Consider the following 72,089-nt stretch of genomic DNA (forward strand, 5'->3'; position numbering starts at 1 on the left):
AGAAGGACTATCACATAAGAGAAAAAAAAAATCAAAATTCTGACATGGGTGTTGAGAATGAAAAACTCTTGTATAATCTCAGAAGGAATGTAAAATAGTATACCCATTATGAAACACTGGGAGTTCCTTTAGAACTAGCAGTAAAACTCACAGAGGATTCAGCTATGCTGCTACTAAGGAGTGTATATCGAAAGGAAATGAATTATACCAAGGAGATGGCTGCACTCCCTTGCTAATGGTAGCCAAGATATAGAGTCAAGCAAGTTGCCCACAAATACATATGTGGACAGTGGAAAAGTGGTAGAGAGGATGAAGTTGGCAGAGCTAAAGTGGTCGGGCACTCTCCCTCCAAGAGTCCAGAAAAGAGGCAGTGAAAGAACAGCCAATAGAGAGATGCAGGGAAGAGTGAATACTCTAAAAATAATGCCACAGCTTGAGATGGAGGGAATAGGAGTTTGGTGACCAGATTAAAAATAAGGACCAGTGTTGGATTAGGGAGGGGGTAACGAAAAGAGACAGAGGAAGAGGAAAAACCATCAACTTACTTCCTCAACAATAGCTGGAAAGAAAAAAACAGACCAAGTTAAAATAGGACAGGCTCATCAAAGAGAGAGAAGAGAATCAGAGTTTAACCCACATTTTGGACTTGGTGCTATTAGAGGCAGGGCAGTCAATCTCTAGAGCTGGCTAATCTTCCTAGAAGAATTGAAATCAAGACACCCTCTGCACCTTCTGATAATAAAAAATAAAACAGAAGGAATGCCTCTGAAAGGGGTTGCCTCAGTAATGCATCTTAAAAGAACTTGTAGAGGGATTGTTGCTAGCTAAAGGGGACTGAAACCTCTTCCCCTTCACCTCATAAATCTGACCTGAGAGCTCATCCCCTAGGAATAGATAACATTAGTCCAGTGCTCAAAACTGCATCCACAGGTGTGGTGGCACATACCTGTAATCCCTGTGACCTTGAAGGCCCAGGCAGGAGGATCAAAAGTTCAAAGCCAGACACAGCAATTTAGTGAGGGCCTAAGCAACTTACAGAAATTCTGTCTCAAAATTAAAAATAAACAGGACTGGGAATGAGATTCAGTGATTAAGCATTCCCAAAATGTCAACTGATATTCTAGCCCCATCATGGTGGTGCAGAAAACTGCAGTGAGCTTCCCTAGACAGGTTGGGGGCTTGTGTGCCACAGAAGCACCACAGAGCACCTGTGCCCTTAAGTCCTTTATTGCAGACGACCACCATGAACTTAGATAGCAACTGTCCAACAGAAGGAATTGGTACCCACGAATGAGAACTGTAGTAATTAAGAGGACAGATACATTGCAGACAACTGGGACAATACCTCCATGATGTTTGAGAGAGGATGGAGGCTTCTGTTCCACACATCACTTAAAGAGAGTCTATGGCCACAGATTCCAAACTTGCAGCAAGCACACAAGTTCCATGCCACTTGACAGGAGGCCATATGAAGGGGAACAGATGCACAGCATCCAACAGAAATCAGTGCAACAGGTTGGAACCCTAAATCCTGGGCCCCACAACCGAGAGAAACAGCCAGCAGACACAGACCAGAATCCTCAAAGCATGCAGGCTCAGGCACCTGGCCCCCTCTAAACTGTGGTGTGTCTTGTCACCTACCTCTGTTCTGTTGTGTTGACACTGTTGGACACACAGACCTTTTCCTCAGATTGGCACATAAGAACAATATCCATAATAGGACATAAGCAGGATAATAACTCACAGACAATTAGGTACTCTCTCTTCTGACACAACAGAAAGGTAGTAGGTAACCAGACACACCACAGTTTAGAGAAGGCTCCCAAGAATTGCATGAGAGCTGAACTGTTGTGATCTCCACACAAAGGGAGAAATTGAGGTGAAGCTGAAGATTGGTGGGCATCTTCTAAATGTCCTAAGTCCTTAGGAAATATAAACTAGGAAGACACAAGAAATTTCTTTACCATGGCATAGATTATAAAGAACTCTTATGTCAATATTCACCTTACATATATTACTTTACATTTTGAATTGATCATGTTTCCTTCTTATTGAATATTTTACTGTAAACCCACATGAGTGTATTTCTTTTAATATTTCAAAGTATTAACTGGAATATTCTCTACCTTTTCTTCCTCGCTCAGGTTTTTCACTTGCTTTTCTTAGTCCTCTATCCAATCTTGAATAACCTGCTGCTGCCCCAAACTCACCCTACCCATCTTTCTCTTTTCTTTACTGTGGTTTGTGTTTTTCTATCTTTTCTCTTTCTGTTTTTCCTTTGCCCAATTTTTCTTTCCACCTTCTTTCTACTCCTCTATAATGTAATAGTAATTTTACTACCTTAAAAAATAATTGCTCAACAGAATACAGAACATCACTACAAGTTAATACACAGATTAAAGGAAAACAAGGAGAGCAATTTCAACAAACACACTTTCCCCCATCAAAGCTTATTAATAAGTGGCTTTTCTCTGAAGTGAGTGTAGTTAATAGTATTTAATACCTTTTTTCAAAGTGAAAATGATACTGGAAATAGCAGAGGATACTCATCAAATGGGAAAATCCATACCTCCATACTCTCCCAGCATGTATTACTTAAGCAAAAGAAGCTCATTAAATAGCCCATTGCATGAAAGCAGAAGGAAAAACACTCTAAGCGAATGGGTAGACTTACAAACAATGTGAAAAACAAAGGAAGTGACCACCCCACACAATCTACAACATTTCAACAACTGATTCAATTGCCACCACAGTGGAGGAAATGGCAGAGAAAGAAAGTAGAAAGTTCAGTTTAAATGTTCAATGGGCTAAAAAATATGTAAGGGGTGAATGTAGAAACTACAGAATCCTGGAAATGAGAGACTGAAAAAATCAAGTTAAAATTCAGTTGAAAACATCACCACAAATTCAGAGCCCTTGGAAGACAGATGCGAGGCCAGGAATACACCATAAATCACTTTGAAAATTAAGTCAAAAGTAAAGAAAGATGTTAAAAACCATGATCTGAGTATTCAAAAATCTTGGGTACCAAATCTAAGAATCACTGGGGTAGATGAAGTTCTGAAATACAAATTAAGGGAATGCACAACAGTCGTTATGAAATAACACCAGATAATTTTCCGAACCTTAGTGCTCATGTAGAAATTCACATAAGTATTTTTTAGAATTCCAAATGGGCAAGATCAAAACAGATCCACTCTAAGACACATTATAATTAAAAAGTCTAATACACAGAAAAAAGGTAGAATTTAAAAAGCACAATAGGAAAATTGCAGGTCAATTATAAGCTAGCCTGATTTCTTAACCTAATCCACATAAACAAGGAGGGCTTGGAATAATATACACTATCACCCAAAAAATTAAATGGGTACAAAAAAGATTACTATATCCAGCATAATGATCCTTTAGAATTAAAGGTGAAATAAAAACTTCCAGGTCAAGGGAAAACTAAAGGAATTGATAACCATAAAACGTCTACTATGAAACAAAATTCAATAAAACATTTTATGCAGCAGAAATGAAAAATAAATTCAGAAGCAGCCTAGAGATGGATGTCACAGGGAAAAATGTCAATTAGACTAGAATCAAGTGTGAACTAAGAACTAAGTACTAAAAATAAGCCAAAATATCAGAAAATAAAAGTCATCTCTATAATTATGCTGAATGTTCAAGGTCTAAATTCTTCAATAAAAACACAAAGAATGGAAATATGAATTTAAAAAACACACATGTAAGAACCAACATTTGTTTTTATAAGGGAGTCACTTTTATGCAAAAATATCCATAAGCTGAAGTTCAAAGTATGGGATAATAGACAATGGAAATGAAGATCAAAAGCAAGGAGTGGTTGGTATTCTCATGTCTAACAGGTTGACTTCAAGCTGAAAGTAATCAGAAGGGATAGAAGTCCCTTTCATGCTGGTTAAGGAAACCATCCAACAAAATATGATTGCAAATATTTATACCCCAAACATCTATGCAACTACATACATAAAACAAACCCTTCTCAATGTAAAGAATCAAAGAGACCATGACACTGGGTGATTTCCACATACTCCTCCTACCATTAGATAGGTCATCCAGACATAAAATAAGTAAAGACTTTTCAGAACTAAAAAGCATTATTAATCAGCAGAACCTAACAGACAGCAATCAAATGTTTTCTTCATTGACACTTTTACTTAATTTTCAGAGGCACATGGAATTTTCTCTAAAATACACCATATTTTAGGGCCCAAACAAAAGGTAAAACACAAAAAAATTACAGATAATTCTTTGCATTACATCAGTTAAGAATGGAATAAAATTAGAAAACAAGATAAAAAGCAGAAGCCACAAAACATATGAAAATTACATAATATACTTCTGAATGGAGAATGGATCATAAAAGAAATCAATAGAAGTGAGAGGAGGGATACAACATATCAAATATTTCGGATAATATGAAGGCAGTTCTGAAAGGAAAATTTGTAGCTTTGAGATTCAACATTAAAGAAAGAGTTGGCTAATATTTTCTATTTTCTCTATTTCCATAGCCTGTCTAGGGCCAATTGTTCTCACCTCTAAAAGGACCAAACATTTCTTTCAGAATGCCCAACAACTTTTCATAGCCAACCTTGAGCCATGATGTATAATATCCTCCCCCTTTCTCCCAAAGAACAGATTTGACCAAAGATTACTGACATCCTCCTCCAAGGTCCCTGAACACACTCTTTAAAGACAAGCGAATTCAACTCCTTTTAGGCTGCACTGGACCTGGTGGAAATGTTTTCCTTGCTTATAAGTCTCACTTGATCTCCCTGATGATGCCATCTACACTACAGGCCGTCTGATGTGGGACGTCTCCCCAAAAGTCCCTGAACAAAGGGGCACTTGTAGCACAAAACCATATGTTTACTTTTTATTTAATTCTTTAGTTCTACAGAACTCTTGCACTGCTAAACCATGCCTGAGAACCCAATGAAGGTAATGGCATAATGGACAGCCTCATCCACACATCACACAGTATATTAAAAATTAATTCATATACTTCTTGAGAATTTTACAACCATTTACATAATTATAACAAGAGTTAGAATTTAAGTATGCTGCATGTCTTCAAAATTTCCAGTACAGTATGCCATTTAATAAAACCTCCTCGTGTTCATCTCAGTTCATTCTGCAACATGATCCAACAAAACAAAAGACTGTGTGGAAAATGCATGCATTAAGGAACAGATGTGGCCCAAGATTCTAGAGATTATTGTTCAGGTTTTTGGAGAACAACAAAGGGGCCATGTGCAGGCCAGTCAAGTGTGCATGCCTATGGGCCCAGTTGCTAGGAGGCTGAGGCAGGGTGACCAGAAGTTCGAGATCAGCCTCACCCCATTTCAAATTAAAAGTTAAAAGAGCTATGACAAAGCTCAGTGGTGGAGCACCCCTGGGTGAAATCCAAAAGATGGGAGGGAGGAAAGGAGGAATAAGGTAGTATTACCCAAATCTGCAATGAAGCTGCTGTGGAGAGGCCTAAACTAACAATATATACAATGTGTAATGAAATTTAAAAAGGCACAAAGGCTGAATTTTCAGGTCTTGAAATAATAATTGACTTTTAAGAAGGAATAGTGGACAGTAACGTTGTAAGGAAAATCAGAGGAATCCATGGTGACATCACATAGTGGGGCTAAGAACAACACTAGGGAGGGTGTGTACAGAAAGGGTAACCTGAGTCTGTACATACATGTGCAAATGCGTATGCATGTGCATGTGTCCAAAGGCATGTGTGGTAGCAGTGGCAAAACTCCTCCCCCAAGGTATTTCCTTTGTTATTTCACTTGATGCTTCAAAAAACACTCACATGATCACCATGACAGGTTTTATGTCCTCTGTGATTCTGCTTTGGAGCTTAGCTGGTGCCTGGTGCACAGAAGGGAACATTAAATTATTTCTTGGGAAAAAAAATCCTCTAATAATACACACTGTGATTAATTTAATTATATTATGAGATTTAAATAGAAATGAATAGCTTGTTCCCTTAAATATTTATATAGTTCTTCCATCTCTGTTTTCAACTGAAATTGTTGAAAACAATTTTTTCCAAGTAAACTTCAGTTTAATTCAACTGGACTAACAAAAATTTGGAATATGACATCTGAATATATGTTCTTATGATGATCAATATAATACTAGAATCTTAGAGCTTGAATGATTTTAATTTACATAAACACATTAGAAAGTAATTCTTGCTTCTGAATTGGATAGACTTTAGACACCATACACAAACAAGTCACTCTGATTCACATCAGGGTTTCAAGGAACATTGAGGAGTCATGTGTGGTGGCACATACCTGTAATCCAAGTGACTCAAGAGAGTGTAGCATGAGGATTCCAAATTCAAAGCCAGCCTCAGTAACTTTTCTAGTCATACAGCAACTTAGTACACTGTCTCAAATTAAAAAATAAAAAAATATTGGGGATGTGACTCAGTGCTTAAGCACTCCTGATACATAATAACAATAATTTTGTCTTTCCCTCTGTTCTCTGACCATGGTAATTAAATTTGGAACCTCTGAAAATTTTTATTTTGTCACAACATAAAGTCATGAGATATTTGAGGATACACAGAAAACATCAGAATCACCCATGGGCATGAAAAAATAATTATGAGACCAGAGGTTTTAAATACAGAAGCAATCAAATCTAACAATATGTAAAGAGATTAACCCATAAAAACATGTTCTTTCACATTTTCATGCTGATGTAATGGCCCATGTCCACCCCCAGGGTGCATTTCCAACACCTCTGACCAGGCAAGGAGAAATGACGGTGCATACCCCTTTCACACCCCTACAGTACTTTTCCCAAGAAGACGTCACTGGCTGAAGGCAGAGCATGACTGTAATTCCAAACAGCTCAGGAGGCTGAGGCAGGAGGATCACAAGTTCAAAGCCAACCTCTGCAAACTCAGTGAGGCCCTAAGATATTCAGTGAGACCATGTCTCAAAAATTTTTCAAAAGTTTAAAAATTGCTGAATTGTGGCTCAGTGGTTAAGCATCTCTGGGTTCAATCCCTGGAACAAAATAAAAGAAAATAAATAAAATATCATTCCAAGGGCTGAATGGATCTGAAAACAAGTGAAAGGCCTCAAACATTTCTACATAGAAGGATTTTCTCTAGAGTGAGCTCTTCTGTGGTGTTCAAAGAGAATGGTGAAGTTAAAAATGTTACATCTCTTAAAGGACAGAAGGGATTCCCTGATGTGAATTATTTTATAATGTTCAAGGAATTCTGAGAGTTGAATACTGTCCACATCTGCTTATTCCACAAGTTTCCCTACAGAGGAGTCCTTTCACACAACTGAACCGAACCAAAAATATCTAACATCTTCACATTTCTTGCATAGGATTTATTTTTTGGACATAAATATTTCAACATCAATCTTCTCAGTCCTTAGAAGGAACGTGGAAAAAACTGGAAGGCTTCCCACCATTTCTCACATTCACCGGGCTTCTCTCCACAAGGACTTTCATAGATGAGGAGAAAAATGAAACATCACACATTTAGGGGGGTTGTTTCCCAGTGTGAGTGAAGTGGCTTGAAGGCAATTGGAAAACAGAATGATTTTGCCATACTTTTCACATTTAAAATGATAGTCAGATGTGATGTATACTCTGGAAATCCAGTGATTTGGGAGACTGAGGCTGAAGAAGGAAAAGTTTTGATGCCAGCCTCAGCAACCTGAGCAAGTCCCTAGCAATTCAGCAAGTACCTGTCTCAAAGTAAAAAACTACATAAGTAAACAACAAGGACTGGGGATGTGGCTCAGTGGTAGATTGCCCACAGATTAAATTCCCAGACAATAACAGAAACTATTCTGATATTGAGACCATTCATTTCTTTGAAGGTGAGAAGGAATATCAACTTACTACAAAATTCAAAGGAATTTTCTCCAGTAACCTTCTTACTGTCTAGGAGTAAAACAGTAAAAAAAAAAAAAGAAAGTTTTGCCATTGTTTTCATTAGGAGAATTTCTGTCCTACATGAATTTGTTTGTGTAAGTGGAGCTGACTGGATCTAGCAAAGCCTTCACCACATTATTTACATTCATAGGACTTCTGTGCAGCACAAGTTTATTCAGGAGAGTGAAGGTGAGAGGAATGAGTGAAGGCTTTCCCACAGTATTCACATTTATAGGGTTTCTCTCCAGTATGAGTTTGTTCATGTATTTAAAGGTTAGAGAAACTAGTGAAAGCTTTTCCACACTGTTCACATTATGGGGTTTATCTTCAGATGAGTTTGTTTAGGTATTTGAAATTAAAAGGAAACTAGCGAAGATTTTCTCACACTGTTCACATTTATAGGATTTCTTTCCAGTATAAGTTCGTTTATGTATTTGAAGGTAAGAGGAACTAGTGAAGATTTGCCCACATTGTTCACATTTATGGCACTTCCCTCCACTATGAGTTTGTTTATGTGTTTGAAATATGAGGAACTAATGAAGGCTTTCCCAGATTGTTCACATTTATAGGGCTTATCTCCAGTATGAGTTCACTTATGCATTTTAAGGTCAGAGGAACCACTCAAGACTTTTCCACATTCTGCAGATTTACAGGATTTCACTTCAGTATGAGTTTGTTTAAGTATTTGAAGGTAACAGGAATGGTGAAGTCTTTCCAACACTGTTAATATTTATACGACTTCTCTCCAGTATGAGTTCGTTCATGTGAGTGAAGGTGAGAGGAACAAAGGAAGGCTTTCCCACATTGGTCACATTTATAGGATTTCTCTCCAGTATGAGTTTGTTTATGCATCTGAAAGGAAAAGGAACAAATGAAGGTTTTGCCACACTGTTCACATTCATAGGGCTTCTGTTCTTTATGAGCTCTTTGATGTGTTATAAATGAACCTTGATGTGTGAAGGCTTTCCCACAAACTTCACATTGATAGGCTTTCTCTCTAGCATGTGTTCTTTGATGTATTCTCAAGAAACTGGGATAAACAAAGTATTTCCCACATACTATACACTTAGAAGGTACATTTCCAGTGTGTATGATCATGTGCATTTGAACATGTGAGAGTGAACTAAAGGTTTGAGCACACAGTTTACATTCATAGGGTTTCTCTCTAGTATGAGTTCTTTGATGATTTCTAAATAAACTGGGAGAAGGAAAGGTTTTACCCAAAACTTTACATTCAAAACGTTTATCCCTACTGTGTGAAATCAAGGTCTGTGAACACCTGTGAGAGAAGAAAAACGCTTCACCACACTGTGTATTTTGTAGGGTTGTGCCACTATGAGTTTCCTTCATGCCTTTGAATGGAATTGAAACACCTGGAGACTTTCCCACATACTGCACTTTGTTAGGTCCCTTTCTAGTGTGTATTAACATTTGTGTTTGAACACTTTTGCGAGAAACCAGATTCCCTGAAGGATTTAAATTCACATGGATCCTCTTTATATTCCTCATGCATGTGGGGTTTGTGTCCAGAATAAGGTATGATCTACCTATAAAGGAATGAAGTGGACACAAGAAGACTTCTCCATGCATAATGCATTCACATGGATTTACTCTATTAAAGACTTTCTTTGTCATGTTATGAACGGGAAGGAATCTAACTGAAAGTTGTCCCACACTATCTCCTTACCTTGGGTTTTACCATATGACTTCTATAAAGAATAACCAGCACATTATCAAGGCTCGATTCATTTATGACTTTCTATTTATTAACAGGTCTTAGGCTTAATTACTACCAACATCAGGTAAAGGTTACATTTTCTGACTTATTCAAATTGTCCTGACAATAAACAGATTGAATCAAGAAACAATCCTTCATTCTTCCTAGTTCATCAGCTCAGCATGAGATACACCCTCTGCCTGAACTCTACAAAAACTAAGCTATGGGACAAGAAGATAAAATGAACAGCCTATGATCTCTATGCTCTTACCTAGATGCAAATGTGGAATTAGGCATGATCTCTTGGAGGAGACCAAGACTGACACAAATTGAATTGAATGAACGGTTTGTATGCAGAGTAAAGCATTTTCCAAGTGATTATTAAATGATTAAAAATAGGAAGTAGACAGGCTTATGGTCCGATACTCAGTATATATTTATTTGAAAATGTCATTCTTCACATCGATGAATTCTACTGTACATATTTGTGAAATGAGAACATTAATTCCTGAATTTGCAGAATTTGGGCTGTAAATACATTATAATAAATGATGTAGTATGATGAATAGTTAAAAATTTGGGCATTAAAGATTCCTACAGAAACAAGATTATCTGAGTATGTGTGTCTCCCTCATCTACACAAATGCTACATTTCCATTACCATACTAGTTCTAACTGCTATTCTGAATAAAAGTTGACTTGCCAGTAAATGAGTGGAACAGACTATTATCTATGTGAAATAAGGCAATCCCCAAAATCCAAAAGACAAAGGCACTCACTGATAGGTGGATGCTAACATACAACAAGGGGGCAGAGGATGAATAGAAGTTCATGGGTTAGAGAAAGGTGAATCAAGAGAAGGGAGGGGGAAGAAAATAGGAAAGGCAGTGAAATGAATCTGACTACAGTTCTCTGTTCATATATTGAATACTCCACAGTGAAACTCTACGTCATGTACAACCACAAGTTCTGGGATCCTAATTAGAAGATGTATTCCATGTTTGTATAAATAAGTCAAGTTAAACTCTAAATGTATAATGAAAACAGCAAACAAAAATCTCAGAGCAAAAACTACTTTGCACATTATTTAATGTTATTTTTATCATGTGTTGTTTATATGAGGAAAAGAAAAGGTGCATGAATTTTATGTTTGATTTAGAATTTGTAGGTCATCAGAAAGTGAAAACTTCTTTAGGGAAGGAAGGACTATCCAAAAAGCACATTATAAGTAGGTTGAATCTTATGAGACACACAACACCTTTACCTTCAAAGAAAATTCTTTTGGATTTTGACCCACTTTTATGACCAGCAGAGAATCTTCTGTTGAGAAGGTGAGCAGAAAGCTCCTGGGAGAAGACCCTGGTTACTCAGCTGCAGCAGAGCTGGAGATGAAAGAACAGAAACTTAAGATGTGGAGCAGGCAGGTCCCGGAGGATGCAGGTTCAAGCACACAGGGACCTTCTGAGCACACAGCCCAGGTCTGTCATAAACATGAGCGCTTAGTTGAGGATGGGGAAGCAGGACCCTGGCTCCTCAGGTGCTGAGACTCATGCATAATTCTGAGGAATGCTTCTGCCAGGAGTCAGCCGGAAGGAAGACTCTGGCTACTTCACTGGGTTTGCTGTGCCTCTTACTGTACTTTGTGTTTCAAGAATATGTGTCCATGATGGGTTGAAATGATTACCAGAGAGAAGTGCATCAGGAACATTGAATTCAGGTCTTAAAATAAATTCAATGAAAGATAACTCCCCCCCTTTTTTTTTTGTGGTGCTGGGGATCGAACTCAGGGACTTGTGCTTGCAACGCAAGCACTGTACCAACTGAGCTATCTCCCCAGCCCTAAGATAAAACTCCTGAAGGAACAAATTCTTTACAAAAACTAATAAAGACATTCCCTTTTGTTTTTCTTGTTTCATTTCATGTTAGTTCTTAGATTTTTTTTTTCTTACTTACATTTCAAAGAAATTAAAGGAGAGTGCTTTCATGGAGAAATGGAACCAAACTTCAAAGGATTTTATTTTGTTAGGGTTGTTACCCCCAAAATAACTGGCCTACTTCTTTTGATCCTGATCATATTTGCATTTGTTCTTGCCTTTATAGGAAACTCAGGGATGACTGCCCTAATCTTCTTGGATCCCTGTCTCCATATGCCCATGTACTTTCTCCTCAGGTCTCCCTCATGGACCTGATGTATATCTCCAGCATTGTCCCCGAGATGGCCATCAACTTCCTGTCTGGCCAGAGGAGTGTGTCCTTCCTGGGCTGTGGTGTTGAAATGATCTTCTTTATAACCATTTCATGTTCCGATGGCTTACACCTGGCTTCCATGCCTATGACCACTTTGTAACCATCTGCCACCCCCTCCACTACCCTATCCACATGAGTAAAATCATGTGTTTGAAGATAATCACAGGAACATGGACTCTAGGCTCCATTCACTCTCTGGGATATACCACCTCTAACCTTCATCTTCCTCATTGTACGTCCAGGGCCATTAATCACTTCTTATGTGAGATCCCATCCATGATGCCTCTGGTCTGTGTGGACACCTCGGTCAATGATACATGGTGTTTGTGAGTCCCATCTTCTTTCTCCCCCTTCCTTTCTTTGGCACCACTGCCTCCTATGGATGGTTCCTTCTTGCTGTCTTCCATGAGCGCCAAAGAGGGAAGAAAAGCCTTCAATACATGATCCACACATTGAAATTTGGTGAAATTTTACTATGTACCTTTTGCCTACAATTATCTCCAGCCCTAGAATGTCCATTTACCAACAGAAGATAAGAGTCTGGCTGTCTTCTACACCATACTAACCCCCATGCTCAATCCCACCATCTACAGCCTGAGAAACATGGAGGTCCTGGGAGCCAATAGAAGAGTGTGGGGCATGGTCTCCTCCATGAAGAAATGAGTATGGCTGTCCCTGCTTCTTTGCATTGCTTCTTTAATGCAGACTCTAACTCTCTGGAGCAAGGCTGACCTATAGATATATAATATGACCCACATACAGAACTTATTTCTACTAAGATATTCATCAGTAAAATTAGTGAGATGATATATTGACTACTAGGTATAAGAATTATTATGTGAGACCAGGACAGGGCAGCCAGGGACTTCCCCAAGCAGCCCGGCTCCCTCCGGCAGGAAGCGTCTTTCTAGGATAGATTCTCAGAGCAGACCGCCCAGTGAGAGCCTTTCTACACAGAGCCAGCAACAAGTCCCCAAGCCAGCGGAGACCTCCAACCCGCAAGCAGCTTCCGGGACCAGGGCAGGGCAGCCAGAGACCTCTCCAGGTGGTCTTGCCCCCTTCCAGCTGCAGGGTTTTTCCAAGGGGTGATCCAAGATGGCGGACTAGAGGGTGACTGCATCTCCAGTCGCTCAAGAACCCAGGATTCAAGAAGGGGAGGCATTGAGAGACTTGGGCTAAAATACAACCACGGGGTGAGTCTCCCCCACCCGGTGAAGCTCAGCTGGGTGGCAGGTGTGGATTCGGGCACCTTATTAGAGTAGGGCAGGGCATATAGGGTTTTCCCCAGGCAGCCCTGAGCACTCTGGCAGTGGGCTCCTCCCACAGGGCCAGATTCTCCAGCTTCATGGAGCAGGCCCCCCAGTGAGAGCATTTCTACACAGAACCAACATGTGGCCAGCTCTGGCCCACCCACAGGTTGCTTCAGAGACCAGGACAGGGCAGCCAGGTACTTCCAGAGCATCCCGGTTCCCTCCGGTGGGAAGCACCTTTCTAGGCTAGCATCTCGGAGCAGACCACCCAGTGAGAGCCTTTCTAAACAGAGCCAGCCACAAGTCCCCAAGCCAGCAGAGACCTCCAACCCACAAGCAGCCTCTGGGACCAGGGTAGGGCAGCCAGAGACTTCTCCAGGTCTCTCTCCCTGGAACCAATAGCGGGCTAGGGGCAGCATTCTTTGGAAGCATTGCATTATCAAGTAACTCCAAGATTTCAGGCTACTGAAGGCTGGGAGGTGATACACTGGAATTCTACAGGGACACTATAAGCCAATAGAGGAAATCTGCAATATCACAGAGTTCCACAACATCTGAACAATATGAGAAAACAAGGGAAGAATATGTCCCAAAAAAACCTAGATACTATATCAATAAGATCTAATGACAGCACAGCAGAAGAAATGTCAGAAACAGAGCTCAGAATGTACATAATTAAAACAATCAGGGAAGTAAACGAGGAGATGAAAGACCAAATGAAGGCATTGAAGGAGGAGATGAAAGAGCAAATGCAGGCATTAAATGATTGCACCAATCAACAGTTAAAAGAGCAAACACGGGAAGCAAGAGATCATTTCAATAAAGAGATAGAGATACTGAAAAAAAAAAAACACCAAACAGAAATCCTTGAAATGAAGGAAACAATAAACCAAGTTAAAAACTCCATAGAAAACATAACCAATAGGATAGACCACCTGGAAGACAGGACCTCGGATATTGAAGACAAAATATTTAATCTTGCAAACAAAGTTGACCAAACAGAAAAGATGGTAAGAAATCATGAACAGAATCTACAAGAATTATGGGATATCATTAAAGGCCAAATTTAAGAATTATTGGGATTAAGGAAGGCTTAGAGAAACAAACCAAAGGAATGAACAATCTATTCAATGAAATAATAGCAGAAAATTTCCCAAATCGGAAGAATGAAATGGAAAACCAAGTACAAGAAGCTTATAGGACTCCAAATATACAAAATTACAACAGACCCACACCAAGGCACATTATTATGAAAATAACTGACATACAAAATAAAGACAGAATTTTAAAGGCTGCGACAGAAAAGAATCAGATTACATTCAGGGTGAAAACAATAAGAATATCAGCAGATTTTTCAGTCCAGACCATAAAAGCGAGAAGGGCCTGGAACAATATTTACCAAGCCTTGAAAGAAAATGGATGCCATCCAAGAATCATATACCCAGCAAAACTTACTTTCAGATTTGACGATAAAATAAGATCCTTCCATGTTAAACAAAAGGTAAAGGAATTTACAAAAAGAAAGGTGGCATTACAGAATATTTTCAGCAAAATATTCCATGAGGAAGAGATGAAAAACAATGATGCAAATCAGCAATGGGAGGAACTAGCCTAAAGGAATAGCCAAATAAAGGAGAAACCAAATCATGTCAAAAAACAAAAATGAGTCAAATGACTGGGAATATGAATCATATCACAATAATAACCCTGAATGTTAATGGCCTGAGCTCATCAATCAAGAGACATAGACTGGCAGATTAGATTAAAAAGAAAGATCCAACAATATGCTGCCTGCAAGAGACTCATCTCATGGAAAGAGATACCCATAGAATAAAGGTGAAAGGATGGGAAAAAACATACCATGCACACGGACACAGCAAAAAAGCTGGGCTATCCATCCTCATTTCAGGTAATGTAGACTTCAAGCCAAAACTAGTCAGAAGGGATAAAGAAGGACATTACATACTGCTTAAGGGAAGCATAAATCAGCAAGACATAACAATCATAAATATCTATGCCCCGAACATTGGCTCATCCACGTACATCAAACAAATCCTTCTCAATTCCAGAAATCAAATAGACCACAACACAATAATACTAGGTGATTTTAACATACCTCTCTCACCACTGGATAGATCGTCCAAACAAAAATTGAATAAAGAAACCATAGATCTCAATAACACAATCAACAATTTAGACTTAACCAACTTATATAGAATATACCATCCAACAAAGAATGAATGCACTTTCTTCTCAGCAGCACATGGATCCTTCTCTAAAATAGACCATGCTTTATGCCACAAGGCTACTGTTAGCAAATACAAGAAGATAGAGATACTACCTTGTACTCTATCAGATTATAATGGATTGAAATTAGAAATAAATGACAGAATAAAAAACAGAAACTTCTCCAATACTTGGAGATTAAATAATACACTATTATATGATGAATGGATAACAGAAGACATCAGGAGGAAAATTTAAAAATTCTTAGAAGTAAATGAGAACAAAGACACTATGAAAGCAGTACTTAGAGGAACATTTATTTCATGGGGCACATTCAACAAAAGAAGTAGAAATCAACAAATAAATGACTTAACACTACAGTTCAAAGCCCTAGAAAAGGAAGACCAGACCAACACCAAAAGTAATAGAAGACAGGAAATAGTATAAATCAGAGCCAAAACCAACAAAATTGAAACAAAAGAAACAATCGAAAAAATTAACAAAATAAATAGTTGGTTCTTTGAAAAAATATACAAAATTGATAAACCCTTAGCCACACTAACAAAGAGAAAGAGGGAGAAAACTCAAATTACTAAAATTCGGAATGAAAAAGGAAATATCACAACAGACACGAGTGAAATACATAACATAATTAGAAGCTATTTTGAAAATCTGTACTCCAACAAAACAGAAAACCTCAAAGACATCAACAAGTTTCTAGAGACATATGAATTACCTAAACTGAACGAGGAGGACATACACAACTTAAATAAATCAATTTCAAGCAATGAAATAGAAGAGATCATCAAAAGCCTACCAACGAAGAAAAGTCTAGGACCAGATGGGTTCTTAGCTGAGTTCTACAAAACCTTTAAAGAAGACCACATTCCAATACTCCTCAAAGTATTCCATGAAATAGAAGAGGAGGGAACCCTCACAAACCCATTCTATGAAGCCAATATCACCCTGATACCTAAACCAGACAGAGACACATCGAGGAAAGAAAATTTTCAGACCAATATCCTTAATAAACATCGATGCAAAAATTCTCAAAATTTTAGCAAATCACATACAAAAAAATATTAAAAAGATAGTGCACCAAGATCAAGTAAGTTTTATCCCAGGGATGCAAGGTTGGTTCAACATCCAGAAATCAATAAATGTCATTCAGCATATCAACAGACTAAAAGTTAAGAATCACATGATTATTTCAATAGATGCAGAAAAAGCATTTGATAAAATACAGCATCCCTTCATGCTCCAAACACTAGAAAAAATTGGGGTAATGTGAACATTCCTTAACATTATGAAGGCCATATACGCTAAGCCCATGACCAATATCATTCTAAATGGTGAAAAACTGAAAGCATTCCCCCTAAAAACTGGAACAAGGCAGGGATGCCCTCTTTCACCACTTCTATTCAACATCATTCTTGAGACTCTGGCCAGAGCAATTAGACAAACCAAAGAAATTAAGGGATACGAATTGGAAAAGAAGAGCTCAAACTATCCCTGTTCACTGATGACATGATTATATATTTAGAGGAACCTGGAAATTCCACCAGAAAACTCTTAGAACTCATAAGTGAATACAGTAAAGTAGCAGGTTACAAGATCAATGCTCATAAATCCAATGCATTTTTATACATGTGAAGAATCAGAAAGAGAAATTAGGAAAACTACCCCATTCACAATAGCATCAAAAAAAATAAAATACTTGAGAATCAATCTCACAAAAGAGGTGAAAGATCTCTACAATGAGAACTACAGAACACTAATGAAAGAAATTAAAGAAAACCTTAGAAGATGGAAAGATCTCCCATGTTCATGGATAGGCAGAATTAATATTGTCAAAATGGCCATACTACCAAAGGTGCTATACAGATTCAATGAAATTCCAATTAAAATCCCACAGAAATAGAGCAAGCAATTATGAAATTCATCTGGAAGAATAAGAAACCCAGAATAGCTAAAGCAATCCTCAGTAGAAAGAGTGAAGCAGGGGGTATCGCAATACCAGATCTTCAACTCTATTTCAAAGCAATAGTAATACAAATGGCATGGTGTTGGTACCAAAATAGAGAGGTAGATCAATGGTACAGAATAGAGGACATGGACACAAACCCAAATAAATACGTTTTTCTCATACTAGACAAAGGTGTCAAAAATATGCAATGGAGAAAAGATAGCCTCTTCAACAAATGGTGCTGGGAAAACTGGAAATCCATATGCAGCAGAATGAAACTAAACCCCTATCTCTCACCCTGCACAAAACTCAACTCAAAATGGATCAAGGACCTCGGAATCAGACCAGAGACCCTGCATATTCTAGAAGAAAAAGTAGGTCCAAACCTTCAACTTGTTGGCTTAGGATCAGACTTCCTTAACAGGACTCCCATAGCCCAAGAAATAAAAGCAAGAATCAACCACTGGGAATGATTCAAACTAAAAAGCTTTCTCTCAGCAAAGGAAACTATCAGTAATGTGAAGAGAGAGCCTACAGAGTGGGAGAATATCTTTGCCACTCATACTTCAGATAGAGCGCTAATTTCCAGAATATATAAAGAGCTCAAAAAACTCTACACCAAGAACAAATAATCCAATCAACAAATGGGCTAAGGAAATAAGCAGACACTTCACAGTAGAAGATCTACAAGCAATCAACAGACATATGAAAAAATGTTCCACATCTCTAGTAATAAGAGAAATGCAAATCAAAACTACCCTAAGATTCCATCTCACCCCAATTAGAATGGTGATTATCAAGAACACAAGCAACAATAGGTGTTGGTGAGTTTGTGGGGAAAAAGGTACACCAACACATTGCTGGTGGGGTTGCAAATTAGTGCAGCCACTCTGGAAAGCAGTATGGAGATTCCTCAGAAACCTTCAAATGGAACCACCATTTGACCCAGCTATCCCACTCCTTGGCCTATACCCAAAGGACTTAAAATCAGCATATTACAGAGATACTGCCACATCAATGTTCATAGCTGCTCAATTCACCATAGCCAGATTTGGAACCAACCTAGATGCCCTTCAGTTGATGAATGGATAAAGAAACTGTGGCATATATATATACAATGGAATATTACTCTGCCATGAAGAATGATAAAATTATGGCCTTTGCCAGCTAATGGATGAAATTGGAGAATATCATGCTAAGTGACATAAGCCAATCTCAAGAAACTAAAGGATGAATGATCTCACTGATAAGCGGATGAGGAAATATAATGGGGGGTAGGAGGGTTTAGCATTACGGTTCAGGTTAGATTTAGGGTTAGAGATACGGAGGGTGGTAGGAATGGAGGAAGGAAGGACTGTATAGAGGGAAAAGAGGGGTGGGAGGTGTGGGGGGGAAGGGAAAAATAACAGAATAAATCAAACAACATTGCCCTATGTAAATTTATGATTTTTAATAAAAAATATGGAAAAAAAGAATTATGTGTTAGATTGAAAATATTATAACTAGTGTTAATATAACAATAAATTAACTTCATATTATACTATACTGTATGCAGTATCTTTTTCATATAGTAATATGAATATAGTATTTTTACTCATGGTATTTATCATTTCTACATATCTGACATGAATTATTACTGTGCTTGTGTACCTTGTTTTCATTCTAATTTTGCACAACCTTGTGTGAATTTTCTAACCCATAGTAAGTTGCTTGTTATGTATTTCAATTGTCCCAAGGTCACATGGGGTCAGTGTCTCCTGAAGATGAAAACTCTTGCTGATTTGCAATCCTCTCCTTAAGGACCTGACTTGCCTTATTGTTCTAACTATGTTCCCTCGTCTTGGGACAAAGATTTGTAATCTGAATTCTTTAAAAAGTCAGTTATTTTCTTTTAATTTTAGTTTTAATACTTGCAGGAATAGTGAACTTCAAGTGGCTCATAGAATTCACCATTACTACAGCTCAAGTTATTCTCCTTACATATAATTTGAAAAGATTTTCTTTCTTTCTTGAGGGTAGATGCTACACTTCTTTGTGATTTTTCTTCTGTAAATTCCTTGAATCATTGCTGGCCTTTGTCCTTGACTCCACTAAGATGTTCATCTGGGATTTTTTCACCAATGGCCCATCTGAATTGCTGTTTGGGGTCTTCTGTCCTACAATCTGGGCACTGAACTTAGTGTGCCTCTCTAAGTGGGCATGGCTGTGCCCTCTCCAGCCTCACAGGCAGCCTGTGTCTGCAGGTATCACTGTGTCACATCCTTTCTAATCTGTCAACCTGATCAGTTCCATGAACCATCAGCTCCATGCCCAGCTCCCTCCTGGAGGCAACTTTCCATCCCATGTCCTGTCCCATTTTTCCAAACCTGGGCTTATAGACTGTCTTGAGGTCCCTTGACATTCCTAGAGTGAATGTCAAGCACATCTAGCTGAGGTTTGACCAGGTGACATCTATTAATTCTACCTCACACATGAGCTGAGGACTGTTCTTGGTGTTCACATATCCAGCCTGATTTTGCTCTGTGCCTGACGATTTAGAGGGTCACAAGATATTTTCAACATTTTCCTCTTTCTGTTTCAACAGGAATTCCTTTGTTTCATTCCTTTTCATCTAAGAACTGGGGCTGATACACTCAGAAGGGGTTGAGCACTGAAGTGAGGATGGTGTAGAAGACAGTCAGATCCTTGTCCTCTGTTGGAGAGTGGAGGGATCTTGACTGTAGATAAGTATAAACAAAGGCTTCATAGAACTTCAGCACAGTGAGGTGGGTTCTGAACGTGAACCAGGGCTTCTTTCTCTCTTCCCAAGTGCATGTGGCAGACAGCAACAGGACTTGACCACAGAAACAAACGATTCCAATGGATGGAAACATGAGGGAAAGGGTGGTGCTCACAAACCCTATGTATTCATGGACCCAGGTGTCCATGCTGGCTAGTCAAAATGGTGGTGATGTTGCAGAAGAAATTGTTGATGTCCCTGCTCAGCAGTAAGTGATATGGAGTGCACATGTGATGTGAGCATAGGAGTTGATAGAGCCCTTTATCAAGGCCAATGTTCACAAGCACAGGTATTCCTTGACTTTTTTTTCTTCATGCAGATGGGATAGTGGAAAGGAAAACAAATACCACACATCCATCACAAGTCACTGATATCAGGATTAGTGTGTCTCCACCTGTCAAAGGTAGGAAGAAGAAACTCTGAATTCCACATCCAATTAAACAGGAAAGCAGAAGCCCTCTTGGGGTAAATTGTGAAGATGTAGCTTAGATCGATGAGGGACAGCTAACTAAGCAGGAAGCACATGGGTGTGTTTAGATGGATATCCAGGAGGCTGAGAACTATCATAGACAGTTTTCCAATTAGAGCTGTTAGGAAGATGAGAACAATAAAGATGAAGATTAAACCCCAACTACTTTTTTATATGTTCATATTTTGGTACTGGGGATTGAACCCAGGGGCATTTAACAACTGAATCTCATCTACAGCCCTTTCAATTTTTAATTTAAATGGGGTCTTGCTGAGTTTCTCAGGGTCTTTCTAAGGTGCTGAGGATGGTTTTGAATTTTCTGTCCTCCTGCCTCAACCTCCCAAGCTACTGGCATTACAGGAGTGTGCCACCACACCTGGCAAGATGACTCTTCATGATGGAAACAATTTCAACAAGATGAAATCAGTTGGCATTTGATTATAATTTGCCACAGAATGTTAATATGGTTCACCCTGCAATGACACACAAGGATCCATAAGTTGAGTAATGGTTTTGGTTTTTATGCCAATTTGGAAAACTCTTTTGTACATTCAGGCTGTGTGTTAGTCATGAAATTTATAAATATTAAAAGAAGAACCACTCTTACCTATTTGTCAAAAAATCTCCTGATCTTCCCTACAGATTGGCATTTACTGAGACAATTTGTGACCAAAATGTTTTGCAAAAACCTGAAGGTGTACTGAACAATATTTCTAGTACAACATCAGTAAGATGTAAATATCCTATATCAATAATACAAATTAATAAACTCAGTTGTTTTAATAGAGGCATAGAAATTCCATGTAAATGCATGTAGGACAGGTCCATATTAAAAAATGATTTAATATCCTCATAGCATGATTTATTTCTTCCATATTTATGTTTAAAGACTTACTTTCAAAATTTCATTATTCTATTAATCATTGTGAAAAAAATGTTTTTTTTTCATTCTTGAGTGGTCCTTGCACAATACTCCCAGGTCCAGCATTTGTTAAGTCAGGCATCATCACTTTTCTATTCTGAAATGCAAACTAAATTCTTATTATCAAGGAATCTCATACAATGTCACAGTGATTCACACTCTTTATTTTCTGTGTCCACCTCCACCCATTCTCCTTCAGGTCTTCACATAAGTTCACAATGCTCTAGAACAGCAGGCCTTAACCCTATATCTACACCCCTTGTTCACTGTAGCCCTCAACTCAGCTCAAGCTCTTCCAAAACAGCATGTGTGTGATGTCTCTAGCTTCTGTGATGCTTATGTAAAAAACTCATGGGCCCTTCAAAAAAAATAAATTTGGATACAAGGACTGTCATTTACCTAAGTGTAATGAGGGCCTGTCATCCTGAGAATATTCAGGAGAAAGGACTATAGAGGATTCTGATCTTGCTGAAGGTCAAGTTGATCACTGGACAATTTTTACAAGTATTCCCAAAAGTTCTGTAATTTTTATGCTCCTGTATTATATTAGAGCCAAACATGACCAGACTTGAGAAAGCTCTCATTGGGAAACAGTAAGATCCACACAGTACACTTTGGATGTGTGCACACACACACAAACACACACACACACACACACACACACACACACACCTCTTGACACACACTGAGCCATGCACCTATGTACACCCTGGGCTGGAAGGGATTGGGAGAATAATAAATTTAAAGAAAAGTTCAAAGCTTTGTGGATTAAACCCACAAAACATGTCTCTTTAATTTTACAAAGCAAACAATAAAAGACTGTTGGAAGGTAAACCACAATGATTGAAAAAATATGAAGTGAAAGTTTTAAAGGACAAACTGGGAAAAATCCAATAAAAGACAGAAATAATAGAATGAGATGATTGACATTAAGAAGAGGTAGGAGAGAGAATGATAAAGGAGAACTAATGGATGCTTATGGGCATTCATAAAAATATGTAAAATACAGTAATAATAGATTTCACAATGTGAAAGGAAAAACTTTCAGAAATCAAATATCTGTACTATTGTACAAGAACAGCAGGAAAATATCATGAAATAAATTAGAAGTATTTTATAGAAAGTATTTTCCTGAGAAATTATTTTTGTGAACCAGATCCTAAAGCATCTGAGGAAAAACTAGTCTTGACAATGAGAGGCCTGGAGTCCATGCTCCCCTGAGCCACCAGGAGGGATAGAGCCCATGAGAGACTAAGAAGAGTGTGAGACCATGTAGGGGTCGATGTGGCCAGGAGACAGGTCAGCAGCACAAGGTGCTGAGAGCTGAGTCAGGGGATAGTGTGTAGGCTGTGGGAATCAAGGTAGAAGAGAAGCATGTCAATTAAAGAGTAAAGGATGGAATCTTTCAAATAGTGTGCTTGGCAGTGATTGACTGATCATGACATGAAGAGTACAAATAACACATAAAAAAATCTGTTTGATTTTATAAAAACTGAAAACATTTTTGCATCATGGGACACTAGAGAAAAAAGTGAAGATGCAGAACACAGGAAGGAAGAGATTCACACAGTCACATCTGATTAGAAATAAAATCTACAGTATTACAAAGACCTACCACTCAATGAAGAGAGCAACTAGAAAGTGAGCAAAGGATTTGAAGACCGAGTTTCTCCAAAGAGGATACCCAAATGGGTAATAAACACATGAAAACATGGTCAGTGTCTGTACTCACCCAGGAAATGAACATTAAAACCATATGAGCAGCCATTTCACATCCAGCAGGAAAAGTTTCATCCAAAAATACCAGACAAAATATGTTTTCACAAGTATGTGTGAAACTTAAAGCTTTGCAAGGGTTTGAGGCAATTTTAAATGGAGGTACCACCATGCAACACTAAACTGTGATTACTAAAATATTTAGGCCTTAATAAAGAATTTCCACATATGGGGGTGCACACAAAGACAACAAAGCAAACACTAAAACAGCTATCTGTGTGCCATGTCCATCTGCAGGTGAATGATCAACAAAATGTGCTACATGTATACCATGGAAACTAGCTGGGGTTACAAAAACTACATATTGTCATATACTTCAATAAGGATGAACACCAGAGACATTATACTTACTGAAGGAAGCCAGTCATAAAATAGCCAGAGTGGTCAGATTAGGAGAGATAGAATTGGAGTGGTTGTTGCCTGGAACTGAGGGAAGGGGAGTTAGCTTTTAAATGAGTTTTAGTTTGAAAAAATATAAAGTCTCTGAAGATACATGGCAGTGATAGTTGTATATCAGTGTGGGTTCTTGTAATAGAACAGAATTATACAATTAAGGTGTTAAAATGCTCCACTTGATCTTAAATATCTTTACCCCACTATAAAGTGAAAACTTTTGAATGAACTTTAATTATTCCAAATTTGGATCCTCAGAGGTATTTTAAGATAATTAACGTACGACTCTGAGTCTTTTGGGAGCATTTTGTATTTAATTATGGTATGAATTTTGATCATTTGCCCAAAAAATTGAGGAAAGTATATTATTTCTCTGAATGTCATTTCAAGTCAACATAACAGATCAGTATATTAGACTGATGAAATTACATATTAGTTATATAAGAAGTACAAATAATTTAGTTATTAGCAAGTAAAAACATACTCTTTGAATTAACTAACATTAAAACAAATTCTGTCATTTGTATTTTACATAGGACTGTCAATGATTTACCTACCATGAAATGGCCAAAATCATTCTGATTTAAAATTTTGGAAAAAGAAGAGAAAAGATAATGAATGACACATACATCTGATAACTTTTATTATGTGTCACAACAGCCAACACAGCCTCTCTTTCATTACTACATTCCAGTCTGCCAACATTAAAACACCTGTCATCTAATATTGTTAATAAAATAGAGAGCCTGCCCCTCACATGGAGGCAGTCTTAACCAACATGCTTTTGTTTCAATAATCTGAGGACAACTTTTTCTCATGAGAAAATGAATCCAATCAAGATAATGTGCCATTTGATTTTTACCCCCTGAAACAACTGTAAGTAACTTGGTGGAAGCACATGTTACAACATTTTTGCTTCCTTTGATTTTCTTAAGTTCCCCTCATAATCGTGCAGTCTGGACCCCAGCAGTGATGACCTGCACACAGGAGGAGGGCAGGTGGGAGAGACTCCAGTGAAGGCTTCTCACCAAAGGAAGAGTAGAGCCTCGAATCTGCACTGTGTCCTAGAACAAAGGGAGAACTATCAACTTCTGTTAACATTCTCACGTGCTGGCCCCTGGAAGGTGACGGGTTTCCTCCTGTATGTGTCAGACATAATCCCACTAGGTGAATGTTCATCACTCATTTCCTAACAAAGACACAATTCAGAGTCAGGATGTTTAACAGAACTTCGTAGACTACAACTATTAAAATGTGCACACATGGTCAGATGCTGTCACTGAGCCTGCCCCCTACACCGAGGTCGGAAGCCGTCACTAAGCCCATCCCCCACACTGAGGTCATAGCTGAGCCTGCCTTCCACCCTACTTATGAGGGACTCTGTGCCTGCCTCTGTGCTGACTCAGCGCACCCTTGCTGGGGTTCCCCAGCTTCTTTGGAGGCTGGTGTAGGCATTTTGAATTATTCCTGAGGGTGTGGTCATCATCATTGGAAGGGTGACTCCCTTCCTGAGACACCTACAGGAGACTGGAGGCCCTTTGACAGATACCTCTATCTACTCACTTATTTCCTACACCCTTTTCCCATCCTCTTATTTGCAACTGGAAATATTGTAAATAGTAATTGAACTGATCCTGTTTATTTTAAAAATATTAAAGTCTTTATAGGGGCTATCTGGTTCAGGGCTGCATTTTCTTTGTATTGGGTGCTATTGGCATTGATCTCTCCTTCAAAGGAGAGGTAGTGGAAAACTGCAGGACCATAATAAGCTTGCAGGGGGCAAACTTCAGTATCTCTGATCTTCACTGCTAGAGGGGAATATACAGAAACAGTACTAAAGAACGGGGGAAGAAAGTGTTCCTAACTAACCAAGATGTTATTGTGATAGACACCAATGACAGCATGGCAGTAGAAATGACAGAAAAAGAGTTTAGAATCTGAATGATTAGAATGATCTGTGAAGCAAAAGATGAGATAAGAGAACAAATGCAGGCAAGGCAAGACCATTTCAGTAGACAGTTAAAAGAGAAAATGCAAGAAGCAAAAGAACACTTCAATAAAGAGAAAGAGAATCTGAAAAAAAAAAAAAAAACGAACAGAAATACCTGAAATGAAAGAAGCGATAAACCAAATTAAAAATTCAATAGAAAGCATCACCAACAGAATACACCTCGTGGAAGACAGAAACTCAGACAATGAAGACAAAATATTCAATCTTGAAAATCTTGAAAATAAAGTTGAACAAACTGAGAAGATGTTAAGAAGTCATGAATGGAAACTCTGAGAATTATGGGATATCATGAAAAGACCAAATTTAAGAATTATTGGGATTGAGGAAGGCACAGAGATACAAACCAAATATCTCTGTTCAATGAAATATTATCAGAAAATTTACCAAACCTGAAAATGAAATGGAAAATCAAATGCAAGAGGCTTACAGAACACCAGGTGCACAAAACTACAACAGATCCACACCAAGACACATTATAATGAAAATACCTCACATGTGAAATAAAGATAGGATTTTAAAGGCTGCTAGAGAAAAGCATCAGATTACATATAAGGGGAAACCAATATGGATATCAGCAGATTTCTCAGCTCAGACTCTAAAAGCAAGAAGGGCCTGGAACAATATATTTCAAGCTCTGAAGAACATAGATACCAAACAAGAATACTATACCCAGCAAAACTAACCTTCAGATTTGACAATGAAATAAAATCTTTCCATGATAAACAAAAGTTAAAAGAATTTACAAATAGAAAGCCTGCCCTACAGAACATTCCCAGCAAAATATTTCATGAGAAGGAAGTGAAAAAGAAGAATACAAGTCAGCAAAGGGAGGAACTACCCTAAAGGAAAAGCCAATCAAAGTAAGTAAAAAAAAAAAAAAAAAAAAAAAAAAAAATATATATATATATATATATATATATATATATATATATATATAAGCCAAAATGACTGGGAATACAAATCATCTCAATAATAACCCTCAATATTATTTGCCTAAACTCATCAATCAAAAGACATAGACTGGCAGATTGAATTAAAAAGAAAAACCCAACCATATGCTGCCTTCAAGAGACTCATCTCATAGAAAAAGACATCTACAGACTAAAGGTGAAAGGATGAGGAAAAACATACAAAGCACATGGACTCAGTAAAAAAGCAGGGGTCTCCATCCTCATATCAGATAAGGTAGACTTCAAACCTAAGTTAGTCAGAAGGGATAAAGAAGGACGTTTCATACTGCTTAAGGGAAGCATAAAACAGCAAAATGTAAAAATCTTCAATATTTATGCCCCAAACAATGGAGCATCTATGTATATCAAACAAACCCTTCTTGATTAAGAATCAAATAGACCAAAACACATTAATAATCGGGGACTTTAACACACCACTCTCACCACTAGATAGATCCTCCAAACAAAAACTGAACAAAGAAACTATAAAACTAAATAATACCATCAATGATGTAGAGTTAATGGATATTTACAGAGTATTTCATCCACCATCAAGCGAATATACTTTCTTCTCAGCAGTTCATGGGTCCTTCTCCAAAATAGACCATATGCTATGCCCACAAAAAAGCCATTAGTAGATACAAAAAAAATAGAGATCTTACCCTGTATCCTATCAGACAATAATGGAATGTGATTAGAAATGAATGATAAAATAACAAACAAAAACTCCATATACCTGGAGACTAAATTATATGCATGATGCAATGATAATAGAACACATTAGGGAAGAAATAAAAAAAATTCTTAAGGGTAAACAAGAACAATGACACAACATATCAAAATCTCTGGGACACTATGAAAGCAGTACTAAGAGGAAAGTCCATTGCATTGAGCTCATACATTAAAAAAAATAAAAAGTCAACAACTAAATGACCTAACACTACACCTCAAAGCCCTAGAAAAAGAAGAACAGATCAACACCAAAAATAGTAGAAGACAGAAAATAATTAAAGTCAGAACTGAAATCAATGAAATTGAAACAAGAGAAACAATTCAAAAAATTGACAAAAGAAAAAGTGGGTTCTTTGAAAAGCTAAACAAAATTGAGAAACCCCCAGACACACAAAAAGGAGAGAAAAAAAAACTCAAATTACTAGAATTCATGATGAAAAAGGAAAGATCATGACAGACACCATTGAAATACATAACATAATTAGAAGCTACTTTGAAAATCTATACTCCAACAAAATAGAAAATATTGAAAACATCAACAAATTTTTAGAGACATATGATCGTCCCAAAGTGAATCAGGAAGATGTACACAATCTAAACAGATCAGTTTCAAGCACTGAAATAGAAGAAGCAATCAAAAGCCTACCAGTGAAGAAAAGCCCAGGACCAGATGGATTCTCAGCAGAATTCTACAAGATCTTTAAAGAAGTACTAATACCAATGCTCCTCATAGTATTTCAGGAAATAGAAAAGGAAGGAACCCTTCCAAATTCATTCTATGAGGCTAGTATCACTCTGATACCAAAACCAGACAAAGACACATCGAGGAAAGAAAACTTTAGACCATATCCCTGATGAACATAGATGCAAAAATCCTTAACAAAATACTGGCAAATTGCATACAAAAATATATTAAAAAGATAGTGCACCATGATCAAGTGGGTTTTATCCCAGGGATGCAAGGTTGGTTCAACATCCAGAAATCAATAAATGTAATTCAACATATCAGTAGACTTAAAGTTAAGAATCACATGATAATTTCAATTGATGCCGAGAAAGCATTTGATAAAATACAGTGCCCATTCATGCTTAAACGCTAGAAAAAATAGGAATAGTAGGTACATACCTGAACATTGTGAAGGATATCTATGCTAAGCCATGACCAGTATTATTCTTCATGAAGAAAAACTGAAAGCATTTCCTCTAAAATCTGGAACAAGACAGGGATGTCCTCTTTCACCACTTCTATTCAACATTGTCCTTGAAATACTTGCCAGAGCAATTAGACAGACCAAAGAAATTAAAAGGATACAAATAGGAAAAGAAGAACTAAAGTGTCACTATTTGCTGATGACATGATCTTATATTTAGAAGATCCAAAAAACTCCACTAGAAAACTTCTAGAACTAATAAATGAATTCAGCAAAGTAGCAGGATATAAAATCAATGCATATAAATATAATGCATTTCTATTCATAAGTGATGAATCCTCTGAAAGACAAATTAGGAAAACCACTCCATTCACAGTAGCCTCAAAAAAAAAAAAAAAAAAAAACTTGGGAATTAATCTAACAAAAGAGGTGAAAGACCTCTACAATGAAAACTACAGAACATTAAAGAAAGAAATTGAAGAAAACCTGTGAAGATGGGAAGATCTCCCATGTTCTTGGATAGGCAGAATTAACATTATCAAAATGGCCATTCTACCAAAGGCACTATGTAGATTCAATGCAATTCCAATTAAAATCCCAATGACATTCCTCATACAAATGAGAAAGTAATCATGAACTTCATCTGGAAGAACAAGAGACCTTGAATAACCAAAACAATCTTGATCAGAAAAAGTGAAACAGGAGGTATCACAATATCAGACATTAAACTATATTATAGAGCAATAGTAACAAAAACAGCATGGTACTGACACCAAAATAGACAGGCAGACCAATGGTATAGAATGGAAGACACAGAGACAAAACCACAAAAATACAGTCACCTCATACTAGACAAAGGAGTCAAAAACATACAATGTAGAAAAGTAGCCTGTTCAACAAATGGTGCTGGCAAAACTGGAAATATATATGCAGTAAAATGAAATTAAATTTCTACCTCTCACCCTGCACAAAACTCAACTCAAAATGGATGAAAGATATAGGAATTAGACCAGAGACCCTGCACTTAATAGAAGACAAAGTAGGCCTGAATCTTCATCATATTGGCTTAGGATCTGACTACCTCAATAAGACTCCTGAAGCACAAGAAATCAAAGCAAGAATCAATAAATGGGATGGAATCAAACTAAAAAGTTTTTTCTCAGCAAAGGATACAATAAAAAAATGTGAAGAGAGAGCCTACAGACTGGGAGTAAATCTTTTCCACATGCACTTCAGATAGACCACTTATCTCAAAATTTATAAAGAACTTACAAATCTTTACACCAAAAATACAAAGAACCCAATCAATAAAGGGGCCAAGGAACTGGACAGTCACTTTACAGAAGAAGACACATAGGCAATTAATAAATATATGAAAAAGTGTTCAACATCTCTAGTAATTAGAGAAATGCAAATTAAAACAACTCTAAGATTTCATCTTACTCCAATTAGAATGACTTTTATCTAGAACGCAAACAATAATAGATATTGGCGTGGATGTGGGGAAAAAGGCACACTTTTACATTGCTGCAGAGTTGCAAATTGGTGCAGCCACTCTGGAAAGCAGTATGGAGAATCCTAAGAAAACTTGGAATGGATCCACCTTTTGACCCAGTTATCCCACTCCTCGGTTTATACCCAAAGGACCTAAAATCAGCAAACTATAGTAACACAGCCACATCAATGTTTATAGCAGCTCAGTTCACAATAGCTAGACTGTGGAACCAACCTAGATGCTCTTCAACAGATGAATGGATAAAAAAAACTCTGGTATATATACACAATGGAATACTATTCAGCCGTAAAGAAGAATATTATGGCATTTGCAAATAAATAGATGGAATTGGAGAATATCAAGATAAGCCAAGTCCAAAAAACCAAAGACCAAATGTTTTCCCTGATAAATGGAGAATGATATGATGAGGGTGGGGGGTGGGGAATGAAAGAATAATGGGGGAACTTTAGAATATGTAGAAGGAAATGAGAGGGAAGGGGTATGAAAAATGGTGGAATGAGACAGACATCATCACCATATGTACATGTATGATTACACGAATGGTATGAATATACATTGTGTACAACCATAGAAACAAAATCATGTACCCCATTTGTGTACAATGAATTAAAATGCAGTCTGTAAAAGATTAAAAGCTAAATAAAAACTGTGCACACACATTTACATGATTATGTTTTTCATTCTGTAAAGAAATATGAACACATAAGTTTGAAAAAATGCATGGACTAACATACTGAAATGTATTTAGATAATGAATCTGAAATAAGGGTGCATTTGTATTTAATCAATCAAAATAAAAATTTTCAGAAGAAATATATAATGCTTCTTCAAGCACAAAAGAATTATTCTAATGTGTAAAACTTCATTATTTCTGCATCTTTTCACTTCTGAAGTCATCAAGGAAAACCGAATCTACTCTGCTGTCATCCTACTCTATTTAGAAGGACTATCACATAAGAGGAAAAAAAAATCAAAATTCTGACATGGGTGTTGAGAATGAAAAACTCTTGTATAATCTCAGAAGGAATGTAAAATAGTATACCCATTATGAAACACTGGGAGTTCCTTTAGAACTAGCAGTAAAACTCACAGAGGATTCAGCTATGCTGCTACTAATGAGTGTATATCGAAAGGAAATGAATTATACCAAGGAGATGGCTGCACTCCCTTGCTAATGGTAGCCAAGATATAGAGTCAAGCAAGTTGCCCACAAATATATATGTGGACAGTGGAAAAGTGGTAGAGAGGATGAAGTTGGCAGAGCTAAAGTGGTCGGGCACTCTCCCTCCAAGAGTCCAGAAAAGAGGCAGTGAAAGAACAGCCAATAGAGAGATGCAGGGAAGAGTGAATACTCTAAAAATAATGCCACAGCTTTAGATGGAGGGAATAGGAGTTTGGTGACCAGATTAAAAATAAGGACCAGTGTTGGATCAGGGAGGGGGTAACGAAAAGAGACAGAGGAAGAGGAAAAACCATCAACTTACTTCCTCAACAATAACTGGAAAGAAAAAACAGTCCAAGTTAAAATAGGACAGGCTCATCAAAGAGAGAGAAGAGAATCAGAGTTTAACCCACATTTTGGACTTGGTGCTATTGGAGGCAGGGCAGTCAATCTCTAGAGCTGGCTAATCTTCCTAGAAGAATTGAAGTCAAGACACCCTCTGCACCTTCTGATAATAAAAAATAAAACAGAAGGAATGCCTCTGAAAGGGGTTGCCTCAGTAATGCATCTTAAAAGAACTTGCAGAGGGATTGTTGCTAGCTAAAGGGGACTGAAACCTCTTCCCCTTCACCTCATAAATCTGACCTGAGAGCTCATCCCCTAGGGATAGATAACATCAGTCCAGTGCTCAAAACTGCATCCACAGGTGTGGTGGCACATACCTGTAATCCCTGTGACCTTCAAGGCCCAGGCAGGAGGATCAAAAGTTCAAAGCCAGACACAGCAATTTAGTGAGGGCCTAAGCAACTTACAGAAATTCTGTCTCAAAATTAAAAATAAACAGGACTGGGAATGAGATTCAGTGATTAAGCATTCCCAAAATGTCAACTGATATTCTAGCCCCATCATGGTGGTGCAGAAAACTGCAGTGAGCTTCCCTAGACAGGTTGGGGGCTTGTGTGCCACAGAAGCACCACAGAGCACCTGTGCCCTTAAGTCCTTTATTGCAGACGACCACCATGAACTTAGATAGCAACTGTCCAACAGAAGGAATTGGTACCCACGAATGAGAACTGTAGTAATTAAGAGGACAGATACATTGCAGACAACTGGGACAATACCTCCATGATGTTTGAGAGAGGATGGAGGCTTCTGTTCCACACATCACTTAAAGAGAGTCTATGGCCACAGATTCCAAACTTGCAGCAAGCACACAAGTTCCATGCCACTTGACAGGAGGCCATAAGAAGGGGAACAGATGCACAGCATCCAACAGAAATCAGTGCAACAGGTTGGAACCCTAAATCCTGGGCCCCACAACCGAGAGAAACAGCCAGCAGACACAGACCAGAATCCTCAAAGCATGCAGGCTCAGGCACCTGGTCCCCTCTAAACTGTGGTGTGTCTTGTCACCTACCTCTGTTCTGTTGTGTTGACACTGTTGGACACACAGACCTTTTCCTCAGATTGGCACATAAGAACAAAATCCATAATAGGACATAAGCAGGATAATAACTCACAGACAATTAGGTACTCTCTCTTCTGACACAACAGAAAGGTAGTAGGTAACCAGACACACCACAGTTTAGAGAAGGCTCCCAAGAATTGCATGAGAGCTGAACTGTTGTGATCTCCACACAAAGGGAGAAATTGAGGTGAAGCTGAAGATTGGTGGGCATCTTCTAAATGTCCTAAGTCCTTAGGAAATATAAACTAGGAAGACACAAGAAATTTCTTTACCATGGCATAGATTATAAAGAACTCTTATGTCAATATTCACCTTACATATATTACTTTACATTTTGAATTGATCATGTTTCCTTCTTATTGAATATTTTACTGTAAACCCACATGAGTGTATTTCTTGTAATATTTCAAAGTATTAACTGGAATATTCTCTACCTTTTCTTCCTCGCTCAGGTTTTCACTTGCTTTTCTTAGTCCTCTATCCAATCTTGAATAACCTGCTGCTGCCCCAAACTCACCCTACCCATCTTTCTCTTTTCTTTACTGTGGTTTGTGTTTTTCTATCTTTTCTCTTTCTGTTTTTCCTTTGCCCAATTTTTCTTTCCGCCTTCTTTCTACTCCTCTATAATGTAATAGTAATTTTACTACCTTAAAAAATAATTGCTCAACAGAATACAGAACATCACTACAAGTTAGTACACAGATTAAAGGAAAACAAGGAGAGCAATTTCAACAAACACACTTTCCCCCATCAAAGCTTATTAATAAGTGGCTTTTCTCTGAAGTGAGTGTAGTTAATAGTATTTAATACCTTTTGTCAAAGTGAAAATGATACTGGAAATAGCAGAGGATACTCATCAAATGGGAAAATCCATACCCCATACTCTCCCAGCATGTATTGCTTAAGCAAAAGAAGCTCATTAAATAGCCCATTGCATGAAAGCAGAAGGAAAAACACTCTAAGCGAATGGGTAGACTTACAAACAATGTGAAAAACAAAGGAAGTGACCACCCCACACAATCTACAACATTTCAACAACTGATTCAATTGCCCACAGTGGAGGAAATGGCAGAGAAAGAATGTAGAAAGTTCAGTTTAAGTGTTCAATGGGCTAAAAAAGATGTAAGGGGTAAATGTAGAAACTACAGAATCCTGGAAATGAGAGACTGAAAAAATCAAGTTAAAATTCAGTTGAAAACATCACCACAAATTCAGAGCCCTTGGAAGACAGATGCGAGGCCAGGAATACACCATAAATCACTTTGAAAATTAAGTCAAAAGTAAAGAAAGATGTTAAAAACCATGATCTGAGTATTCAAAAATCTTGGGTACCAAATCTAAGAATCACTGGGGTAGATGAAGTTCTGAAATACAAATTAAGGGAATGCACAACAGTCGTTATGAAATAACATCAGATAATTTTCCAAACCTTAGTGCTCATGTAGAAATTCACATAAGTATTTTTTAGAATTCCAAATGGGCAAGATCAAAACAGATCCACTCTAAGACACATTATAATTAAAAAGTCTAATACACAGAAAAAAGGTAGAATTTAAAAAGCACAATAGGAAAATTGCAGGTCAATTATAAGCTAGCCTGATTTCTTAACCTAATCCACATAAACAAGGAGGGCTTGGAATAATATACACTATCACCCAAAAAATTAAATGGGTACAAAAAAGATTACTATATCCAGCATAATGATCCTTTAGAATTAAAGGTGAAATAAAAACTTCCAGGTCAAGGGAAAACTAAAGGAATTGATAACCATAAAACATCTACTATGAAACAAAATTCAATAAAACATTTTATGCAGCAGAAATGAAAAATAAATTCAGAAGCACCTAGAGATGGATGTCACAGGAAAAAATGTCAATTAGACTAGAATCAAGTGTGAACTAAGAACTAAGTACTAAAAATAAGCCAAAATATCAGAAAATAAAAATCATCTCTATAATTATGCTGAATGTTCAAGGTCTAAATTCTTCAATAAAAACACAAAGAATGGAAATATGAATTTAAAAAACACACATGTAAGAACCAACATTTGTTTTTATAAGGGAGTCACTTTTATGCAAAAATATCCATAAGCTGAAGTTCAAAGCATGGGATAATAGACAATGGAAATGAAGATCAAAAGCAAGGAGTGGTTGGTATTCTCATGTCTAACAGGTTGACTTCAAGCTGAAAGTAATCAGAAGGGATAGAAGGCCCTTTCATGCTGGTTAAGGAAACCATCCAACAAAATATGATTGCAAATATTTATACCCCAAACATCTATGCAACTACACACATAAAACAAACCCTTCTCAATGTAAAGAATCAAAGAGACCATGACACTGGGTGATTTCCACATACTCCTCTTACCATTAGATAGGTCATCCAGACATAAAATAAGTAAAGACTTTTCAGAACTAAAAAGCATTATTAATCAGCAGAACCTAACAGACAGCAATCAAATGTTTTCTTCATTGACACTTTTACTTAATTTTCAGAGGCACATGGAATTTTCTCTAAAATACACCATATTTTAGGGCCCAAACAAAAGGTAAAACACAAAAAAATTACAGATAATTCTTTGCATTCCATCAGTTAAGAATGGAATAAAATTAGAAAACAAGATAAAAAGCAGAAGCCACAAAACATATGAAAATTACATAATATACTTCTGAATGGAGAATGGATCATAAAAGAAATCAATGGGAAATAAAAAAAATGTATGTTATAGAAGTGAGAGGAGGGATACAACATATCAAATATTTCGGATAATATGAAGGCAGTTCTGAAAGGAAAATTTGTAGCTTTGAGATTCAACATTAAAGAAAGAGTTGGCTAATATTTTCTATTTTCTCTATTTCCATAGCCTGTCTAGGGCCAATTGTTCTCACCTCTAAAAGGACCAAACATTTCTTTCAGAATGCCCAACAACTTTTCATAGCCAACCTTGAGCCATGATGTATAATATCCTCCCCCTTTCTCCCAAAGAGTAGATTTGACCAAAGATTGCTGACATCCTCCTCCAAGGTCCCTGAACACACTCTTTAAAGACAAGCGAATTCAACTCCTTTTAGGCTGCACTGGACCTGGTGGAAATGTTTTCCTTGCTTATAAGTCTCACTTGATCTCCCTGATGATGCCATCTACACTACAGGCTGTCTGATGTGGGACTTCTCCCCAAAAGTCCCTGAACAAAGGGGCACTTGTAGCACAAAACCATATGTTTACTTTTTATTTAATTCTTTAGTTCTACAGAGCTCTTGCACTGCTAAACCATGCCTGAGAACCCAATGAAGGTAATGGCATAATGGACAGCCTCATCCACCCATCACACAGTATATTAAAAATTAATTCATATACTTCTTGAGAATTTTACAACCATTTACATAATTATAACAAGAGTTAGAATTTAAGTATGCTGCATGTCTTCAAAATTTCCAGTACAGTATGCCATTTAATAAAACCTCCTCGTGTTCATCTCAGTTCATTCTGCAACATGATCCAACAAAAGACTGTGTGGAAAATGCATGCATTAAGGAACAGATGTGGCCCAAGATTCTAGAGATTATTGTTCAGGTTTTTGGAGAACAACAAAGGGGCCATGTGCAGGCCAGTCAAGTGTGCATGCCTATGGGCCCAGTTGCTAGGAGGCTGAGGCAGGGTGACCAGAAGTTCGAGATCAGCCTCACCCCATCTCAAATTAAAAGTTAAAAGAGCTATGACAAAGCTCAGTGGTGGAGCACCCCTGGGTGAAATCCAAAAGATGGGAGGGAGGAAAGGAGGAATAAGGTAGTATTACCCAAATCTGCAATGAAGCTGCTGTGGAGAGGCCTAAACTAACAATATATACAATGTGTAATGAAATTTAAAAAGGCACAAAGGCTGAATTTTCAGGTCTTGAAATAATAATTGACTTTTAAGAAGGAATAGTGGACAGTAACGTAAGGAAAATCAGAGGAATCCATGGTGACATCACATAGTGGGGCTAAGAACAACACTAGGGAGGGTGTGTACAGAAAGGGTAACCTGAGTCTGTACATACATGTGCAAATGCGTATGCATGTGCATGTGTCCAAAGGCATGTGTGGTAGCAGTGGCAAAACTCCTCCCCCAAGGTATTTCCTTTGTTATTTCACTTGATGCTTCAAAAAACACTCACATGATCACCATGACAGGTTTTATGTCCTCTGTGATTCTGCTTTGGAGCTTAGCTGGTGCCTGGTGCACAGAAGGGAACATTAAATTATTTCTTGGGAAAAAAAATCCTCTAATAATACACACTGTGATTAATTTAATTATATTATGAGATTTAAATAGAAATGAATAGCTTGTTCCCTTAAATATTTATATAGTTCTTCCATCTCTGTTTTCAACTGAAATTGTTGAAAACAAATTTTTTCCAAGTAAACTTCAGTTTAATTCAACTGGACTAACAAAAATTTGGAATATGACATCTGAATATATGTTCTTATGATGATCAATATAATACTAGAATCTTAGAGCTTGAAGGATTTTAATTTACATAAACACATTAGAAAGTAATTCTTGCTTCTGAATTGGATAGACTTTAGACACCATACACAAACAAGTCACTCTGATTCACATCAGGGTTTCAAGGAACATTGAGGAGTCATGTGTGGTGGCACATACCTCTAATCCAAGTGACTCAAGAGAGTGTAGCATGAGGATTCCAAATTCAAAGCCAGCCTCGGTAACTTTTCTAGTCATACAGCAACTTAGTACACTGTCTCAAATTAAAAATTAAAAAAATATTGGGGATGTGACTCAGTGCTTAAGCACTCCTGATACATAATAACAATAATTTTGTCTTTCCCTCTGTTCTCTGACCATGGTAATTAAATTTGGAACCTCTGAAAATTTTTATTTTGTCACAACATAAAGTCATGAGATATTTGAGGATACACAGAAAACATCAGAATCACCCATGGGCATGAAAAAAATAATTATGAGACCAGAGGTTTTAAATACAGAGCAATCAAATCTAACAATATGTAAAGAGATTTAACCCATAAAAACATGTTCTTTCACATTTTCATGCTGATGTAATGCCCATGTCCACCCCAGGGTGCATTTCCAACACCTCTGACCAGGCAAGGAGAAATGAAGGTGCATACCCTTTCACACCCCTACAGTACTTTTCCCAAGAAGACGTCACTGGCTGAAGGCAGAGCATGACTGTAATTCCAACAGCTCAGGAGGCTGAGGCAGGAGGATCACAAGTTCAAAGCCAACCTCTGCAACTCAGTGAGGCCCTAAGATATTCAGTGAGACCATGTCTCAAAATTTTTCAAAAGTTAAAAATTGCTGAATTGTGGCTCAGTGGTTAAGCATCTCTGGGTTCAATCCCTGGAACAAAATGAAAGAAAATAAATAAAATATCATTCAAGGCTGAATGGATCTGAAACAAGTGAAGGCCTCACAACATTTCTACATAGAAGGATTTTCTCTAGAGTGAGCTCTTCTGTGGTGTTCAAAGAGAAGTGGAAAGTTAAAAATGTTACATCTCTTAAAGGACAGAAGGGATTTCCCTGATGTGAATTATTTTATAATGTTCAAGGAAATTCTGAGAGTTGAATACTGTCCACATTGCTTATCCACAAGTTTCCCTACAGAGGAGTCCTTTCACACAACTGAACAGAACCAAAATATCTAACATCTTCACATTTCTTGCATAGGATTTATTTTTTGGACATAAATATTTCAACATCAATCTTCTCAGTCCTTAGAAGGAACTGGAAAAAACTGGAAGGCTTCCCACATTTCTCACATTCACAGGGCTTCTCTCCACAAGGACTTTCATAGATGAGGAGAAAAATGAAACATCACACATTTAGGGGGGTTGTTTTCCAGTGTGAGTGAAGTGGCTTTGAAGGCAATTGGAAAACAGAATGATTTGCCATACTTTTCACATTTAAAATGATAGTCAGATGTGGTGTTATACATCTGGAAATCCAGTGATTTGGGAGACTGAGGCTGAAGAAGGAAAAGTTTGATGCCAGCCTCAGCAACTGAGCAAGTCCCTAAGCAATTCAGCAAGTACCTGTCTCAAAGTAAAAAATAAATAAGTAAAAAAAGGACTGGGGATGTGGCTCAGTGGTAGATTGCCCACAGATTAAATTCCCAGAACAATAACAGAAACTATTCTGATGTTTGAGACCATTCATTTCTTTGAAGGTGAGAAGGAATATCAACTTACTACATTTTACATTCAAAGGAATTTTCTCCAGTAACCTTCTTACTGTCTAGGAGTAAAACAGTAAAAAAAAAAAAAAAAGAAAGAAAGTTTTGCCATTGTTTTCATTAGGAGAATTTCTGTCCTACATGAATTTGTTTGTGTAAGTGGAGCTGACTGGATCTAGCAAAGCCTTCACCACATTATTTACATTCACAGGACTTCTGTGCAGCATGAGTTTATTCAGAAGAGTGAAGGTGAGAGAAATGAGTGAAGGCTTTCCCACAGTATTCACATTTATAGGGTTTCTTTCCAGTATGAGTTTGTTCATGTATTTAAAGGTTAGAGAAACTAGTGAAAGCTTTTCCACACTGTTCACATTTATGGGGTTTATCTTCAAGATGAGTTTGTTTAGGTATTTGAAATTAAAAGGAACTAGAGAAGATTTTCTCACACTGTTCACATTTATAGGATTTCTTTCCAGTATAAGTTCGTTTATGTATTTGAAGGTAAGAGGAACTAGTGAAGATTTGCCCACATTGTTCACATTTATGGCACTTCTCTCCACTATGAGTTTGTTTATGTGTTTGAAATATGAGGAACTAATGAAGGCTTTCCCAGATTGTTCACATTTATAGGGCTTATCTCCAGTATGAGTTCACTTATGCATTTTAAGGTCAGAGGAACCACTCAAGACTTTTCCACATTCTGCAGATTTACAGGATTTCACTTCAGTATGAGTTTGTTTAAGTATTTGAAGGTAACAGGAATGGTGAAGTCTTTCCAACACTGTTAATATTTATACGACTTCTCTCCAGTATGAGTTCGTTCATGTGAGTGAAGGTGAGAGGAACAAAGGAAGGCTTTCCCACATTGGTCACATTTATAGGATTTCTCTCCAGTATGAGTTTGTTTATGCATCTGAAAGGAAAAGGAACAAATGAAGGTTTTGCCACACTGTTCACATTCATAGGGCTTCTGTTCTTTATGAGCTCTTTGATGTGTTATAAATGAACCTTGATGTGTGAAGGCTTTCCCACAAACTTCACATTGATAGGCTTTCTCTCTAGCATGTGTTCTTTGATGTATTCTCAAGAAACTGGGGTAAACAAAGTATTTCCCACATACTATACACTTAGAAGGTACATTTCCAGTGTGTATGATCATGTGCATTTGAACATGTGAGAGTGAACTAAAGGTTTGAGCACACAGTTTACATTCATAGGGTTTCTCTCTAGTATGAGTTCTTTGATGATTTCTAAATAAACTGGGAGAAGGAAAGGTTTTACCACAAACTTTACATTCAAAAGGTTTATCCCTACTGTGTGAAATCAAGTGTCTGTGAACACCTGTGAGAGAAGAAAACTCTTCACCACACTGTGTATTTTTGTAGGGTTTGTGCCACTATGAGTTTCTTCATGCCTTTGAATGGAATTGAAACACCTGGAGACTTTCCCACATACTGCACTTTTTTTAGGTCCCTTTCTAGTGTGTATTAACATTTGTGTTTGAACACTTTTGCGAGAAACCAGAGATTCCCTGAAGGATTTAAATTCACATGGATCCTCTTTATATTCCTCATGCATGTAGGGTTTGTGTGCAGAATAAGGTATGATCTGCCTATAAAGGAATGAAGTGGACACAAGAAGACTTCTCCATACATAATGCATTCACATGGATTTACTCTATTAAAGACTTTCTTTGTCATGTTATGAACGGGAAGGAATCTAACTGAAAGTTGTCCCACACTATCTCCTTTACCTTGGAGTTTTACCATATGACTTCTATAAAGAATAACCAGCACATTATCAAGGCTCGATTCATTTATGACTTTCTATTTATTAACAGGTCTTAGGCTTACATTACTACCAACATCAGGTAAAGGTTACATTTTCTGACTTATTCAAATTGTCTGACAATAAACAGATTGAATCAAGAAACAATCCTTTCCAACACAGCTTCCCTATGCCTATTATCTAAATAGTAACTTTTATACCTGAAGTAAAATACCATTTTTGGTATGTCAACTCCTTTGAAAATACTCAATATCTGTTATAGTCAAGTGTATGTTTCTTGCAGAAAATTCTATATGGGAAAATATATTTCACAATGTGCATCTATCTTTGGTTGGTTTGTTTTAAGTAACATGACACTCTGATTTCCTCAAGGACATTGCTTCCTCCTGTGAGTTCAATTACCTTAGATTGCTTCCAGAATTTTTTATCTCATCTTCAATGCTCTTGTCTTCCCATTTGTTTACTAAAATGCCAACCCAAAACAATCATTATAAATTATTAGGAACTATGAAAAGTTTGTCAAATTCTAGGTGCCTTTTATGCTACAGTAATTTACCAAAGGATTCTCTTTTCACATTCTACAAAGAGGACCAAAATAAACACTTTTTCTCTATTTGATTAAGTACAGAAATGTCATTATTACCTATAGAAGCCAGGTTTCTGAAGACCTCCTGCATCACATCTCTGTAAATTTTTTTCTGAGAATGATCCAGCAAAGCCCACTCCTCTTGGGTGAAGTTCACAGTCACATCCTCAAAGGTCACTGACACCTAAAATATCCCACAAATGTGTAGTGGAGAGATGGACAGCATGAGGAATCTATACTCAACATGCATGATGCTCACATGAGGCAAGTCATTTACATCCAAGAATGACAACAGCTTGGGGGAAAGGGACCTGCTCCACATGCATACCCTTCACAGTATCTGGTCTCCAGATTAATTCTATGATTTGTTCCATCAAATGTTTACCACACTCAATTCCTCACAGCCATTCCAACACTAGAACTGGGTCACTGAATGGCAAACAGTAGAGTGTTTTACACCCTTCTTGGTTGTGAGTTAACAGGAACTAAGATGGACTCCTAGGTCACTCCTAACTTCTTGGTTGGTTTCATCTCTATTGCACATCCTAACAATGCCCTGTGCAGTAGAGAGCAAATATTAGCACTCCTGGAATTAATTACCCTTGGAAAATAATGCTGACCAATTAGGAAAATTCTGGAATCAAAAACTCAGCATTTGGGACAGATCCTGCCAATGGTTCACTGTGCCTATACAGTTACTTAAAACTTGGTATTTACAGATCTCCTGTTTTCCTTCTGGAAGTCTACTGTTCCATCCTTACAGATGTGCCTACAATCAGCCCCTAACCAAACCCTCTGATATGGGGTCACTAATGAGCTTACCTCATGGTCAAAATTTCAACCAGATGATCAAATTGTGTCAATTCTCTGATAATACCTAAAGAAAAACTAGAAGTTTGTAGCTGCTTTTTACTTCAGACCAAATTTAGCCAACTAGTAAACAACTAAAATGATCAATAAACAATAATTTGAAAATTTCTAGTGGATAATGTCAAACAAGTGTGGGGTAAGTGGAAAGATGGCATGTGCCTTAGAAATAACTCAATGTCCCCAAGATTTCACTTGCTCAAACAACGGCCTTACAAACTTTTATAAGTCTCAAAAGCATTCTGTTTAATAGACAGTAGAAACTAATTTTCCAAACCTCATGGGAACAATGATGTCCAATGATTGTCAAACTCTTCTGAACAGCAGATGTTTCACTCATGGGATGTACACTCATGTGCTACAGCCTCATGTTCAGCTTAAGGACACTTCGATCATGGATGGACCACGTGTGCAATGGTTGTCTGTTGTGAAAGAGATTCCTCATGACTCTAGTGATGCTGCTGCAATCAAACCTAAGGCAGGAACAATAACAAGGTGTGGTAAAGTAGCAGCTTTTCACCCCAGAATCCTCAACTATCTGACACTCCATGTATGTATGTGTAAGCATGCTAGGATGTTTGCACAGCAAAGGTACAGAAAATAAGATCAACAAGCACAATGGATTTCTGCCTCTGACACACAACCATACTCAATGACTTAAAACATGTGACATTCTGAGCACCACAGCACTACTAGAGGTTACAAGAAACCAAGAGAAAACCTTCAGTGGGCTGCCTGTATGCCATGGAAACATAATGCATGATAGCAGTTGTCATAGAGACAGATCCTAATGACAGTCCAGGAAAATAAGAACCCACGTGGCAAAGGAAACTGAATCACTCTTTTGTAAACAAAACCTTTATTATACATTCAAATGTGAAAGAAGCTTACAGAACATTTAGTTTTATTTACTTTTTAAAATTTACCTATAAATGGGTAAATAAGAAAGAAAAAAAAAAAAAACAGTAGGGATTGAATCCAGAGATATTTAGCCAGTAAGCCACATTCCCAACCCATTTTACTTTGAGACATGGTCTCACTATGCTGCGCTCAGGGACTCAGAAGCTGCTGAGACTAGCTTTTAAACTTGAGATTCCAATGCCTCAGCCTCCCCAGCTGCTCATATTACAGGCATGCACCACTGTACCTACTGGAAATTTACTTTTATTGATGAATAAGCGGATCTGTGGGCCCCTATACCTACCTGTGTTACAGGCTTGGTATTTGTGTCAAGATGCTATCTCAAAAACAGCCTTGAGAGCACCACCAACTTCTCAGGTAGTCTCTACAACTAAAGGTTTTTCTCAGCCCTCTCCTTGCATTCCTACTCCTCCCACTCATGTTTCTCCTCACCAATCCAGACTCACTTCTCTGAATGTCACAGGCAGGCAGCTGTAGAAGGAAAAATCTCACACCTTGGCTGTCTGCCCCATTAGATTAAACAATGCTTATCAGTCAGAATATGAATAACTGCATTTTGCTGTGTTTAAAGAATAAAGAAGAATGGTGTTGGAGAGTGGAATTAATAGCAATTTTATCCTCAATATGATAGAGGGGCTAGGAATGGGTGATGTCTTAGTTCTCAATGATTGGAAAGCGTTTGTAAAAATGGTTACTTCTGCCAAAAACAAAGTGTTTTTACAAGAATACTCTGATTTAGACTGTGTTCATTCTGAAGATAATGCTCAGGGGAAGGTTAATATTGATTATAACAACTTGTTTGGCGTGGGTCAAAGAGGGACATTACAACAAGCTCAGTTGCCCAGAGTTGTCACTGTCCAGATTAGAACCTTAGTGTGTAAAGCATGGAGGACGATCCCACTCAGGAAACTTCCAGGTCCTTTGCTGTAATTCAATAAGCCTCAGGTAAGACTTTCATTAATTTTGTTCATTAATTGACTAAAGCTATTGAAAAACAAGTAGAAAATTTGGAGTCTGCTGATATTCTGACCAAATGACTAATTTATGAAAATGCCAACCAAGATTGTAAGGAAATAATAAAATCTATTTACCATAAAGTGAATACTACACTTTGATTTAATAAAGGCAGGTCAGAATGTTGGAACTGAAACTCATAATGCAGCTTTACTGGCCCCTGCAAAAAAAGCCCCCAAAATACCTTGTTACAATTGTAAAAAACCTGTCCATTTTCAAAAGAATTTTATGATTTAAAAAAAAAAAAAAAGGAACATAAAAAAGGCCAATCAGAAATATCCAATCTGTCATAAAGGATTTCATTAGGCTAATCCATGCAGATCTAAAACAGACATATGGGGAAACCCAATTACTGGTCACATCCCAACTGGGGGTCAAAGGAGAAAGAAACTGTTTTACCTGCAGAGGCAGATATCACCTTCACAAATGTGTCCTTTCCAAACAGAAGTTCCTTCCACTAATCATTTATGCCACTAGAGGGAGCGATTAAAGTATTTCATTACCTCCGAGGATGCTCAATACATCTCCCTGGTCTACATTGTAAAAATTTCTACCCAAATTCAAGGACTTCTACCCAAGGATACCTTTGGTTTAATTTTGTCCCACTCCTACAGTGCTAAAGAAGGGAAATTTATAATTTCTGGAATGACTGGTTCTTGTTATACTATTGTAATGTACATTCGAGTTTGGTCTCATATACCCTTAAATCTCCACAAAGGAGCCTCCATAGCTCAACTAATTGTCATTCCTTATATTACTGCCCAACAAACCCTAAATGAAAGAGGGAAAGCAAAATTTGGTTCCCCTATTATTGGAGCATGTTAACCTATTACTGAAAATAGGCCAAACATAACCCTTTGCTTAATGGAGCGGTCAATCACAGGGTAATTGGACACCGATGCTGATGTTACAGTTAAAACCCTCTCAATATAGCCTCATGCATGACCTTTTCAAAGGGGCACCCTGGTTTGGGGCATAGAGGCAATGATAAATACGTGTCTAAAAGTTCTTTATGGTTGCAATGCTTCACCCCTTCAAACTCACAGCAAGTGATTACTCATATTCAACCGTACATTATGCATTTTCCCTTTCCTAAATGGAAAATTTAGGAGACACATCTTACACAAGTTACAACTATCTCTGGAGTTGCCTTTTTTTTGGAGGGGTCTCTGCAGTTTTGACTACCTTGTCATTAAAATGGAAGGTCTCCACTTCTGTCTGGGTAGAACAATGACCATTTTCTAAGGGGAAGGTGGTGACCACAGAGGCCCTCATTCAAGAACAGTTACAACTGGGACATATTGAACCTTCTACAAGTCCATTGAATATGACCATTTTTATTATGTAGAAAAAATCAGGGAAATGGTAATTATTACAAGATTTAAGAGAAATTAATAAATGTATACAACCTATGGATCCACTTCTATGTGTATTGCCTAACCTTAATCTAACTCTTCAGAATTTTTCCTTATGTTTAATACACCTAAAGGACTGTTTTTTTTACTATTCCTCTCCTTCCTGATGATTGAGAAAAATTTGCCTTCACAGTTCCTGTTTTCAATCATCATAAGCCTGCTTATAGATATCACTGGAAAGTTCTTCCACAAGATGTGTTAAATAGCCCCACATTATGTCAACATCTTGTACGTAAGGCTCTTCAGCCTTTCTGAGAGTATTCCCACATATTTATATTTATCAATATATGGATGAAATTTTGATTGCTGGACCAATACTTACAGAAGATACTTTAACTAAATTGCAACACATTCTTTTACAATCTGGTCTCCATTTGGCCACAGAAAACATTCAATGACAACTCCCTATTAACTATTTAGGACATCAAATACTCCAACATTATTCTATTCCTCATGTTCCAAAATTACCTCTTCCTTCCAAGTTTTCCATAGTTCATTTGCAAAATTTTTTAGGACATTTAAACTCAGTCTGGCCATATATTTCTATAACTACTGATATGCTGTGACCTTTTTTTCAGCTGCTGAAAAAGCAACAGTATCCCACCAGTTTTTCCACTAAGTCATGCACTGACTACAGCTCTTCATTGTGTTAATGAAAAATTATCTATAGTTCTTATAGACTCCCTACACTTAATGTTCCTTTTTCTCTAATAATCTTTACAGGAAAGCCTTATGCCTTTGTTGCAGTTGTTGCCATTTATAATCAAGATCATATATAACAGAATAGTTATATATATTATCTTCACTTTCCAGGAAGCAGTGTCCTCCCTTGTGCTGATGTATGTGCTCAATTGATCTCAGATCATCACAACTGTATTTTATCTCTTACAGGATTAGATATTCATGTATTTTATCTTATGGAAAGATTTTACATTTACAATATTTATAATTTTCTTCATATTATCAAGCTGTCTTAACTGATTTTTTACTTCCCATTGCTTTCCATGCATCTCTGGATAAATGTCTTTCCTTTTTGTGTCAAATCTCTCATGCTCCTTCTATAATCTCCATTCCTCTTTACGGTGGGATTACTATCTATACTGATGGAGGAAAACAAAGGGATGTAGTATCTATATTCACTGATAAAAAATGGATGGATTGTCACACATTGCCTGAAACTTCTCCTCACTAAAGTAGCTAGCTCCAATTACTTTGGTTGTTCACATTTTCATACTGCCTTGCACACCATTACAGAGTCTCAGTGTACAGCCAAACTCATGCCTCATGTCTCCCCTGCAGTTCTGTCACCTTGTGTGGACTCTAATTCCTTATCCCTGTTTATCACTCTTTAGTCTGTTTTACAGTATCATACAACCCCAGTATTTTTTACTCACACACATAGCCACCCTATGATTCCTGGACTATTCACTGATGGAAATGCTCAGGCTGTTGCTGCTATAAGATCACTTTATTCTCTCTATTCACATGCCATGGAATCACACATTTTCTTTCATTGAAATGCTTCTCTTTAATGGAAACCTTTTCTATTTCCTCTCAACAAACCTGTTTCATCATTAATAATTGTCTCATTGCAACCCTTTTGATTCCCTTACCTGGGAAACTGTAAACCCTCAAGATTTACACCCTAATGCTCTCTGGCAGATGGATGTAACTCATTTCCCTTCTTTTCATCCCTATTCCTTTTTACATGTTACCATAGATATATCCTCAGGCCTTATATGGGTCAATGCACATTGTTCACAGAAGATCTCAGCCTGTGTCTCTCACTTGCTCCTCTGAATTGCCACCATTGATAAAACCTTATCATTTAAAAACTAACAATGCCCCTGCTTATACTTCCAGTGCCTTTTCTCAGTTTTGTAACCAATGGAATATAATTCTAAACCATGGAATTTCCCACAATCCTACCAGACATGCTTAGTTGAACATATACAGCATGTGTTTAAAATGTGCCTTTTAAAACAAAAACAAAAAAGGGGACCTAGCTTTGCTCATGTTAATAATGCTCTCAATATTGACTTGTTCACAGTAAGTGCAGTAAGAAGATAATATACATTGCTGGTCATCTGCTTTGGACAGACATTTTACCCCTAAGGAACCACTACCAAAGATTTATGTAAAATATCAAGCTCCATCAGATGAGATATGGCAGGACCCTGTACCTTTGATTACTTGGAGGAAGAGATATGCTGCTGTTCTTACTCCTACAGGTCCTGTCTGCATTCCTGCCAAGTGTGTGAGACCCATCAATCATCGTAAGTTGGCAACAAGGGCTTCACAATCTGATTCACGAATTCCATTTGACCCTGGATGAAGAGGACCCAGATTCAAAAAATAAACCTCTGACAAGAACAAGAGGCCAAAGATACCCTCATTCACAAATCATCTAGTGACTTGGGGGGATATAAAGAGTTCAACATCTTCCCCCAAAATGCTAGCATAGATGGGTTTAGAATGTACTCCAGAAAATTTGGTTACAGCTGTTTGCAAAACTTGCCCAAATTCCAAAGCCTTGTTGGCTATTATTGTCTAAATGTTGGGTTGTTATACCCCTGTTGGTGGGAACCCTATATAGCAAACTGTTCCATCTTTGACTTCCCACACTCATTATAACATTTGAGTCCTCTTAGTGGAAATTGTTCATTCTTCTGGAATTTGTATTCATCAAGCTATTCTTGATAATGGGACTATGATTGATTATCTGCTGTTGTTACACCATAAGCGATGCCAGGAATTGAATAACATGTGTTGCTTGAATTTAACTGATAAAAGTAACCCCATTCAAAATGAACTGGGTCATCTTAAAGACATTGTAAAGGTAAAACAAGATGATGGAGGTTGGGATTTATTAGGTCGGCTAACCTAATGACCATCAACTTTTACATGGATCAGTTTTTCACTGGGGAATATTTATTGATACTTGCCTTATTATGCTGTGCTTGTTTTTGCCCATGTCTGCCTTGCTTTCTCCATCCACCTTTCTTAAGCAGAAGACAAGTCATGTCTATTCAAAAAGCCACACAGAACAAAAGAGAAGAGTTGTAGGGATTTCTTTCTTTCTTTCTTTCTTTCTTTTTTTTTTTTTTGTGGTACTGGGGATCAAACTCAGGGCCTTGTGCTTGCAAGGCAAGCACTCTACCAGCTGAGCTATCTCCCCAGTCCTGAGTTGTAGGGATTTCAGGCCAGGCAATGTATAGAGGATCAACAGTCCTTTGAGTTGAGCATGCTCCTCAGGACAATAAGGCTTTCACATTGAATGGGTTAGATACACTCTGCAACTCCTCTCCTTGAGGCCTGGAAACATTATCTTATTATGAAAACATTTGATACTAGTGGACTCTGAGAAGCAAGCAAGCTATATACATGATCTGCACATGTGCAAAACTAACTGCACTATGTAACCTTATGAAACTTGATATGACCCTGGAATAGGTAATAAAACAACTGACTTTCTCACAGGAGCTGCTTCTTGCTATACGCCACCCTGTGTGCTTACCACTTTATTTGCTGTCCCCTTAACCTCTAAGCTGGACCCCAATCAAACTTTACACAAAACCATTAGAACAATATCAATAAGCCCAAAAGCCCTAAAAGGACATATATAGCTTATACAGCACCAAGGAAAAGAGAAAAACTCATATAAAAATGACAAAAATTTGTACAACAGAAATTGCAAACTTCTAATGAGAGTACCAAAGACAGGGTAAATATGTGGAGATATTTCATGATCACAAATGCGAAGCCTCAATATTATGATCAATTCTTAACAATTTCACTCATGGATTTAATAAAATCCCAAGAAAAGTCTTTTAAGTTATGTTTTCAATAATGAAATGACCCAGATCAACCACCATATAATTAACACCAAATTCACAATATAGATAGTACCTGAGGTTAAGCACTACTAAAAAGCTATACTCAATAAGACAGTTCGGTATTTGGAACACTATAAATATAGTGGACTGACCTTTGACAAAGGAGCAAAGGAAAATCAATGGAAAATATACTGTCCTAGAAAATGTTGCCAAAGTTCCTGGACCTTAATATGTAAAGAAATGAAACACACTGACTTTAAGAGTGTTGCAAAGTCAGCTTCCAGTGGAGTCTCAGTCTAAAAGCAGGACATAGGGCTAGGGCTGCAGCTCTAGCACAGCACTTGCCTGGCAAATATAAGGTCCTGGGTTCAATTCCCAGAACCAAAAAATTGCCTATACAGCCTAAAATTAAAGGCAATGTTTCAACCTTCACAAAAAATTATAAACGCACTTACAGAAAAATCTGCATTTCGCATGATGGCTTCATATGTGACATCAAAACATTCTGTGAGTGAAAAACTGGTAAATAGAACTTTATTGAAATGAGGTTTCCATTTTTCAAAAGATACACTTAACAGAATGAGCACACAAGCAAGAGAATTGCACAAATGTTTTCAAAGCACATAATGGCACTGGACTCCAAGTCTAAATACTCAGTAAGAAAGCAAGCAACCAACTTGGAAATGGGCAGAAAATCTGGCCATATAATCATTCAAAAAATCCAGAGAGCAAATACATGTGTGAGAAGACGTTTACCAGCACATTATTAGGGAACTGTAAATCAAACAAAGAGGTACCACCAATAGCCACTGTTGTGACCAAATGCTGAACACTGACAACACTGAAAGACAGTGAAAAGAAGAATCAGCAAGAACTCTTTCCTTGCTGATATGAATGGAAGAAGAACAGCCACACTGGAAGACAGTGTCATGCTCTCAGAAAGAAAAAAAAGGTACACTCTACAATTAAGTCATCAAACTTCCAGGTGTCTACCCACATGAGAACAAAATTATGTGCACAGAAAACCTCACAGCAGTGACGACCGCAGCCATACCCAGAACTGCCCAGACCTGGAAACAAGGAGGATGAAGCTTTCAATAGCTGAACAGACAAACCAAAAAACATCACTCAGTAAATGAGCTACCCAACCTGGACAGATACAGCACCCTTTAATGCAGACTGGTAAGTGAAAGAAGCCAGTCTGAAGTGGTCAAGAGCATTAAGATTGCAAGTAGACAATGTTCTGTGAAAGGAAACCATACAGAGGACCCATGGTTGCCAGGGACTTAGGGACAACACAGGGAAGAGGGGAAAGGGAGGAGTTATGAACAGGTGAAGCCCATGAGTCTCAGGACGTTGACACTCTTCTGTATGACATCATCATGCAGAATACATGACACACACAATCACACCACACAGAGGAGGCATCCTAAGGTAAAGTATGCACTTCAGCAGGTGATTACATGTTGCTTCATCCACTCTCATCATCAAATGTAGGACACTGATAGAGTAACTAAGGAATACACTACATCAATGCAAGATGTTAATAAAGTGGAGACTATGAGCTGTAGAGAAGGGTGCTTGATACTATGTGTTGATTCGAACTTTCAACCAGATTTAGAGATGCCAATAATTAAGAGGCTTCTGGGTGTTTCATGAGGGAGTTTCTAGCAAAGATTGGCATGTGAGACAGTGAACAGAAGTAGAGACCCTCCCTAATAATGGGCAGCACTGTCCAATAGGATGGTGCCTTGGATGGAATAAAACTTGAAAAAAACAATGCAGCAGCAGCAGATGCAAGCTTGGTTCTTTTCAATGGATCCTTGATTGCTCCTGTGCTTGTCTGAGGACATCGGACTCCCACTTCTTCACTCCTCTAAAATTGACTCTACCAACGATTCTCCAAGGACATTCCAGAAGCCTTGCATCTCAGTCTAGTCTCAGTCTTTTGATCTTTCTTATTCTGGGGCTTTGGTATCTTAGACTGCACAGCTACTGCTTCTCCAGCTCTACAGTCTACAGATGGTCATTTGGACCATCCAGCTTCTGGTCATGGGAGCTTATCTAATCAATCCCCTTTTATAATCATACTTCCTATTCATTCTGCTCCACTAGAGAAAACTGAGGTATACACTGTGCCAGCCTACTATCCCTGTGAGAACTAAAGTTTATTTAATGAAGAAGTGAAAAAACTACCATGCCAAGAGTAATGAATATATACATAAGAAATAATAATGTATACTGAATCTTTTCCATGAATAATACAAGAATAAAGTAAAAAGAAAGAGTTACATTTACAAACTTCAAAACTGTGGAGAACAGCACAGACACTGATTTTCATTACTGTTTTCATCTAGAGACAAATGGGATGATTTGTCTTTAAAAGTCATTCCAGCTGCTGGATGTGGTGGTGTGCACCTGTAACTGCAACAACTTGAGAGTTCAAGTCAGGAAGTTGGCAAGTTTGATCCCAGTCTCAGCAACATAGCAATACATTCGGAAACTTAGTGAGACTAAATCTTAATCAAAAATAAAAGGGGGTGTTGGGGCTATAGCTCAGTGGCAGAGTGATTGCCTAGCATGTGTGAGGCACTGGGTTGAATCATTAGCACCACATAAAGGTAAACAAAGGCATTCTGTCTGTCTACAACTACACAAAAGTTAAAAGTAAATAAATAAAAAGGGCTGGGAATGTGCTTAGCGGTGAAAGCCTCCTCTGAGTTTAATCCTTCAAACACACACCCACCTCCAAAATGCTGCTCACACAGTGAAAAGTACTTTTGGGAGAATAACAAAAACATGAGCAAGTCCCCTGGCTTCAACTGCCACCACTCAATAAATAAGTAAATGAATAACAGTCAATAAAACTAATTTTCTTGAGCTGGGGAGTAGCTCCGAGGAAGAGCAATGCAGAAGCATACATGAGGTCCTGGGTCACTCCCCAACAATCCATACACACAGAGATCGACACTGAAATGTCTCAAGTGAGTAATTAAAATACAATGAAATCAGTGGGAAGACACACACTATCCTCCAGCGGAGACTGAACTTCCCCATGATCTACACTCTGAAAAACCAAGAAGCATTTTAGTAAATTCTGTGGAATGCAGTTGCTGTGATTGTTGGTGAACTTAAGAAAAACTACTTCTAAAATGGAAAAAGTAGATGATAAAGCCTAAGACCTGCCTAAATGTTGTACAGAACACAATGAGTGTAGACAGAATATTCATGTAGATCCCAAATTTCATGAGCTACAAGGCCAGTCCTCAATGGGGTGGCCTCAGGAGGAGGAACATGGGAGGAAATAGAAATTATGTAAGATCCTGTGCATGAGTGGATCAGTACTCTTATTTAGACATATGTATCTATCTTTTTCAGACAACATGTTGTTTACTGTTTTAATGATAAATCATTCTGTGATTAGATCATCATAGTTGGATATTTCAGGTATTGCAAAGATCCTCCTTAAATTTTAGCATGAAGATGGGGGTGGTGGTGGAGGCCTGTGAGCCCAGTTTAGAGATCTGGGGATCTAAGCAGATTAGCAAAACCCTGTCTCTAAACAAAATTTTTAAAAGGGACTGGGGATGTGGCTCAATGATTAAGCACCTCTGGATTCAATTCCTGATACCAAAACACAATGAAGTTAAATGAACATGCAAGTTCAGATAAAAACAGCAACAAAACTGTTACCTACTGTCAAATCCTCAACTTGTAAAGTACAAAACTGATGTTTTCATGAATCCTCATTAATAAGTTTATTCACCATTTCTTTCTTTGTAGAAATGGATTCAAATTCTGCAGTAATAATGCAAGAAAGGTTTCTGTGTTTCTTAAGTGACATTCTGGAATCTAGGACCTGGATTTTTATGTGTAATCAATGAAAAAACAAAGTCAAATCTCAGAAACTTTCTACATACTCAGGAGTAGCAAAAGGTAAATTAGGATTCTTATTTTTTATTTTCCTTTTTTGGTACAAGGGATTAAACCCAGAAGCATTTTATCACTGAGACACATCCCCAGCCTTTTATATTTTATTTTGAGACAGTCTCACCAAGTTGCACAGGGCCTTCCTAAGTTGCTAAGGCTGCCTAGAAACTTGAAATCTTGTTGCCTCAGCCTTCAGAGCAGAAAGGTTTACAGGTGTGCACTGCTGCACCTGGCTGAAAATTAGGACTCTTAACAAATGGAAATGTAACAAGACTTTTTTTAAATATACTTTTTGCTGGCCTCTTCAATAATGTCATCATATTCAGCTCTGAATAAATTAACCTGATCCTCAAATAAGTGAGCAGGTCATTTCAAAGTGAGAAACAGAAAGGTTTCTCAGCTGGTGCTGAGGGACCACAGACATGTCAAGTTTGAGGATCATGGAAGGTTTCTACCAGCTGTGTATCTTCCAACCTGATCCTGCTCCATGAATTACTCCCTCCGTGGAGAACTGGACCACAACTCCAATCTGGGAGGCTTTTCAGGTTTCAACAGCACTGCACTGGGGTGGGTGACTCTCATGCTCTGGAGAAGTTTTGCTCCTTGACAACTGTGAGAGATGCAAGGGGCAGGAATCACTGCTGACCTGGCCCCTCAGCACCAGCACCCACAGGCTGTCCTTGGTCTCCAAGGAATAGAACAGGGCTTGGGCAACACCACATTACAAGGAGGCTGGGTATGCAAACAAAGACATAAACCTGTTGAGAACAAGGTGACATCTGTGCAGCCACCTTGTATGAACAAGCCATTTTGGGAACTGGCCTGTAAAACCTCCCCCCAGGGAAGGGTGCACAGGTACTACCCTTAAGAGCCAATACAGGACAAACAGGATGTACTGGGCCCTGGGGTTTATCAAGGCTGTTAAGAGATATCTGTCCAAGAAGTGGGCAGCTGCCAGGAAACCCTATCTATCAAGGACAGGGGAGGGGGCTATCCCTGACTCATCTCCTGCATAGTTCACCCCCTCCCTCCTCCCTTCTTCCTCCAGGACCATTCAGTTTTGGCGGGACCCAATGAGATTCAAATAAATTGGCAGGACCCAACCAAAAGAGAACAAATATTTAGCTGTTCGAATGTTAACCTATAATGTACAGGTCTTTGTATGTGAATGATTGGAAATTTCTTAAGTAGAGTGCTTTCACATCCCTCGGGGCCGCTCCACACTCAGCCATGGTAGTGGTCTGAGAGGCATGTTGCAGTCCAGGCTCGAGCTTGCAATAAAACCTCGTTGTGTGATTTGCATTGCCATGTGTGCACTTTGACTTTCTGAGAATTGGTAGATATTGAACCCCAATAAACCCTCCAATTGTAAAAGAGAAATTGAGTCCCTTTGTCAGAAGTGTATAAAAAAGCTTGTAAATTTGAGCTTGGGGTACTCGGCATTGACTGCTAAGCTGGTCTGTGTCGAGTGCCCGAGCAGCTGCTTGAAAAAACTTGCTCTTTCTGCAGTTGCATACGGCTTGGTTTCCCTCGTGGTCTTTTTGGTGGTGGTTTGGGGCTTGGGCACAACACCTACCCAGAGGTTAGGGCACAACGATATATATATCAGCTGGTGGTGTAAAGATAGAAAGAGCCCGCACCTGTGCAAATACAGATACGAGGCTCTTCCCAAACTGCCCTCAACCCCGCATAAAAGCTGCAAAGTATTTTCATCTGTTATCTTATCTGTAAATGCTAGATGACTGACCCAAAAGCAAACTTTGCTGGCAAGAAAGCAAATTTAAAGATAACCCTCCTCTCAGAGGTCAGGGTGACCCAGAACTTAAAATAACATTGTATACAATTTTATATGTTAGCCAATCAAAAAGAACACAGTAAAACCATCTGCCGTTCATTATAAAAAGCCTGCTAAACAAGGGCTCAGGGCCTCTTAGCGTCACCGGTTACTGAGTGCATGGAGGACCAGGCTCGAGCTTTCTAATAAATGACTCTTTGTTGCTTGCATTGATCGTGGTCTCTGGTGGTCTTTGTGGGGTCTCGAGCCACTGGGCACAGCAGTGGGACCTCAGGCAACTTAGCCAAACACAATCTCAAACTTTTTGAAACAATGTTTAAAGATCATGTGTATCACACACATATGATATCTAAAAATGAAAACAATTCCACATTTATTTCAATAATTGTCATCACTACCTGGCCTCTGCTCTTTTGTGAGATGGCAAAGAGCTATGAAAGGAGGCAATCAGGGTTGGCGCTGTCTCAATGTTTCATCCCCAGCAGAATGAAAAAGAAGAGAAGGAAAAAAACGGAAAAAAAAGGCAGGCAATCCTCTAAGGCAGCAATGTTTGGTAGACATAAAATGTGTGCCTTGTGCTTAATGTGGATGTTCTACATTCTACTATTAGGGGAGTCCTAGGCTGAGACCTGATTCTGGTGATCCCACAGATCAGATCAGCTGTTTACCCCAAAGCCAAGCAGAAATGGCCATGATGGAAAGAAAAGTTATAAAGGAACTTTGATTAGTGCAGCTTCACCACGAAGACAGGGAACCCGTCCTTTGCCCTGTCTTCAGGGCTGACAAGGACTGTGAGGTTTCATAGAGAGGGTAGACTTAGGTATGTATAGGAAAAATTGTGTGTAGGATTTGGTGCTGTGTGTGGCTTCAGGCATCCGTGGTGTCTCACCACTTGTCTGACCTCATGCTCACCTGCCCTCTTGACACTATTGGGGTTCAATATCGACCAATCCCCAGAAAGTCAAAGTGCACACATGGCAATGCAAATCACACAGTGAGGTTTTAATGCAAGCTCGAGCCTGGACCGCAACCAGCCTCTCAGACCACTACTTAAGAGCCTCGTATTTGTATTTACACAGGTGCAGGATCTTTCTATCTTTACATCCCCCCACTTTCCAAGAACATTTAGAGAGCCAATCTTGGGTCTCTATAGTTTTAATTCTTGCTGCTTAATGGGCTGATATTGGGCCCTTAGCACCATTAGCTGTACTGTATTTATTCTATCTTTAACAAAAGCAATTAACTTATTGATTATAGAAGGTCTTATAGTTAAAGCTAGTAGCAACAATATTAGGGGTCCCACTATAGTGGACACCAGAGTAGTTAACCAAGGGAAAAAATTGAACCAGGATTCAAACCAGCTCTGACTAGCTTCCTGTTCTTTCTTTCTGTTTGCTATTCCTTCTCTGACTTTTGCCATATTATCCTTGATTATCCCAGAGTGATCTATATAAAAACAACATTCTTCTCCCAGGGCTGCACATAGACCTCCTTGCTTAAAGGCAGGTAAATTTGGTAGTCAATGAAATTAGGAGATTCTTAACATTTTATTCTCCCGGGGCAATCTCCAACTTCCAGAGGCAGATGGGTTTCATGGCCTTCATTTCCTCGATTTGACCTAATCCTCTATTTCTACACTAACTACCTGTTCTTAATTCTGGCTTTGTTCCCCTCCCCCTTTTGCTATAGGAACTCCTTGCTGCTGTACGGAAAGGGGTGCCAATTGTTCTGGCTGCTTTGAAGCTGAAAGGGGGCAGTGTGGGGCACACAGTTTGGAGTTCCCTTTTTTAAAAATTGGGTCAATTGAGGAGTCCAAGGTAGAAGACTGGCTGGGGAAGAGCAGGTTGTAAAGTCATCTGGGGGTGGGTGCTTCTATGAGAGAAGAACAAAAAGACGTGAGTACTGAAATGAGATTAGTACAAAGTAAATGTTGCAGCATCTGGAACATGCTAATGAATATCATAAAGATGACAGAAGTCAATCTCTCACCAGGAGGTGGAAGAACTGACAAATTGTTCCCATAACTAGGTCTAGCAAAGGTCGGAAAGGACAAGGCCTTTATTTGGGGACTTTAACATTGTCCAGGTTATCAGAAATGTAAACACAACATTTAACTCTTAATGTCATAGATGTCCCCAGAAAATATAGTTAAGCTACTAAATGTCATCTGATTTTTGTAAAATATCCCTTTGTTGGTATAACCTGTGTTTAGTAGAGATCTCTATATTTCTGTTACTTAGGGCTAGGTAATCATACTAGCAAACATAGATTAAGTCTACCTGTGTAGATTAGGAAGGTCTTAAACTGACTAAAAGGAGGAGGAGGAGGAGGAGCGTGGCCACTTGGATTCGGAGTGACTGCACCAGAGCTACAGGCGGTTGCCAGAGGAGAAGCTGCGCGGTGAGATGTTTGGACTCAGAACGATGCTTCTGAACCCCGGGGCCTGCCCTGAGGACGAGGAGGAGGAAGAGGAGCGCGGCCGCTTGGATTCGGGGTGACTACACCAGAGCTACAGGCAGTTGCCAGAGGAGGGGCTGCGTGGCGAGCTGTTTGGACTCAGACCACTTCTGAACACCGGGATCTGCCCGGAGGAGGAGAAGGAGGAGGAGGAGGAGCACAGCGGGTCGTTTGGACTCGCAGTGACTGCATTAGCGCACCAGGCAACTGCTCAAAGGAGAAGGCGAGTGGTGAGTTGTTTGGACTTAAAGTGACAGCTCCTGAACACAGGGGGGCTGCCTGGAGGAGGAGCGTGGTGGGTCGCTTGGTCTTGAGTGGCCGCACAGGAGCTCCGGGCGGTTGCCCAGAGGACCCGTGCAGCAGGTCACGTGGATACAGAGCCACTCAGAGCGACCGCTCCGGAACACCCGGGGGGTTATCTGGAGAAGGAGGAGAAACGGGGAGGGTCACTTCGACTCAGAGTGATTGATTGCCCAGGGCTACGGGTGGTTGGTGGGAGGAGGAGGCACGAAGTGAGTTTCTTGGACTCCTAGTGACCGCACCAGAATACTGGGCGGCTGTCTGGAGGAAGAGGCATGTGGCGGGTCTCTGGGATTCAGAGCGAATGTTCGGGGCCCCAGGTGGCTGCTCAGAGGAGGGGCCGCATAGCCAGGCAATTAGGTGCAGAGCAGGGTTACAGGATCTAGGAGGCTTCTGGGTGGAGGAGCCGCACAGAGACAGGCTTAGGGTGGAGCGAAGGTTCCAGGCCTGCGGGTAGATTCTCTGAGGAGGGGCAGCCTAAGGAGATTCATCTGTGAAGGGTGAGGCTCCCAGGCCCAGGAGGTAGGGCCGGGCCCCTGGGAACTTTGCAGAGGAAGGCAGCCCAGCCCAGGCGGTAGCTGTAAATTGAGGGGAATCTCTAGGAGGGAACTGACCAGCGAGATCTCCCCACCGGGTGAGTCTTCCCTGCTGGGTGAGGTTTCCCCACAAGGACGGTTAAACCAGAGACTCAGGCCCAAACAGGCCTTGCCTCAGCCCGCAGCCTAGGTCCCCTTTGGATGACCATTGGTTAACAAGTGGAGGCACCTCTGCCCACTAGCAGGGATTATACCCCACCTGAAGGCCACCACTCCTAGAGAGGCATCTTCCTTGTGGAGCACCGCACTATCAACTTCCTCCAAGACTTCAGCCTACTGAAGGCTAAGGGGGGATATATATAGAAATCTTCAGGGACATTGTAAGTCAATAGAGGAAATCTGCAATATCTCAGCGGTCCACTGATACCTGAACAATATGAGAAAACAAGGAAAGAAAATGCTGCAAACAAATCTAGATGTTACATCAATAAAACCCAATGAGAGCATGGCAGAAGAAATGACAGAAAAGGAGTTCAGAATGTCCATAATTAAAATGATCAGAGAAGCAAACGATGAGATGAAAGAGCAAATGCAAGCATTGAATGATTGCACCAATCGACAGTTCAAAGAGCAAATACAGGAAGCAAAAGATCATTTCAATAAAGAGTTAGAGATATTGAAAAAAAACCAAACAGAAATCCTTGACATGAAGGAAACAATAAACCAAATTAAGAACTCCATGGAAAGCATATCCAATAGGATAGAACACCTGGAAAACAGAACCTCAGACATTGAAGACAAAATATTTAACCTTGAAAACAAAGTTGAACAAACAGAGAAGATGGTAAGAAATCATGAACAGAATCTACAAGAACTATGGGATATCATGAAAAGGCCAAATTTAAGAATTATTGGGATTGAGGAAGGCCTAGAGAAACAAGCCAAAGGAATGAACAATTTATTCAATGAAATAATATCAGAAAACTTCCCAAATCTGAAGAATGAAATGGAAAATCAAGTTCAAGAGGCTTATAGGACTCCAAATACACAAAATTACAACAGACCCACACCAAGGCACATTATAATGAAAATACCTAACATACAAAATAAAGACAGAATTTTCAAGGCTGTGAGAGAAAAGAACCAAATTACATTCAGGGGGAAACCAATACGCATATCAGCAGATTTTTCAATCCAGACCCTAAAAGCTAGAAGGGCCTGGAACAACATTTTTCAAGCCCTGAAAGAAAATGGATGCCAACCAAGAATCTTATACCCAGCAAAACTTACCTTCAAATTTGACGATGAAATAAAATCCTTCCATGATAAACAAAAGCTAAAAGAATTTACAAAAAGAAAGCCAGCACTACAGAACATTCTCAGCAAAATATTCCATGAGGAAGAGATGAAAAACAACAATGCAAATCAGCAAAGGGAGGAATTATCCTAAAGGAATTGTCAAATAAAGGAGGAAACAAGTTGTGTCAAACAAATAAATAAACAAAATTTAAAAAATGAACCAAATGACCGGGAAACCAAATCATTTCTCTATAATAACCCTGAATGTTAATGGCCTGAATTCATCAATCAAAAGACATAGACTGGCAGATTGGATTAAAAAGAAAGATCCAACAATATGTTGCCTGCAAGAGACTCACCTCATAGAAAAAGATACCCATAGACTAAAGGTGAAAGGATGGGGAAAAACATACCATGCACATGGACTCAGCAAAAAAGTTGGAGTATCCATCCTCATTTCAGATAATGTGGACTTCAAGCCAAAGTTAGTCAGAAGGGATAAAGAAGGACATTTCATACTGCTTAAGGGAAGCATAAATCAGCAAGATATAACAATCATAAACATCTATGCCCCAAACAGTGACTCATCCATGTATGTCAAACAAATCCTTCTCAATTTCAGAAACCAAATAGACCATAACACAATAATACTAGGTGATTTTAACACGCCTCTCTCACCACTGGACAGATCTTCCAGACAAAAATTGAACAAAGAAACCATAGATCTCAATAACACAATCAATAATTTAGACTTAATGGACATTTATAGAATATACCATCCAACCAAGAGTGAATACACTTTCTTCTCAGCAGCACATGGATCCTTCTCTAAAATAGACCATATATTATGCCACAAAGCTAATGTTAGCAAATACAAAAGATAGAGACACTACCATGTATTCTATCAGATCATAATGGATTGAAGTTAGAAATAAATGAAAGAGTAAAACAGAGAAACTATTCCAACATCTGGAGATTAAACAATATGCTATTATATGATGAATGGATAACAGAAGATATTAGGAAGGAAATTAAAAAATTCTTAGAGGTAAATGAGAACAAAGAAACATCATATCAAAATCTCTGGGACACTATGAAAGCAGTACTTAGAGGGAAATTTATTTCATGGAGCGCATTCAATAAAAGAAGTAAAACTCAACAAATAAACGACTTAACACTACAGCTCAAAGCCCTAGAAAAAGAAGAACAGAACAGCACCAAAAGCAGTAGAAGACAGGAAATAGTTAAACTCAGAGCTGAAATCAATGAAATTGAAACAAAAGAAACAATACAAAAAATTGACAAAATAAATAGTTGGTTCTTCAAAAAAATAAACAAAATTGATAAACCTTTAGCCACACTAACAAAGAGAAGACGAGAGAAAACCCAAATCACTAAAATTCGGAATGAACAAGGAAATATCACAACAGACAGGATTAAAATACAAAACATTATTAGAAGCTATTTTGAAAATCTATACTCCAACAAAATAGAAAATTTTGAAGACATCAACAGGTTTCTAGAGACATATGAATTGCCTAAACTGAATGAGGAGGACATAAATAATTTAAATAGACCAATTTCAAGTACTGAAATAGAAGAAGTCATCAAAAACCTACCAACAAAGAAAAGTCCAGGACCAGATGGGTTCTCAGCCGAGTTCTACAAAACCTTTAAAGAAGAGCTCATTCCAATACTTCTCAAAGTATTCCAAAAAATAGAAGAGGAGGGAACCCTCCCAAACTCATTCTATGAAGCCAATATCACACTGATACCTAAACCAGACAGAGACTCATCAAGGAAAGAAAATTTCAGACCAATATCCTTAATGAATATCGACACAAAAATTCTCAACAAAATTTTAGCAAATTGCATACAAAAACATATTAAAAAATAGTGCACCATGATCAAGTGGGTTTTATCCCAGGGATGCAAGGTTGGTTCAACATCAGGAAATCAATAAACGTAATTCACCATATTAATAGACTTAAAGTCAAGAATCACATGATTATTTCAATAGATGCAGAAAAAGCATTTGATAAAATACAGCACCCCTTCATGCTCAAAACACTAGAAAAAATAGGGATAGTGGGAACATTCCTTAACATTGTAAAGGTCATTTATGCTAAGCCCATGGCTAATATCATTCTAAATGGTGAAAAACTGAAAGCATTCCCCCTAAAAACTGGAACAAGGCCGAGATGCCCTCTTTCACCACTTCTATTCAACATCGTTCTTGAGACTCTGGCCAGAGCAATTAGACAAACCAAAGAAATTAAAGGGATACGAATTGGAAAAGAAGAACTCAAACTATCCCTGTTCGCTGATGACATGATTATATATTTAGAGGAACCTGGAAATTCCACCAGAAAACTCTTAGAACTCATAAGTGAATTCAGTAAAATAGCAGGTTACAAGGTCAATGCTCATAAATCCAATGCATTTTTATACATAAGTGATGAATCTTCAGAAAGAGAAATTAGGAAAACTACCCCATTCAAAATAGCATCAAAAAAAATAAAATACTTGGGAATCAATCGCACAAAAGTGGTGAAAGACCTCTACAATGAGAACTATACAACACTAAAGAAAGAAATTAAAGAACACCTTAGAAGATGGAAAGATCTTCCATGTTCTTGGATAGGAAGAATTAATATTGTCAAAATGGCCATACTACCTAAAGTCCTGTACAAATTCAATGCAATTCCAATTAAAATCACAATGACGTACCTTACAGAAATAGAGCAAGCAATTATGAAATTCATCTGGAAGAATAAGAAACCCAGAATAGCTAAAGCAATCCTTAGCAGGAAGAGTGAAACAGGGGGTATTGCAATACCAGATCTTCAACTCTACTACAAAGCAATAGTAACAAAAACAACATGGTATTGGTACCAAAATAGAAAGGTAGATCAACGGTACAGAATAGAAGACACGGACACAAACCCAAATAAATACAATTTTCTCATACTAGACAAAGGGGCCAAAAATATGCAATGGAGAAAAGATAGCCTCTTCAACAAATGGTGCTGGGAGAATTGGAAATCCATATGCAACAGAATGAAACTAAACCCATATCTCTCACCATGCACGAAACTAAACTCAAAATGGATTAAGGACCTCGGAATCAGACCAGAGACCCTGCAGATTATAGAAGAAAAAGTAGGTCCAAATCTTCACCTTGTTGGTCTAGGACCAGACTTCCTTAACAGGACTCCCATAGCACAAGAAATAAAAGCTAGAATCAACCACTGGGATAGATTCAAACTAAAAAGCTTTCTCTCAGCAAAGGAAACTATCAGCAATGCGAAGAAAGAGCCTACAGAGTGGGAGAATATCTTTGCCAATCATACTTCAGATAGAGCACTAATCTCCAGAATCTATAAAGAACTCAAAAAACTCTACTCCAAGAATTCAAATAATCCAGTCGACAAATGGGCTAAGGAAATGAATAGACACTTCACAGAAGAAGATCTACAAGCAATCAACAAACATATGGAAAAATGTTCAACATCTCTAGTAATAAGAGAAATGCAAATCAAAACCACCCTAAGATTCCATCTCACCCCAATTAGAATGGCGATTATCAAGAATACGAGCAACAACAGGTGTTGGTGAGGATGTGGGGAGAAAGGTACACTCATACACTGCTGGTGGGGCTGCAAATTAGTGCAGCCACTCTGGAAAGCAGTGTGGAGATTCCTTAGAAAACTTGGAATGGACCTTCCATTTGACCCAGCTATCCCACTCCTTGGCCTATACCCAAAGGACTTAAAATCTGCATACTACAGAGATACAGCCACATCAATGTTCATAGCTGCTCAATTCACAATAGCCAGACTGTGGAACCAACCTAGATGCCCTTCAATTGATGAGTGGATAAAGAAACTGTGGTATATATATACAATGGAATATTACTCAGCCATAAAGAATGATAAAATTATGGCATTTGGAGGCAAATGGATGAAATTGGAGAATATCATGCTAAGTGAGATAAGCCAATCTCAAAAAGCCAAAGGACGAATGATATCACTAATAAGTGGAGGATGACACATAATGGGGGGGAGGGAAGGGTTAGTGTTAGGGTTAGAGTTAGGGTTTGGGAGGGGGGCAAGTATGGAGGAAGGAAGTACTATATAGAGGGTAAAGAGGGGTGGGAGGGGTGGGGGGAAGGGAAAAAATAACAGAATGAATCAAACAACATTACTCTATGTAAATTTATGATTACACAAATGGTATGCCTTTATGCCATATACAAGCAGAGAAACAACATGTATCCCATTTGTTTACAATAAAAAAAAAACTGACTAAAAATTTCTGACTCTGGCAGTTTCTCTTGATAGTTATCAGGCACATTTGCTGAAGAATCTTTCTTTCATTTGTAGCTTCCAGTCTTTATTCTAGTTGGTTAATACATTGTGTACATCTTAAGTTACATTTAACTGTTATTTCTTTTAAATGCCCAAGAATGGCTGTATTTTGGTTTTCACTGTTTTGCTGGGTGTCTAAGATCAATCTGGTCAAATTGACCTGGTTCCTGTCTTGTTAAAGAGTCAGGTGAGTTCCCACAGGGGTCACTGGTACAGAACTTAAGAGCAGCTTCTTAGCTCCACCAGTGCCATTGGTTAGGCAGGGTCTATTGATGAGGTGGCTTCTTTTGGAAGCATCAAGGGATGTCTCCTTTTTCCATGACTTTCCTCTGCAGCAGATGCACTGAGTGATTTTTCATCCTCTAGTCTCAACAATCTCCTTGATCAGGAGGTTGTGTGACCCAGAGTTGCAGCACTCCTTAGAGAAGTTCTCTTATTCCCTGGGTTCAGGCTGACTTTGAGGGCAAGATACTGTTTTTTCTTGGCCTCTGTAGTAAATTCCAATTTCAAAGTTTGATCTTAATCATCTGGCAAGCCAGTCTCACCAGTCATACAGTAAGAGTACTGGGCTTTAACTTCAATGTCTATAATTTTACAGTTATTTATCTTTTTATCTAACTGGAGTCTTTATTAGTAACTAGAAGTTACCACTATCTGTTCTATAGGTGATGGCTTATTATCACAAGTTACCTAGGTTGTATCTTCTGGAAGCAGCTACTTCTGCAAAACAGTAACAGGCAACAGTTTCACAAAATGAAATTAGCAAGAGTAAAAACATATTCAGCTTGTATAATAGCTATCTTGAATTTTGACTGAGAACCACATTATATCCCCTATTTGAGATCATAGTAATTTTACAACAAAAACCAATCTTTTGACTATAACTTTAAATAAGCTGAAGTTTGACTTATTTTGGAGCCACTCTAACATGCAGTAAGGTGGGAGGCAGAGCCTTATCTCAGGTAAGGCGTGGCTCTTTACAGATCTTAAGTGTCCTAATTTTGATGTTGATCTTTGCTTGTTCCTTAAATATCATTAAGTAGTTTACATATACTGTTTCCTGAGTCTATATAAACTTTATAATTAACACATTTTAACATTGTATCTAAAACATGAATCAAAGAAAGCCTGAGAGAGCTTTTAACTTTCCTTTTGTATGGCAAAATGCTTTCACCTTCTACGATATGAACCTTTAAACAAATTAGGCTGTCACTAACTCTTAGATATACATTTGCATTTAAATTTTTATCTCAGTGAAATAAGTAACCAATTTTACATATATCTTATTGATAATAGGTCCCATAATAGAACATTAAATGATAGAAATAAATCCCCAATAAAATGTACTCTTTAAGTTTAAAATTACCATTACAGACAAGTTTATTCTGGAGAATAGCAGCTTGATAAATTTCCTGATTTAAAGATGTATATCTGGGCATATGAACACATTTAATATACAAAGAGTGACCATTTCACAATTAGCTTGATACCTTATGTTAACCAAATTTAGTTTTGAAAGAAAAATTTAGACTCTAATGTAGTACAATACTTCAACAGTTGTTTAACCATAATTGTATAAACCCCAATTTTTAAGACTAATTGTTCTAAAGAATAAAACTTAATAGACACAAAGTTAAGAGTAAATTAGTGTTTCTAAGAAATACTTGTCATTTTACCATGTCATTGTACCATATAGAATAAACTTTGGTTTATATCAGAACATTAGTATTTCACCTTAGGAAAAACCTTAAGTAACTTTAGCTGTCTCACATACATATAACCAACTTAGTTACATGCAAACTTGTTGAAACTTGTCCTTTACTTTACACAGACTTCCTTAGCACTTACTTTGACCCTCCTGTATTTCATCACACAAGCACTTTCTTACCCAGAAACATTTCCTTTTCCCTTTTACTAAATATATTTCCATACCCAGAACCTTTTATTTTCTCCTTCCTTTTTTTGTTCACATTCTGAAACAACTGTTACAAAATTTCTGAATTTACTCTATTTTAATAACACTAAATGTTTTGTTATTTATAGTACTCTAATTGAAACACAGTTGAAATTTTTGGGACCCTTTTTATTTACAAACCTATGAAAACACCAATAATGTTTAAGTATGTTACTCCATGGAATTTAAGGATTTAAGAGTACTTAATGTTATTTAACAGTTAGCATTTTAACTTTGCAAATTAATCAGATGTCGCTAACAAACACATTTGAGTAGTCCCATACATGTTAAATTTAATTTACTTATTCTGTAAAAACCAAGATATCAGACAAGCGTTCTGAACATTATTTGCCATTTCTTTCCTGTTGAAGAAAAGTCCTAGAAACAATTGATATTAGACATTGTTTAACATCAACATTTCATTAGTTTGACCACCTAGAGACTTGCGAATTAGTTGTAAAGACATTTTACTTTTATTAGTTTACCCAATTTAAATTGAATCCTTTTAAATCACGTGAAAAAAAAGTATTTGGATCAATTTTTAAATTTTAATTTTATGCGCACTTATTATTTATGTCAATTTTGTCAGGTACATACATAGACAATACGACCTTAAACAATAACATATACACATAACACAAAAGCAAAGGCCTTCTAATGTTTATCTCCATTGCAATGTAACAGATGTTTAGAAATAACTCAAGTTGGCTAAAAATAGAACTGATAAAAAATCATTAACCTAGGTATGTAGGATCAAAATTATGAGCTCAGAAATTCAGCATTAAAGAAAAACAAAACAAGAATCCTAGAAAATGAGTTAGTTCTGTGTAGCAGCCCAGGAGTTTAAACGGACACCTTTTTTTATTTTTCCCCCTCAGGTCACCCCCCCCACCCCCCCCACCCCCCCACCCCCCGCTGAGACTGCTCCAGGCTTGCTTCTGAAGACTGCATTCCAATGCAGGCTTCAGAAAGCTCAGGCAGGGGGGAGAGGGGGTTGCCCAGGACTTTTTAACCCCTTTTTTTTTTCTGGTTGAGAAATCAGATTAGGTTTGAATGCAGAAAATCACAAAACATTATTTCCCACTACTTTTGAGGAATGGAGCTGCTGAGCTCTCTGCCTAGGGGGATTGAAGTAAACAAATCTCTGAGGAATAAGGAGAAGAACTGTAAAGTAGTCTGCAATGAGTATCCCTAAGCCTAAGATAGGGGACCTGAGGGAGGACAAAGGGAGCCCATCCTCCAACAAACAAAGAGGTGCTTAGGACAGACTAGTTATGGGTAATTATGTGAACAAAGGGAACATGGGAATTTCCATACTAATTGTCCCAGATCTTAATCCTACAGTTTGGATTGCTATGTCTGACCAGCAAGGGAAGGGGAGCATCCAGGAGGGAGTGGACGTGCGGGAGTGTTGTGTAGCCCATTTTACCCTCCAAAAATGAAGAGACAGAAAGCTGCACCCCAAAGAGATGTGGGATGCACGGAGAGAGAAGCTTACTTATCTCACTCGGTGTAGATCTTGGCGAAGATTGGCTACTCTATGGAGCAGAGTGTAGCAGACCCACCCTCCTTTAGGTGGTCCACACCGAAGTTCCATCCTCTGGCTCAGATCTCTGAGAAGTGACTCAGAAGGAAAGACTTAGGAGTCACTTGAGCCTGTTCCCTGTCTAATTCCAAAAGGATGAAATGAATTTGACCATTGATTAGTATTTCTCCTTTCTATCAGGAGATTTATATACCTGTTTTTCTCCAGATTGGAGATGAGAAATTAAAGAATGAGGAACAGTGAGAATAGTAGCGGACTAACACAATGAAGAATTTGATAGGAGGCAAGAGTAAAGACCATACGGTACAGTACACAAACAGACAGACATATAGCGCGCTAGATCAAAATTGGCTAGTTGGTATTTTGTCGACAAAAACAAAAATTTCCGATGGCAACGAAGATCCACCCAGATGCAACACAAAAGTTGCCCAGATGCAGCACAAAGGCCATCCAGATGTGACAAAGAGCCGCCCAGATGCAACACAAAAGTTGCCCAAATGTAGCACAAAGGCTGCCCAGATGCGACAAAGAGCTGCCCAGATGCAACACAAAGCTTGCCCAGATGCGACAAAGAGTTGCCCAGATGGATCGAGGGGACATCTCCCAAGACCCTGCTGGGGTCCTCTAGTGCTGGGTTCCAGCCCTAGCTGGAGTCCATGGGTTCCACACTGCTAAACAGGGCGTGGGGAGACAGCGTCGACAATGGATGGAGAATGAAAGACACAGACTCTAGTTCTGGTGTAATCAATCCCACTTTATTCTGGGGAAGGCTGGGTTTATATACATTTTTCTTCAGGCTATAATGACAGGCTTATGATTAATAAAATCAAAGAAGTTTCCAAAGCATAGGCAGAAATTGTTTTTACCAAAAGGTTATGAGAAAACAGTAACCTTACAGATCATTCTTACCTAATTACAATTGTTTTAAGCATATCTAACTATGTCAATGAGCTAATACAATGTTTATTTCCTTAATATCTAAACTCTATGTGACCTAAGAGTATTATTCTCACGGTTAAAGCGATAGACAAATAATCTCACGTGACCATTTCTACTAGGTCCATCTGATTAATATCTAAATTGCTGAGTGAAGGGCTACAGGAGGGCAGCGGTCACAGTGGTTCTAGTGGCCAAGTTTTTTTTTTTTTTTTTTTTTTTTTTTACTGAATAAATTACATTGTCTTTTTCCCAGAACAGGGCATTGCGTACAAACATTTATCATAGGGGTGACCTATTCTTTGTAGGAAGGAAAGAATGTTGTGAAACCTTATTCTTTTACCTCACCACCACACATTAAAAAAAAAAAAAACATCATCTGGATTAAACCACCCTGTAGGAGACAGAGGGAGATTTATATCTACCTTCTCTAAGGGCTTGCCTTTAGGGGAGTACCAGGGCTTGCCATTGATAAAATAAGCTAGTCCATATCTAGTAGCTACTGTGGGAGGTGCTCTGTGCTTAGAACTTGGGGAAACATTGTTATATATAAATTTCTGTGCCCCAACAGGTTCTGGCTGGGCCAGTAAATGCAGTGTTTGATTTTTAACATAATAAAAACATTCTCCTGTAGTGAGGTGAACATCACAGGGTTTCAACATGTGTTTTGTCTCCGTGATGTTTTTCTGGAAATTTGTAGAATTATTCCCATCACCTCTAGCAAGATCCTCAGACTGAAGTGAGTAATATATTGTTAGGAAAACTCCACAGAATAACATCCAAGCTAGGGAGGCATACATCTGGCATACAATCCTTTTAGGATGAGTCTCTGCAATCATCCTTCAGTGGAACTCTGTCAAGCACTGCAAGGAGAGCCAGGCACCCCCACACTCTAGCGCGTCCACCAGGACTTTACCAGCCCAGAACCAGAATCTGCAGGTAATCCAGACAAAAAAATGTGGCAATGCCTTACTCACCGGCCAATGATGTCACTTATGACTCTCTGATCAGGTGTCTGGATGGGCTTGGGGTATCCCGGGCGAGCCCCCATATGTTGTGCCCAGTGGCTCGAGACCCCACAAAGACCACCAGAGACCACGATCAATGCAAGCAACACAGAGTCATTTATTAGCAAGCTCGAGCCTGGTCCTCCGTTCACACAGTAACCGGTGACGCTAAGAGGCCCCGAGCCCTTGTTTAGCAGGGTTTTTATAATGAAAGGCAAGCAGTTTTACAGTGTTCTTTTTAATTGGTTAACATATAAAATTGTATACAATGTTATTTTAAGTTCTGGGTCACCCTGACCTCCGAGAGGTGGGTTAACATTATCTTTAAGTTTGTTTTTGTGCCAGCAAGGTTTGCTTTTGGGTCAGTCACCTAGCCTTTACAGATAAGATAAGAGATGAAAATTCTTTGCAGCTTTTATGAGGGGTTGAGGGCAGTTTGGGAAGAGCCTCGTATTTGTATTTACACAGGTGTGCGATCTTTCTATCTTTACACTAGCTTTGTACTAGGTATAATTATATGCCTAATTGTACTAGTTATAATTAAGTACATATGTGGGCAACCTGGTGAATGGAAAGGGACTTTTCCCTTTCATGTTTTTCCTTTCTTTCAGGCTAAACCTAATCTCTGCTCTCCTCAAAAACCTGAACCCGTTCTCTTGGCTTCTCCCCCACCTTTTAACCCTTCTTTCTCTTCTGAGTTCGATCCAGCTGATGAGTCATCTTCTTACAGGCCTCCTACTGCAGAAGCCCCTGTCCATTCCTCTTCTTTGCCTCATTCCGTTTCTCCTTCCACTCCTCCATTCAGCCCACCAAGTCCCCCCACCACACAGTCCCGTGCACATGTCTTAGCCCCTTTACGGGAGGTGGCTGGCGTGGAGGGAGTAAAACCTGAACACGTTCTCTTGGCTGATTCCTTATTTTCAAATATTTTCTTTCTCACTTCTTAGCTCTCCATGCAGGTTCAAGAAATTAAAAGGACCTAAGCATCAAGTTTCTGCTAGAATATATTAGCCCCTTTCAGATTCAGATCTCAGTCAAGGGTTACATTGAAATGTAAATGAAGAAAGGCCCAGTGGGAGACCAGTTTCAAATCCAAGAAAAAAAGTGTCCATTTTAAATTTCTCCTGGGCTACAACTCAGAATACTTTTCTCCCTTTCAACTTTTCTCTTCTCATTTTCTCATGCTTTAATTAATAACCATTATCATTTTTCTTCTAGGACTTTTTTTTTCTTAAATATTTTTGAGCTCACAATTTTGATCCTACAGACCTAGGTTAATGATTTTTGATCAGTTCTTTTTATCCAACTCTAGAGTTATTTTTGAACATCCATTACATTGCAATGGAAATAAATGTTACAAGGTCTTTGCTTTTGTGTTAAATACAAGCATGCATAAAAATTAAAATTTTAAAAAAGGATCCAAATATTTTTAATTCACATGATTTAATGAGGTTCAATTTAAATTGGGTAATCTAATATCAAAAGAAACTGCCAGAGTCCGAAGTTTTAGTCAGTTCAAGGCCTACAGACACAGGTAGGCTCAATCTATGTTTGCTAGTAACAGAAGTATAGAGATCTCTACTAAATGTTGTGTTCACACTCCTGATAATCTAGACAATGTTAAAGCTCCCAAATAAAGGCCTGTCCTCTCCAGCCTTTGCTAGGTCTTGTTATGGGAACAACTTCTCATTTCTTCCACCCCCTGGTGAGGAATTATTGACTTCTGTCATCTTTATAATATGCATTGGCATGTTCCAGATTCTGCAACATTTATATTGTATCAATCTCATTTCAGTACTCATGTCTTTTTATTCTTTTCCCATAGAAGCACCCATTCCCAGATGCCTTTACAGCCTGCTCTCCCCCAACTGGACTTCTACCATCGACCCCTCAATTGATTTCTAAAAAGCAAACTCTAAGCTGCTTGCCCCACGCTGCCCACTTCCAGCTTGAAGAAGTCAGATCAGTCATCACCCTTTTCCCTACAGCAGTGAAGGAGTTCCTTAATTAGAGGGGTAAATGAAGTCAGAATTGGGGACAGGCAGTTAATGCAGAAATAGGGGATCAATCAAATTGAGAAAATGAAGTCCATGAAAATCATCTGCCTTTGGAAGCCTGGAAGGAAAATGAACTTTTTACATCTCACCTGGAAAACCAACCCCAGTCACCTAGGCAGGAAGGAGAGAGAAGGCTTCAAAAAGAACCGGAGAGCAAGTTTTTTTTATTTTTTTATAAAAAAGGAAATGGGTGAATGTAAGGTATAAAGCCACCTTTCTCTCCCGTTACAGAAATTTCCCACCTCTCAACCACCTGTCAATCTGTGTTCCGCCTGCCTCTCCCGTTACAGGAATTTCCAGCCTCCCCATCACCTGTCAGTCTGCGTTCTTCCCGCCTCTCACATTACAGGAATTTCCAGCTTACACTGCCATAATCTTCCTGCCTCCCACATTACGTTCTAAAATGTCATTGGTCCATCAGTCAGTCTGTAAGAATTCTCCTCCACGATTGGTTCCTCTCAGCCCACAAAATTCCAATATCTGAGAGAAACCATGCACCATCTCTCTCTTTTCTTCTTTCCTTTTCCCCCAAGTGGACGTGAATCGTCCGCATAAAATAAAGTTCCTTGTGTGAGACCTCGTGTCTGCAGAGCGTTTCTCTGGG

General features: G+C 38.4%; 2 long non-coding RNA genes and 1 pseudogene across 3 annotated transcripts; 2 read left to right on the plus strand and 1 right to left on the minus strand.

Moving 5' to 3' along the window:
• The first annotated feature begins 6,180 nt into the window (after nt 1–6,180).
• On the plus strand, nt 6,181–38,933 carry LOC306663304. Its single transcript, XR_013764449.1, has 2 exons — nt 6,181–6,653; nt 37,649–38,933. It is a non-coding gene; the product is annotated as an uncharacterized lncRNA (long non-coding RNA).
• LOC306663331 (olfactory receptor 2L13-like) lies at nt 11,639–12,232 on the plus strand (annotated as a pseudogene). The gene has a single exon. The product of its transcript is annotated as an olfactory receptor 2L13-like (transcript).
• A 513-nt stretch (nt 38,934–39,446) lies between the features above and the next one.
• Nucleotides 39,447–41,431, minus strand: LOC306663295. The gene is made up of 3 exons (XR_013764439.1): nt 41,303–41,431; nt 41,062–41,122; nt 39,447–40,483 (listed from the first exon to the last, which is right to left on the minus strand). It is a non-coding gene; the product is annotated as an uncharacterized lncRNA (long non-coding RNA).
• Nucleotides 41,432–72,089: the final 30,658 nt, after the last annotated feature.

The sequence above is a fragment of the Sciurus vulgaris genome (assembly GCF_902686455.1).
Source record: "Sciurus vulgaris genome assembly, chromosome: 6".
Taxonomy (NCBI): Eukaryota; Metazoa; Chordata; class Mammalia; order Rodentia; family Sciuridae; genus Sciurus; species Sciurus vulgaris.